Source organism: Bombina bombina, chromosome 7, assembly GCF_027579735.1.
Source record: "Bombina bombina isolate aBomBom1 chromosome 7, aBomBom1.pri, whole genome shotgun sequence".
Classification (NCBI taxonomy): Eukaryota; Metazoa; Chordata; class Amphibia; order Anura; family Bombinatoridae; genus Bombina; species Bombina bombina.
This window is the reverse complement of record NC_069505.1, coordinates 211,099,338-211,171,426: the sequence shown is the minus strand read 5'-3', so window position 1 is coordinate 211,171,426 and position 72,089 is coordinate 211,099,338.

Here is a 72,089-nt window from a genome sequence, read left to right as displayed (position 1 = left end):
GGAATCATTATCAGAATCAGAATGATGATGTTCATTTAAAAATTCATCTGAAAAATGAGAAATTTTAAAAGACCTTTTATGTTTACTAGAAGGAGGAATAACAGACATAGCCTTCTTAATGGATTTAGAAACAAAATCTCTTATGTTAACAGGAACACTCTGAGTATTAGATGTTGATGGAACAACAACAGGTAATGTAACATTACTAAAGGAAATATTATCTGCATTAACAAGTTTGTCATGACATTCATTACAAACAACAGCTGGAGGAACAGATACCACAAGTTTACAGCAAATACACTTAACTTTGGTAGATCCAGCACTAGGCAGCGGTTTTCTAGAAGTATCTTCTGACTCAGGGTCAATCTGGGACATCTTGCAATATGTAATAGAAAAAACAACATATAAAGCAAAATTGATCAAATTCCTTAAATGACAGTTTCAGGAATGGGAAAAAATGCCAGTGAACAAGCTTCTAGCAACCAGAAGCAATAAACAAAGAGACTTAAATAATGTGGAGACAATAGTGACGCCCAAATTTTTTAGCGCCAAAAAAGACGCCCACATTATTTGGTGCCTAAATGCTTTTGGCGCCAAAAATGACCCACATCCGGAACGCAGACAAAAATGACGCAACTTCCGGCGACACGTATGACGCCGGAAACCAAGAAAAAAAATTTGCGCCAAAAAAGTCTGCGCCAAGAATGACGCAATAAAATGAAGCATTTTCAGCCCCCGCGAGCCTAACAGCCCACAGGGAAAAAGTCAAATTTTAAGGTAAGAAAAAAATTGATTTATTCATATGCATTATCCCAAATATGAAACTGACTGTCTGAAATAAGGAACGTTGAACATCCTGAATCAAGGCAAATAAATGTTTGAACACATATATTTAGAACTTTATATAAAAGTGCCCAACCATAGCTTAGAGTGTCACAGAAAATAAGACTTACTTACCCCAGGACACTCATCTACATGTAGTAGAAAGCCAAACCAGTACTGAAACGAGAATCAGTAGAGGTAATGGTATATATAAGAGTATATCGTCGATCTGAAAAGGGAGGTAAGAGATGAATCTCTACGACCGATAACAGAGAACCTATGAAATAGACCCCGTAGAAGGAGATCATTGAATTCAAATAGGCAATACTCTCTTCACATCCCTCTGACATTCACTGCACGCTGAGAGGAAAACCGGGCTCCAACCTGCTGCAGAGCGCATATCAACGTAGAATCTAGCACAAACTTACTTCACCACCTCCATAGGAGGCAAAGTTTGTAAAAGATGATTTGTGGGTGTGGTGAGGGGTGTATTTGTAGGCATTTTGAGGTTTGGGAAACTTTGCCCCTCCTGGTAGGAATGTATATCCCATACGTCACTAGCTCATGGACTCTTGCTAATTACATGAAAGAAAGTATTTTGTATCCACCATTCTTTATTTCAAATGTAACAGAACAGAAACTTCACTTTTTTTTTATTTATTGATTTTTTTTATTGAGGTCTTTAGTCAAAGTAACAACACAAATTGTCATAAGAACAGAGATGACAGTATGTAGGTTCAACAATTAGCACATTAAATAGATAATAAACAGGTACTTACAATGTAAGACAAATATAGCTATGTAGCAATGGTAGTACAGAATAGTAGGGTCAGTTCACACTATGGGTAATTTCTTATGAATAATACAAATAATATATTCATTGTAACAATGCATATAAACATGCATCAAGATCCTCCAAACTAATGTGATGTGCAAGATTGAGACCTCATTAAGAACCTCTACCTGACATCAAAAGGTCACATCTAGGACCTCACCAAGCTCATTGGATAAGTATTAGGGAGTTTAGCAAATCAGATAAATGTAAGGTGAGATATAGAATTCTTGGACTTAGTAAATAAAATAGCATATAAATTGCAAGGATGACTCTTGGACCCTAAGATACTATATAACTGAAATCACGTTTTATGGTAGGGTGATATACTATTTATCTGTATATATTGAGGAGCAATCAATATGATATTTTAAGCATCTATGTTAACTGGAATAAAAACAACTGTTGCCCAGGAATGAGCACCTATAAATACTTTAATGTTACAGTCTGTCCTCTCTGTAAAATATAATTTAGTCTGTAGGCTTCATAACAATATAATATAAAGGAAAATAAAAAAGCTTTAACTTTCAGTAACTAGAAAAAGCCATCTTATCTGTATAGACCACTATAGTGAAGTATAATTCTGAGCTGTGAAACAATACAGTTATGGGCTGCTAGTCACATTTAATGAATCATATTATCTGGATTTGAGGCAGTGTACTGCAGATTGTATTCCTACAGTGTAAGAGAAATAGACTCAGAATGCAGTATGTATGTTGCTACAACTCCAAACGATCAATAGGTAGCAGACACAATACCAGGGTCAATCACTTATAGTCTAGCTAATGTAAATATTGGCATACATAGTAGGATATACCGAAGGATTTTAAACACTTGGGTTATATGCTATGAATAATTTAGGGTGAAACAATTGTAGAGTAAAGTAAGGTGGCATAATATATTACAACATATAATGAAGAAGTCATATGTGCTTCTAGTAAGGAACAATATTAACCCATACCTTTGACAAATAGTAGTTGGATACCTTTTTGGCATAATACATGAAATAAGGACCTAGATATAGGTTGCACTGTAGGGAGAATTATGTATTGAATGTAAAAAGTTGAATGCTAGTAACTGTTAAAAGTATCACATACAGACTAGCCTATGTAAATAATGCAATGCAGAGAAGGGCATACTGAAGTATTTGAAGGCAAAAAGTTGAACACTTTGAGGAATGCAGGACAGAGCTGAGTTGTATCTTTCCAACCTGCAAGGAGAAGTGCTGTTCAGCAAATGTCCCATCCGATCTCAAGACCAATACAGCAAGAGGAGGTCAGGGGGAAAGGGTCCTCACCTCAAAGCCAGAGATGACATTGAAAGTCATCTAATGGCGATTCTGGGATAGTAAAACTCCATGGGCTCTGCATGTGGAGTATTCCTCACTCCGAGATTGTCTATCTAAACCGACAGGGGGAAAAAGAGATATCTCGCCATCGAACCCACAAGCTGTAATGATGACAGGCTCTTGGGTGGAGATAGTGATCTCAGATACTGTAGGATCCGACCACAGAAGTTGGCCGCCCTTCCCCTGTCAGACACCGGAGGTAGGTAACTTACTCTTGCCACCTCACTAAGGCAAGGATCTGAATTACAAAGATGCTTGGGTGATAACTCATGTATAGTTAGAGGCGATTCTCCAGTACGTCTCAAAGCCAACTCCGCTGGGCTATAATCTCTTTCGGCTTTTCCATAGGGGGTGAGTTAATCACAGATGATGCCATAGCTCTCTCATGTTCACAAAAATTCTCTGGAAGGAACCTTGGGATCTGATCTGAAAATATAACCTCTGTTCTTGGGCAATCTGATATTCTGGTATTCTCCTCTCGAACTACCCTCCTTACTGTTATGACGAGGGCTTCGAAACTGTTGTCTAATTTATGTTTTAAATCTTGTAGTAGGGTTTGCAATAATATATGGGACTCCTCCATGATGAGTAAAGTGTTGAATATTGAAACAGCAGATCTAGAGCTGCTTGGCCTGGATGGGTGAAGGCCGCCACCTAAGTTCTCAACAGTCTAGGCCAGGTCCCAGAGGCCAGAAATGAGTCAATCTCAACATTTCCTGATACAGCAATCTATAAAGCATCTGGATGTCACATTTGTATGGTAGGATAAGATAAATATTGAGGGATAATAGGCAGATTACCATGAATGCTCTGGGAGCACCTGAATATGGTACCGTTCATGGACGCTGCCTAGACACGCCCCCAGAAACTTCACTTTTGATTTATGATGTTACATATTGCTTTAAACAGTAAAACAAATGATAATTGCACAGACAAAAATATTGGTTCTCTTAATCTAATATTTGGTAGCACAGCCTTTGGAGACAATAACTAAAAGCAAGTGCTTTTTGTAGCTCTGAATAAGAGTCATATATTTTTTAACTGGGATTTTGGCCCCCTCTTGAGCAATCTGCTCCAGTTCTCTCAGGTTTGATTGGTGCCTTTTTCCAACTGTGAGTATCAGCTCTTTGCACAGATGTTAGATTGGATTCAGATCTGGACTCATAGAAGGTCACTTCGGAACCGTCCAATGTTTTCTTCTCATCCATTCTTGGTGCTTTTTGAAATATGTGTGGGGTCATTATCCTGCTGGAGGGGCCATGACCTGCAAATGAGACACAGATTTCTGACACTGGGCAGTATATTTCACTCTAGAATGCTTTGATACTCTTCTGATTTCATTGTGCCCTGCACAGATTCTAGACATCCACTGGCAGAGGCAGCAAAACAACCCCAAAACATCACTGAGCCTCCTCCATGTTTTACGGACTAAAGGTGCTCTTTTCTTTGAAGCTTCTATTTTCCTTCTGTAAACATGGGGTTTTTATCATTTGCCAAAAAGCTCTACTTTTGTTTTGTCTAACCAAAGGAACTATTTAATTGCTTATGGGGACATAAAAAGAATTTATAATGCAAGAAAAATGTAATATTTTTTTTACTTGTTCTAAATGCCTGCCCATGGTCTGCCTTTCCATTTGATTTTAAACTTGTTCCCAGCCTGGTACTTTATGTTCGTTCTGACTAGTTCCTCAGACATTTTTATTAAAGGGACATTGTACACTAGATTTTTCTTTGCATAAAGGTCTTGTAGATACAGCCTATCTGGAGTGTTTTTGTAACAATGTATAGTTTTGTTTATTTTAAAATAACATTGGGATGATATTCAGACTCCTGACCAAGCTCTACAGTGTCAGATGTATACTGATGTCTACAGACTCCTGCTGGCTCCTGTTTATGTTATCTGTCTTTTCATATGTAGGGGGGGGGGGGGTGTCTGCTATTCTTGTTTTCCAAGCCCCTTTCAGTGGCTGTCCCAGCCTAACCTCATCAACAACGCTAAACTTTTTTTTTTAGATCAGTATCTCTGCATATTCTTCTTTATAGTAGTGTCTATTACATGCTGTTATATGACAATTGGTGTACACTGTCCTTTTAAGTATTCCTACTACTATATAGCGTACTGCATTTTTTTCTTTTAAATGATTTTTATTGATAGTTTTACATGCAACATAAACAAATAAACAGGTTGCTGAGACCAGAAATTATACATCTACAGGTAAATTTACTGCATTTCTTAACTAGTCGTTTCAGAAAAAATAACTTTATAAGAAAAAAAAGGGGGGGTTAAGGGGGAAGGAGGGGGAAGGGAGTCATAGAGAGGATCGAGGAGGCAAGGGATAGAGGGGCAAATTAGAAGAAAAAGGAGAGTGATATAGAAGAGCCTCCTTGCACTTAATTTGGTTGAAGATAGTAGAATATGTCCAGGGCAATTATAAAATCTAACATTATACACTTAGTGAAGGGATAGGACTATAGATTTAGGATGGTCTTTGCTCCCAAAAAAAAATAATATCTAGTATAAAGTCTTTCTTTCCCAAGAAACAGTAATGTCTTTTCTCCAGGGCTAGAATATGGGTTACTTCAGTTTCCCACTGGTTAAAAGTGTGGGGGGGGATGTTTGTTTCCAAAATCTAAGTATAATACGTTTGGCACAAGTGAGCATCAATTGTAGGAGTTTTTTGCGATAAATACACTGTATTTTAGGAACTATGTTTAGTAAGATCATTGATGCTGAGAGAGCAAGTTGTGTGCTTAAAGTAAGGTTAATGCAACGCTCAATTTGAGCCCAAAAGTCTGAAAGTTTGTTACAGGACCACCATATATGAGAGAGCGTGCCCGTTTCACCGCATTGCCTCCAACAGCTAGAGTTAGCTCCTGGGTATATTTCATTCAATTTTTGGGGTGTAAGGTACCAACGTGAGATGATTTTATAATTAAGTTCTGTCAGTATGAGTGAGGTTGAAGATAAGTGGGTCATGCAAAAGCCTCGCAACCAAGCGTCATTCGGGATCTGGACCTGAAGTTCAGCTTCCCATTTAGAAGTATAGGAGGGTAATCTAATTGTGTATGCATCCCTTAGTAACTTATGTGTAATGGAGAGGTGAGACTTATGGATATCTTTTGTAAGGCATAGTTTTTTGAAAGGATTAAGTGGGCGAATGCAATTGTTTCTGTGGGGGCCTTTAAAGATCGCTTGTCGGATTTGAAAGTAGGAGAACCAGCTGTGGAAAGGGGAGCCTATTGAATCCCTCAGCACTATTCTATCTTTCATTAGGGATGAGTCTATAAGTAGAAATATGGGCATGTTTTTATAAGGAGCTTCCTCGGTTTCATACTTGAACTGATGCTGGGTGAAGAAAAGAGTATTATTCAGTAATGGGGTCATTGGTGAGATTGGTGTAGAGAGGGTATTAGGGTGTTGGATAAGAGAGTCCCAAACAGTCAATGTGGCCTTAATACATTTGTTAGCTTTGATCAGAGGAGGTCGGTAGGATTTAGGAAGCCAGCATAAATCTCGCATACCGCTTTGATTTAGTAAGACTGCTTCTATTTGGATCCACACTTTGGAGGGGGGATTATGGTTCCATAAGACTATTCGTGTCAGGTGTGTTGCCTTATGGTATAACGCTAAGTTTGGTACGTTTAGGCCTCCCTCCTCTTTTCTCAAATACAGGGTGTTTGGTGATACTCTCTGCTTTTTATATGCCCAGATAAAGGATTCTAGCATCCTCTGTTGGGTGCGTAGATAATGTTTTGGTATTATTATAGGAAGTGCTTGAAATATATATATAGATATTTGGGAATTATCATCATTTTTATTGTATTTATGCGGCCCGTCCAGGAGAGATGACCATGTTTATGCCATGTTTGCAGTAAGGAAAAAACATTGGTTCGAAGTGTCATATAATTTTCATGAAACAAATCTTGGGGGCTTTTTGAAATATTCAATCCCAGATATCTAAGGGTATCTGTGATAGCGAACAGAGTTTTATGTAAGATATAATCTAATTCTACTGGATTTACATGAAGAGGAATAATGCTGGATTTCTCCATATTTATTGAATAATTAGAAAATTGTTTATATGTATCCAATACTTGTATCAAGGTCGGTAAAGAGGATAATGGTGCCTGCAGGATAAAAATAATGTCATCTGCAAAGAGAAGACATGTTTGCTGAATATTGCCAAAAGTGACGCCTGTAATATTTGAGTTGTTTCTAATCTGGGTGGCTAGGATTTATACCGTAATGGTGAATAAGAGAGGGGAAAGCGGGCACCCCTGTTGGGTGCCATTAGTTATTGGGAAAGTGTGTGAAATCGTATCATTAACTTTGATAGAAGCTCGGGGGTTATTATATAATGCTTGCACTCTGGATAAAAATTTGTCTGATAGACCAAATTTTGACAGGGTCGACCACATAAACTGCCAGTTGACCCTGTCAAAGGCCTTCTCGGCATCAGTGGAAAGAAGCACCAGGGGGCTTTTTAAATCATGGGAAGTGTATATCGTATGAAGTAGTCTGGTGGTATTGTCTTTTGCTTCAGGACCTTTGATAAAACCAACCTGGTCCGGATGGATAATTTTCAGCATAATATGGCTGAGGCGATTTGCTAATATCTTAGCATATATTTTAATATCGACATTTAATAAAGAAATGGGTCTATAGTTTCCCACAATATCTCTGGGCTTATCTGGTTTTGGAATCACTGTTATCATTGCATCTAAGAGGGACTGGGGGAATGTAAGTCCATGATCTATAGATTGGAATAATTCTTGTATGTGAGGGCCAATATTACTTACTAGTAATTGGTAAAATTTGGCAGAAAGACCATCTGGACCAGGAGACTTGCTATTTGGAAGGGATTGAATTGTTTTTGTAATTTCTTGTAAAGAAATGGGGGAGTCTAGCATAGTCAGGTGACGGTCTTCCTCAGGTATCATTGGAACATGTATTGGGTCTAAGTACAATTTCAACCTGTTTTGCTTTTCCTGGTCTTTTGCGTTATTGATATAGTACAGTGAAGTATAGTACGTGACAAAGCTATTAATTATATCTTAATTCTTGGTGTATGTTTCACCTGTGTTGTGTTTAATAGAGTGGATATATGAGGTGAGTCTCTGCTTTTTCAAGTACCTGGCCAGCATTCTTCCTGCCTTATTTGATTCAGCGGAAAATTTAGCTTTAGTTGTCATGGCTCGAATATGAGCATTTTCAATTAGGAATTTATTAAGGTTATCCATAGCTTCTTTTATTTAAGACATTTTTGTAGGGATTTTGGATATTTTTTATGTATATTTTCCTTACTTATGAGAACGCTGGTCAGAGTCGAACTGGGCAGATCTCTGTTTTTTAAGTTTAGCTGTTAATTGTATTATGATCCCCCTAATGTAACACTTGTAGGACTCCCAATTATTTGCAACACTTGTATCAGAGGGGATAGTGAATAAAAAATATTTGTCTGTATATTTAGTCAGTTGCTCAATGATTTCATTATCTGTAAGAATGTATTCGTTTAGTCTCCAATTCAGTCTGTGCCTGGGTTTGTTAGTCCATTTAAAAATAGATTTAACTAGACTATGATCTGACCATGAGGTGTGTGAGATCTTTGAGTCGATTAAGTTTGACAGGAAAGCCTGGTCACAAAATATATAGTAGAGTCTAGTGTACGATTGTTGTGGGTGAGAAAAAAGGTATAGTCCTTGGAGGACTGTTCTCCATGTGTCAAACAGGTTGAGTGAATGAATTAACGTATTATTGCTCTTAATCTGTGAGTGTCTTAGGTAAGAATGGCCTGTAGATGTATCTAGTGCGGGATCTGTTGGAAAATTGAAGTCTCCGCCTAGCAAGATGGGGCCCTAAGATATATAAAGTAGTTTGTACGACTTTACGGAAAAAACAGGGGGCAGGTCTAGGGGCATAGATATTTGCAAGCGTAGTGGGTCTGCCATAATAAAGACCTACTAGTATCAGGATCCTGCCTTCGGGGTCATTAAATTGCTGAAGTAGCTCAAATGGTGCGTTGCGTTTGATTAGAGTACAAACCCCATTATGTCTGGTTGGACCTGAGCTAAAATAGTGTTTATCATAATATTTAGATGAGAGTGTGGGCTCATGGTTTTTCTTAAAGTGGGTTTCCTGGATCATTATGATATCTAAATTCTTTTTATGGAAGTCGTGAAGGGCTATTGAGCACTTTTCAGCTGATAGAAATGCCTTCACGTTCTGGGTTGCAATGGTAAAAGACCCTTCATACAGGCGGGTTGACATTGTGGGTGTTACGATTATATATGTTGTCTAGGGGAGGGCAAATTCTAAGTGCAAGGGGGGAAGAAGAAAGAAAGAAAAGATAAAAAAAAAAGAAAAGGAAAAAAAAGGTATAATTTACAAATAAGGGGTTGGTAATCTTGGTATTACTATAATATCAGGGGTCCTTTAAAAGAAGTAACTGATTTAAAATTGTTGGAGGCTTTTTGGGCAAGCTGGGCATGTGCTTGTTTAAGAGGTAGTAGAAAGGATATAGAGAGTAGAGGAGATTGAAGAAGGGGGAAAATAGGGGAGAGATAAAGAAACCAGCAAAGATTATATATTAACATATGGACCATCATTAATCTAGGTGGTATTCTTCAAAATATCTTAAAACCTTAAATTGAAAGCATGGTAGTGTACGGCAATTTTATAACATAGATTAACTCTCCAGTATACAAAATCTTGCGGATAAATCTTTATAAGAGCTCTGTAGGTAGTCATTGCAAAGTCTTTGGTAGTTTATCAGAATTTATAGCAATATAGCAACTGGCAATCGGTAAGGGGATCATCTATGTCCTCAGTATCAGTTAAGCAAATTGTGTACTGTAGAGCCAAGGGGAAATTTACTAATACCTATTGATAAGTGCCATCTTGCTATAGTATATTCGGGTGTGGTATACAGAGTGTTAGTGATTCTGGAACTTGTTCTAACAGTATTTCAATTGGAGGGGCAATAGTTAAAATAAGATCTCTTTTTTTTTTTTTTTTTAATAATTTTATTTATTTCCAGCACATGTTAACAGCAACACATTAAATATAATACTTCAAGGTTACAAAATGCAAGTGACAGATAGTTTTACCTCAACAGTACTGGGTTTTTACAATATTTTTCTAGTAGATGAACCAATCCCTCTCCTTCCCCACTCCCCCTTCTGTTTTAGTTACTCTCATCTGACTTTCAATAATAAATTCACTTTACATTCAGGATAACTTCTTCCGACAGAAACAGTACCATTACATTAGATTTTGTGAACTCTTTTACTGCTTATTCCTCTATGAGGATATGATTATGTCTGTCCTTGGGTGTGTTGAAAGTTCATATCAGTCCATATACCCAATATTGTAGCAGTTGGCCACTCCATCCGGAGTGTGGGTCTCCTGATGAACAATCGTCGTGTGATAATAACATAGCAAAACCAAAAGAAAATCACAGGTGAATAACAACATTCCCTCCTATAATCTCAGCCCTCTATATTCAGTCTGGGGATTATTCCTACTTAATCTCACCTCGGGCGCTCCCCAGGTTCCTCTCATCATCTATTTTCCATCTCTGTTTCAGGCTCTAGCAATACATGCAATCTGTTAGTGGAAGATATTCCAGTTTCCATGCAGTTGGGCATTGAGTATATATTCAGAGTCTTTGAATGGGTATATGATCTGTTTCTGGTGTGATAAGCTTAGACTATTGATGAAGGGTTCCCATTTTGTCATGAAATGTTTCGTCCGTTTCATTATGTCTCCCTGTGTGTCTATTTGTTCGTAGGTCATCTGTTTTTGTAGTGACTCCTTAAGATGGGTCAGGCTCGGGACGGTTGGTGTGAGCCAATGTCTGAAGATAAGTTTCCTAGCCTGTAGTATTGTGTTGTGAATAAATCTTGTGTGTTCTCTTGTTTCTGTCTGTGCGTGTAAAAATAGTATCATCTCTTCTGTCAACACTAAATGGGTCCCTAAGATATTCTCCAGCCACTTTCCTGTCATTCCCCAGAATTTTGTTAACCTTGGGCATTCCCATAGCATATGTAAGATATTTGGATTGGGGTATGAACACTTTGGGCAGTTGCCACAGGCCTCGGGGTTCCATTTGTGGAGCATTTTTGGTGTGATGTAGGTGTTGTGCATCAACCTAGTGTGGGATTCACGTATGTCGTTTGAAAGGGATGCTTGTCTTACTTTTGTAAAGCTCTGTTCAATGCTGTTTTCTGCAGACGTCTGTCCAGTTAGGGTAGTCCATGTTGTCTGTAGATGTGTTTTAGTGTCTTCATTTAGTGCCGTTTGGAGGGTATTATAAACATGAGTGATCGAAGTCGCCCCCCCTTTTGTGAGTGATAGTAGTTTATATATGTCGCAGTTGCTCTCAGGCATGTCTCCTGATCTTAACAGTTCCTGTACGTAATGTCTCATCTGCAGGTAAGCAAAGTGATGTTGGTTTGGTATTTTAAATTCTGTCTGGAGGTCTTTAAAGGACTTTACCACCTGGTTATTTTCTGATAATACATGTTTCAAAGTCGTGGCCCCCCACTCTGCCCATTGGTTAAAGGGTTTTGTGGTGAATCCTGCAGGAAAGTCTGGGTTGCCCTGTATAGGAAGAAATACAGTGTGTCTATGTGATGTCTCTAAGGCCTTACAGATCTTCCACCATGCCCTTATTGGGTGGTGTATAAGCGTCAGCCCCTTCGCTATGGGGTCAAGTTGTGCCTTTGTCATATGCGGTAGCATTTTGAGGGACCACGGTCTGATAATTCCCGCTTCGAGTGTCTGATTAGTGAAATGTCCTCTATCTAAGAACCAGTCCATTACGTATTTAGTTAAAGCTGCCCAGTTGTAGTGTTCAATGTTTGGAAGTCCGAACCCTCCCATCGCGGGCTCACATGTCATTTTTCTGTAGCTAATTCTGTGTTTTTTCCCCTTCCACAGAAAGTGTAATATGTCTCTATTCAGGTTAGTGAGGTCTTGTTTGTTTAAGAGCTCTGGGAGCATCTGTAAAGGGTATAACAGCTTTGGGAACAGTATCATTTTAACTAAGCCCACTCTTCCCGACAACGTCAGTGGTAACGTGGACCAGTTCTGTAACAGTCTACGCAGTTCTCCAAATAATGGTCGGTAGTTGATCTCGTACCATTGGGCTGGGTCCTTTGATAGAGTAATGCCCAAATATTTAAATGTATTGGTTATTATTTTAAATTTTTCTCTAAGGGGTGTCGAGGGATCTTTGTCTCGGAGCCATAGTAATTCTGACTTATCTTTGTTAATGCAGTATCCCGAGATCGCACTAAATTCATCTATAATTTGCATTATTATTGGAAGGTTTCTTCTGGGGTTCTGTGTGTATAGGAGCATGTCGTCTGCAAAAAGCGACAAGTGGATAGTCTCCCCGCCTATTGTTAAACCTTCTGTGTCTTTCCTAATCCTTACTGCAAGTGGCTCTAGTGCAAGGTCAAAGAGGAGCGGAGACAGGGGGCACCCCTGTCTCGTGCCCCTCATGAGCGAGAAAGGTCTGGATGGGGTACCATTGACCAGAATCGCTGCTTGAGGTTTGTCGTAGATAGTTTCTATTGCCCTCACAAAGGCTCCTTGTATCCCAAACCTGTCTAGTGTGGTGAATAAATGGTCCCATAGAATCTTATCGAACGCTTTTTCTGCGTCTACTAGTACTAAACAAGCGTCAACAATATCCTGGGTCTGGTCAGTGTCCCTACCCCCCCCATATTGTGAGAGAATCAACTGCAGCTTTCTCATGTTTTTGACTGAAGATCTGCCTTTCACGAATCCAGTTTGGTCTTCATGGACCAATGATGGGAGCGCCTCTGCTAGTCTATTAGCTAATATTTTGGTAAACAGCTTGTAGTCCGAATTAAGTAGGGAGATTGGGCGGTACGATTGAGTTATGAGTGGGTCTCTCCCTGGCTTGGGAATGACAGTTATGTTAGCTTCTGTGAATCTGTTTGATAATTTTGCCCTCTCTTCTAGGATAGCGTTATAAAGTAGTGTAAGGGTATCTGATATTTCTTCCTTCACCATTTTGTAGAATTCCCCGGGTAAACCATCCGGTCCCGGGGTTTTCTCCAGGGGTAAAGCTTCAATACATCTAATTACCTCATGGGAGTGAATTGGGGCGTTTAACCTGTTTCGTTGCTCTACATCTAGCTGTGGAAGGGTGATGTTTTCCCAGAAGTTTTGCTTCCTTTCTACATCAATACTTTGTGCTCCATATAGATTGGAGTAATAGTCTGTGAATGCTTTATGTATTTCTGGTTCCTGCGTTAGCAATCTATCATTTTCTCTTATGGCAGTAATAATATTGGGTTTTCTGTCTAGCTTTGTAATTTTTGCCAATAGCTTCCCTGTACGGTTACCGTAGCGGTAAAACTTGGCTTGTAAGCGGTTCTGTGCAGAGACTGAGGTTTGTATTAAGTAGGAGTCCCTAAGTTCTTTAACCTCTTTGTACTTGACCCTGTTGTGTTCTGTTGGGTGTCGCAAGTAACGGTTTCTGGCATTTAATAGCTGTCGTAAAAGTAGGTCACCCCTCGCTTTTCGTAATTTAGTCAGTCGTGCAGCGTATTCTGTTACCACTCCTCTCAAGACAGCTTTTGCTGATTCCCAAAATAGGGATATGTCATTCAAGTGTTCTGTATTCAATTCTTTATATGTTAGCCATTCTCCTATCAGGTATTTCCTGAGATTAAGGTCATGATAGAGGTGTGTGGGGAACCTCCATCTGCGAGCCTGTCTATTTACTCGGTCAGTGTCTAACTCCAGTGTAACTGGCGCGTGGTCTGAAATGGCTATGGGGTCTATGCGTATCGTTTTGACTTTAGGGCAGAGGTGTCTAGATATCAAAAAATAATCAATACGTGAGAGGGTAGATTTGGAGGGATGTAGACATGTATAGTCCCTTGTGTCTGGATTTTTTTCTCTCCAGATGTCTGCAAGAGCCAATGTAGTTTGAAAATTTTTCAGAATGAGTGTTTCTCTTTTTGCGTCTGCCCATGGTTGTGTTTGGTGCGTGATTGTGCCTGGTTTGCGGAATCTGTCTGCTGGCGTATGCGGAGCTATGTTGTAATCGCCCCCTGCTACTATAGGGAGATCTGGGAATTGTAACAGTTGGTTTTGTAAGTGTCTAAAAAACTCTCTTTTTCTTGTGTGAGGTCCGTACACTCCGCAGAGTATCAAACTTTGTGTATCTAGTTGTATCTTAACGATTAAATATCGTCCCTCGGGGTCTTCAACTGTCTGTAAAATTTTATATTGTATGTTTTTACGCAACAGGATTGCTACTCCTCTTGCTCTCTTTGCCTCGAAGGGGGTAAAGAGTACTTCCCCCACCCAACTCTGTCTGAGTTTTTTGTGTTCTGCTTGTGAGAGGTGTGTCTCTTCCAGTATTGCTATGTCAGTTTTTTTTGAGTTAAGCTGTCGTAGTATGGTTTTTCTCTTGATTGGGGATGTTATCCCTCCCACATTCCAAGTAGTTATCCTCATTCTACCTGTTACCTTAGAGCACAGGTCAGACTACTAGCTGCGTGTCTGTGTGGCAGTGAATACTGTTGATGTGTGTGTGGCTCAGTGAGTCTATTGAACTTTCTTTCTATTACTTACTTGCAGGATAGTTAGAGTTTATCTTCTGAATAGTTTCCTTTCCTCCCCTAGGGGAGCGCCCGAGATCAATGGTGAATTCTGATTATAAACAAAACAGTTAGAAAACAGTAGTGGAACTTTTAGAAAACAGTAGTGCAACTTTTAACTTTCCCTTACTTTCCACCTCACCCCGCAAATCAACAATAAAGTACTTTTTTAAAGACAAGAAAAAGAAAACCCTCCCTCCCCCCCACTTGTAAAGGATATGGCTCTACATAGCCTATGGTGTAAAACGTTCAAAGTTCTGTGTTCAAAGCTCTTAGGTACACTCTCAGGTATCTGAGGTGGAGGGTGAACCCTCCTGATCCGTTCTTGGCTGACGACTCTCTTCTCTTTGTAGATGCAGTTTGAGTTGTTGAGGTGACTCAAAAAACAGTGGTCCCTTCGCTGTGTGTAGGCGCAATCTCGCTGGGTAGAGCAAAGCTGCAGTTCTGCCCTGTTCTATTAGTTGTCTGCAGTAGGGTGAGAATTCCTTCCTTCTGGCTGCTACCGCTGCAGAGTAATCTTGGAACAAGTAGATTTTTTTGCCCTCGTACTCTAAGGATGGGATTTTTCTGTATTCCTGTAGTATAGTGATCTTCGCCTTGAAGTTGAGGTACTTCACCATTACTTGCCTTGGCTGTTGATTCTTGTCTCCTTGTCTTCTTGGGTCTCCTATTCTGTGTGCCCTTTCTACCGTGCATGGTAGGCAAGATCTGGGGACATGTAGTAAGTTGGGCAGGGTGTTTTCCGCAAACTCTATGAGTTGTGTCCCTGGGAAAGATTCTGGGATACCCACTATCCGTATGTTGTTTCGTCTCGACCTGTTTTCCAGGTCGTCTATCTTTGCCCATAAACGGTCAGTCTGCTGTTGTAATGTATGAATGTTTGATGCAGCTTCCCTGTGGCGGGTCTCCCCTTCTGCTACTTTCATTTCAACTTGTGTTAGTCTGCCATTGAAAGATTTTACTTCAGCAGTGAGAGAATCCATTCCAGTTTGGAGCTGGTCTATCTTTGGCCAAAATAGGGCTGATATCTGTGACACTATAGGGTGGGTATCGATATGATTTGTGTTTCCCATATCTTCTGTACTTAATGCATTCTGTGTAGTTTCTAAGTGGGTCTTTTTCCTTTCTGCGTTTTTGAGTCTGCTCGTCATAGTGTCTGTTGTTTTAGTGTATGATTGATAATAGTTTTGCATACAGATCTAAGAGTCTCTTCAGCCCAGAGTCTCAGGCAGATTATTGTTTCAGTCGTTATTAGGAGTCTCGGGGCTTTTGAGTATTGAGCTTATCAGGACTAGTAGAGAGGTCAATATGCGGTGGGTGTGAGGGGAGGCATGGGATCTGAGGCCCAGCCCTGCATTGTATTAGTGCTCATACCGGTATTGCAAAAGCGATGTTTTCTGATGTAAAGTGCGCTGGCCGTCTTAAGCTCTCTATTCAGGGTTTTCCCCAGCTATATTCTCCTCTTCACTCTGTTTAAAACGCACTGTTGCAGCTGAATTTATCTGTGTGATTTGGGCGCCCTTCCCCTGGGTCACCTTTGAGGGTAAGTGAAGTCAAGTAGTGACCCCAGTGCTCCCGGTTTCAACCTGCTTTGCAGTCTCTCTCAATTGGGGTGGAAGGGTGTCGCTGCGCACCTGTATTCTCTTTGGGTAATGGCGGCTTTTCCCGCCAGTATCAAAAGTCAGTTTGTTAGCGAGGGAGATATGTGGGTGAGATGATCGTTTGTTTCCTATTCCCTTTTGTAATTGTGGGGAGTGATTTGTTTTATCTTGTGGGACAGTTACCTATCTCCGGTGACAGGGCTGCAGCTGCAGCTGGTCTCTGCTTCACCTTCTTACGACTTGCGGCGGGGGAATCAGATGGTAGATTCCTAGCTGTTCGATGTCCAGGCAGGTTATTACCCCTCCTGCCAAGGAAAATATAGCTGTTTGGGGATGTTCGCCACCGATATAGTAGAGTTTTGGGCCTTAAAGCTCCGGAGCTCTCTATTCTGCGACCGACACTTTCACCCGCCCACCGGAAGTCCTCCAAGATCTCTTTTTTATAAGTATTTTCATGATGAACTAAGTGGGCTTAGAGAGTTAACACAGCAGTATGTCTATCTATTAAAGGTTGGGGAGGACTGCAGCAGGCGTCATAGGTCCTCTTGGATAGATGCATTGAGGCTTATATAAGTATCAGGGAGGTTTATAACCGCCTCTATTCCAGCAATAGTGTTTATATGGATAACATGAATAACATAAACCTTTGAACAAGAAATCAAACAAAATTAACAAAACATGATGCAGTCAATATTTAGATATAGTCTCTTTGAAACCAAGAAGGAAAATCAGATTAGTAAACATAAGTAAATTATGCACAATGTGTACAACTCAGGGATTAGGAACAACATCATATAGTTACGTGTCCCTTTTCAAGGTGGTTCATCTTCAACATCATTATTGTTGTTGGTTTGCCTTCTTTTATTCTGTGGTGCTGTGGAACCTGTCCAAGGTCGCCTCTGTGATTTAGAGGCCTCCTGTCTGGTTGATGGTGATGATTGTGTGGTCGATTCTTGTGCTTCTGGTGGTGGTATTCCTATTTGTTGACAAAATTGCTCAGCATCATATGGAAAAAAGGCATTCAATTTTTTTTCCATTTTTAACAGCTATAACTGAGGTTGGAAACCCCCATCTGTATGGAATTTTCAGGGCACGGAGGTGAGATGTTAAAAAAGAGAGATCTCTCCTTTTTTGAAGCGTCCTTGATGATAAGTCCTGAAACACTTGGATTCGGTGACCTTGGTACATATTGGATGTTTGTTTTCTTGAATAATTGTAGATGGTTTCTCTGTGTTGGAAATTTTGGAAATGTACAATGATGTCACGAGGAGGTGAGCCTTCAGATGGTTTAGGGCGTAGGGATCTATCAAGTACAATATCAGATAAAGTTCCTGAATTATTCTTTATGAGATCTGTGAAAAAAGACTGTAGAAAGCTTTGAATCTCATTTCCTTGCACAGTTTCAGGAATTCCTCTGAATCGCAGATTACTCCTCCTGGAGCGATTCTCTAAATCGTCTAACTTGTCTTCTAAGTCTTACATGCGGTGGTGATGCTAGAAAGCTTTAGAGGAAAGACCTGCAATTTTTTTGTGAAGCAATATATTCATGTTCCTCCAATTTATCAACCCTATAGCACAAGTCAGATATGTCTTTTTTCAGCCCTGCACATTCATTCTTAATACAAGTCTTAACTTGCTCTATAAGGGCTTCCATTGCGCCATATGTGATGATCTCATCTTTTCCCATTTCAATAGTTTTAGGCAGCACCTCTACTGCGGCATCTGCGACCTCACATGAACTTTCATCCTGAGAAGTTGACGTTATATCAGGGTCTTTATTAGGCTTGTGTTTATCAGCTTGTTTGAAAAAAGAGCTCATAGCTCCCTGGGCTGTTGGTGGTAATTTTTGAGATTTATCACTCATGGTTAGTTTCCTTTGTGACATACTGATGGGATTTGGAGGTAATAGTAAATATGGCTGTAGTAAGAGAGAGTTCAAAGCTGCTATAGTAGTACACCTCTCCCCAGGGCTAATGCTCTCACAGAGCGATCACGGGAAAAGGTATTGGATATGACTCACTACTACCAGGAGTAGCAGGAAAAGGAGTAGGGGGGTGCACACTATTTTAATATCGAGATATAAGGCAGTCTCCCAAGCTGTAAATTTCGACAGATTCCTCTAGCCTCCAATGCACTGCAGCACAGATGTCCTGCTGTGTACAGCCAGCTAAAATCCAGTAAGGTAGGTAAAAAGAAATGGTAAACTTTCAGTATAAACTCTGCCAATTACTTCAGTGCCATTTTCCAGTTCAGATATAAATGTGTATATCTTGCTATAGATTCTATCACATTTTATTTACTACTGCGTAGTTGTCCCACTGTATATTATTGAGTAAAGTCCAGCAAGATGCGTTGATAAAAAGAGTTTACTTTCGCCATGTATTTTGCCAATTACTACATTATTGCATCTTAAGGCGGATCATTTTATATAGGTAAAGCCACAGGTCACTGCTCATTTTGAGGTTATTGTGAGCAGTTGTTTAAGTACCCAGGGTAATATGTTGCACCATAGAATATTACACCTTCCCCAATTCACAGAGTCACCTGTATATCCTTCAAGAGTTGGTCCGGTCTGACTTGTAGATCCCTTTGGGTAAGTTTCCGAGCGATCATTTAGCAGCGTTAGTCCATGGCGCAGTGCAAAAAAGACCTTGTGGGTTTACGAAGTACGGCTCCAGCGTCTCCGGTAAAATCAGGCAGAACTGAGCCAAAGTCGTACCGGGTGTTCCCCAAGTGTTTCTGAGCTAGAGGATAGGTCTTATACCTCAGTGGCTCCAAGCTTTCAGCAAATATGAGCTTTGATGCCCAGCTCGCGAAGAGAGCTTCAGTGATGTGTGGCCATCTTGGTCAGCCACTCGCCCTGCCTCCAGCATACTGCATTTTTGTATATTATCCAGGCTACAAGAAAAGTACTCTTATTTTAAAAAAACACATTTCTTCCTTATCTCATATAAAACTAAAAGGAAAAACAGTCCATTAATGGGTATTTTTTTTAATGCAGTAAAACGTAAAAATACATAATTGTTTAAAGGGACAGTCAAGTCAAAATTAAACTTTCACCATTTAGATAGGGTATATAATTTTAAACAACTTTCCAGTTTACTTTTATTATCAAATTTGCTTTGTTTTCTTCTTATTCTTTGTTAAAAGCTAAACCTAGGTAGGCTCATGAACTGATTTCTAAGCCATTGAAGGCCACTTTTTAACTCAGTGCATTTTGACAGTTTTTCACAGTTAGACAGCATTAGTTTATATGTGCCATATAGATAACATTGTGCTCGATCCTGTGGAGTTATTTATAAGTCAGCACTGATTGGCTACAATGCAAGTCTGTCAAAAGAACTGAGATAAGGGGTAGTTTGCAGAGGCTTAGATACAAGGTTGTTAAAGAGGTAAAAAGTGTATTAATATAACAGTGTTGGTTGTACAATAAACATTTTCCAGTAGACTGTCCCTTTAAAGGCATATTTGGGACAAGTAGTAGAAGACATGAATTACGCTCACAGCTCGGAGTATCTGTTGACATGAAGTGGTGACACCTAATGAGACTATCATATTGCAGTATACAGCCCGAAAAGAGGATTCTTTCATTGGTTTTCACATTCAAAGTAATTACAATCCATCGGAAACCGCACAAATGATTTGACACAAGTTTTGTTTTAATTTTTCACGGCACAATAACACTATCTACATCTATCAAGGTGACAGTTCAACAGTGACATTTAAATCTATCAGTAAACATTTCTTGTGCTTTTGTAATTCAATAGCATTGGCTTCAACATCTTAGACACATTTAGAAAAAAAACGTTATTTCAAAGATATACCTATTGGTGATATATCCTCTATATTTTATAAAGCAACAGAGCATTGGGTAGGCGACCTAGAGGAAGATCTTATAATAGACTAATAATTATAAGGCATGTTGGATGTAGCTATAGATATTCTGTTTGTTTTTTTCATAGCTGTTGCCATGGCAAGTTTAATGATGAAGATTATTGCTGAAAATATGTTACAGCTAATGATGGTTAAATGTTATATGGCAGACAATAACTTCATAACAAATACTTGCAATATATAATTTAAAGGGACAGAAAATGCTTTAAGAATTTGATATAAAACGTTTATGTGTGAAATGTAGTTTTATTATTTATTTTGCCACCTTTGTAATTTAAGTCTGAAAAGTAAGTGTTTTCCATTTCTGACACTTGGAAGAGCACATTCTAGGCTTCAGAAACCTAACTCTACTACATATCTATCCGCAATAGGCTTAAGCAGTGATTATAAGAAAACAAACAATGTATAGGTTGCTAACATAATGACTGTGACTATCTTTGTTTACTCCAGCAGTAAATCCTGATTGGCTCATCCAAATAAGGCAATGGGTGGGATGGAGTTTAACTATTAAAAAAACAGCTACAGCAAACAAGATCTAAATTTGTTTTCCAATGTTTTATACTTCACTGATATGACATTCTATAACAAGACAACAGGGTGTTTACTGTTCTTTTAAGGCTAACATAATATTTGGTCATAGTCTTGTGTTTTTGATTTACAAGTATTCTGGATGAAAATGTAAGTTTCATAAGAATAGATACAACAATTATACAGTGAGGGAAAAATGATTTGATCCCCCCTGTTTGCCCACTGACAAAGAAATGATCAGTCTATAATTTTAATTTGAACAGTGAGAGACAGAATAACAACAAAAAAAACCACATTTCAAAACAGTTATAAATTGAATTGCATTTTAACGGCACGAAACGCGTAAGGACACGTCCCCTTCTTCCGTCTCCTATTGGTAGTTTGTGTGCAGCGACTGAAAATATGGAATAAAGCTCTGTTCTTGTTTTCATATACCATGTGTGCCGCCTCCTTCTTTCTTAATAAGTATTTGATCCCTTTGCAAAACATAACTTAGTACTTGGTGGCAAAAACCCTTGTTTACAATCACAGGTCAGACGTTTTTTGTAGTTGGCCACTATACAGTTTCTTGGGAACTTTGGAAGTCCTTTTTGGAGGAGCAGCGAGACCACACACATATCTGTTTACTTCTCTCTGTGACTTGGGAGACATTTCTCGGACTCATACACCAGTTATTTTGACTCTGGACTTTGTGAGTACCTGTGTACTGGCTATATGTTTAATCCAGTTACCAGTGTACCCTTATGTTGATGTATATCATACAGGGTTTTTAATAATATCATATTGTTTGGAATAAGTATATAGCGCTTTACCGTATATATTCATATATACACCCGTTTCTTTGTAGCTTGTAGTTCCTGGTAGAGCAGCTCATAACTACCATTGTTGATTCTATTTATAATATTTATAATATTCAACACTTTTCATTATATTTTATTATTTTTTTACTTTTTATTATATCATATTATGGATAACACTGAATCCGGAAATAGTATTGAAACCAATCCTGTTCAGAGTTATCCTGAGGCTCACACCCAATTTGGGGATAATAATTGGCGTAACAACAGACAAAGGTCATCCAACTTATTGGATAATAACAGTATAGTCAAAGACTCCCTAATAGACCCTATGGTATTATTCAGAGATCTAGAAAAACTTTTAATGAAAGATGCAAAGGAGTGGCAGGATTTAATACTCCTGGATAATTATATCCTCCACTATATCATTCCTAGGGGATTTAGGATTTTCAAATTTCCAGCTTTCAATTTAGATGAGGTGGAATTCCAACTTGAGTGGGAACAGATTTTGCATACATGCTCTAAGGCACTCATCAAATTACTCATCAAATATAGAGAATATAAATTAAATTCTTTAAAAACAGAGATTGATACCCTAGTGACAAAGATACAACCCTTTGAACATATTCAGAAATGGAAGGAGCTTAATAAAAACATCCAACAAAGGGTAGATTCTTTTTCTAGTGAATTACAAGTTAATAAAACCAAAAAATTGCAAAGAGATTTGGAGGATTTTAAAACAGACCAGGTGTACTCCTATAGAAAAAATGCATCACACAGAAATAGGGGCCAGGATGAGTCAAATACGGCCACACAACTTGAGTCCCAGTCTAGTTCAAATAGGGAACAATTTCCTGAAAAATCCAACAGTAATAGTAACAACTATAGAACCGCTGCAGGTCCACATATAACCAATACTCGTGTTTATCAAACACCGAGAAGAGATTGGAATAAACCGAATTTTCACATGAAAAATAAACAAAATGGTAATTACAATAGAAGTCACGATTACCCTAATCCAAGAGTAGGGACTCATTATCAATATAGGGATGAAAATGTATGGCATGATGTCCCCACACAAAATAGATTTTTTAGCCTTGATACACAACCACAATCACCCAGATAGCAATATGAAGGAGCTAAACCCAAAACTATGAATCACAATAAAAAGGACTCTAATAATAGGTCTACACATACACCTAGAGCAAATTATCGAGCTGATAATCAAGTCCAAGAAAATCGTCATTTTTTAGAGATACCCCCCTGGAGACTACAGGGGGGGGGGGGGCACAAACAGGGACAACAGCAATACAAACAACAGACACAGTCCAATCACCACTTAGAAGGGCACTACCCAGGGAGGGAGAATATTTTAAACAAAACTCTAAACCAGAGAAACCCCAAAAGAACCATAGACGAACTAGATCAAGAGGGAATCGGGGAGGATTCAAATCTAGGCAAAAGAAACAAAGAGAGAGGATATTAGAAGCTAATAGCAAGATGATTTTTAACCTTTCTAACAAAGAATTCTCCACTAGTGAATTAAAACTATTAACTAAGGGTTTAAATTTCTCTCCAAATAATACACCTAACTACTTTGATCTATATATAGATGTCCAAAAGTTTGTGAGAAAAGTCACATTAAAAAGACATTTTTCCAAATACATCAGTACACATGAACATATAAATGATGTCAATAATGAAGACATCCTTATTTTAGAAAATTTAGGGGCCAATTTAGATGACAGTCCAATTGGAATAGATCCCAATTTATCAGACTTATCAGTATATGAGGACATTGACGACTTCACTGTGAAACATTGTCCTTTGAAACGTCAATCTGTATTTTATCCTATTCATAGCCAAACAGAATATATTAAAATATTTAATAGACTAGTATGTCAGGACATTGAGGAACTTTCTCACAAAACTGTAAATAGAAAGAAATTAGAAAATGATAATCTTTCCAAAGAAGAAAGGATAGCCCTAAAAACACTGAGTGCAAATTATGATATCATATTTAGAGCTGCCGATAAGGGCGGTGGCATAGTAGTGCAGAATCGGATAGACTACATAGCAGAAGCACATCGCCTATTATCCGATAGGGACACGTATTCTCTTCTAACCTTTAACCCTACGGAGAAATTCAAAAAGGAATTATTTATACTTTTAAATGAAGCTAAGGCCTTGAATGTTTTAAATACAGAAGAATATCAATTTTTATATGAAGTGGTCCCAAAAATTTCATGTTTTTATCATTTACCCAAGATCCACAAGGATCCTCTAAACCCTCCTGGTAGACCCATTGTCTCTGGGATAGGCTCTTTATGTGATAATTTATCCAAATATGTGGACTCCTTTTTACAACCTATTGTTACGTCCTCAAGAGCCTATCTCAGAGACACCATTGATGTTATTAACAAAATGGAGGGTTTAGACTGGCAGGAAGACTATATTTGGATTGCCTGCGATGCTGCCGCTCTTTATACTAGCATCCCCCATTCACAAGGCACCATGGCAATCAGAGATATATTATGTAACAGTCATCTCCCTGAGGTACAACGTAAATTCATTGTGGATGCTGTACAATTTGTTTTAACACACAGCTACTTTTTATTTGAGGGTTATTTCTACCATCAAATACAGGGTACGGCGATGGGGACCACTTTTGCCCCATCGTACGCTAATATTTACATGTCCCAGTTCGAAGACAGATATATATGGAACAATAACCCATTTTTTAATAACATTTTTAAATACTTCAGGTATATAGATGATATTTTAATTATATGGCAGGGCCCTAGGGATCAAATAGATGATTTTATTTCTCATATTAATGGTAATCTTTTAAATTTAAAATTTACATATGAAAGTTCACTTGAATCCATATCTTTTTTAGACCTGGTGATATATTGCGACAACCATACCAATAAAGTATGTGTAAAAAATTATCATAAACCTACGGACAGAAATGGTTTATTAAATGCCAAAAGTGGCCACTACAAACAGTGGAAAAACAACATTCCACTAGGGCAATATCAGAGAATCAGACGCAACTGTACACACATAGAGGATTATAACAAAGAAGCTGACTTTCTAACAGATAAATTCTTAGAGAAAGGTTATAATAGAGAACTTCTCAATACCGCCAGAATCAGAGCCCAGAATATAGATAGAGAAGCTCTTCTCACTAACCAGCATGAGAATAAAAAGAAGAACAATAGAAATAACCAACAAGAGGGATCTGTTAAATTTATTACAAGATACAACAACCAACACCACCACATTAAAAAGATTATCAACAAACACTGGAATGTGTTAAAACTTGATCCAGTATTACAGAAGGCACTTAGTGATAAGCCTGAGGTTATATTTAGGAAAAATAAGGATCTTAAAAACTACATAGCACCCACCAAACTTCGACAAAAAACAATAAATGGTACTCTTACTAGTTGGTGTGGTAGTAATGTAGGTCTGTATCCATGCAAGGTCTCTGAATGCATTATGTGCCCTTTAATTGATAGTAATCACACTACATTTACCAACTATAATGGCAAACGGACATACAAGTGCAAATTCAGATGCACTTGCCATACCACCTATGTTGTATATCAGTTGAGCTGTAAATGTGGAAAAATCTATATAGGTAGGACGAAAAGAAAAATTAAATACAGACTCAGAGAGCATGTTAAAAATATTGAGTCAGGTTTCGACAATCATAGTGTTTCGCATCATTTTAAAGTTTGCCACAATCAAAACCCAAAAGATCTTAGTATAAAAATCATTGAATGGGTAGCACCCGACAAATGGGACACCAATAGGTTGTTGAAATTAAGACAAAGAGAAACCTATTGGATTAAAACTTTAGACTGCTTAGAACCTAAAGGATTAAACATTGAACTAGATATACAAGCGTTTTTATGAATTAATTTATTTTTCAAGAAGTAATTTTTATCTTGCATCCCCATCACAGTTTCTTCTTTTATGTGTATCCAGTTTTAATTGGTTCAATATATATTTGTCTTAGTGATATGATACACAGTTTTTATTTAAGTGTTATAGTTTTTATTTAATGATTTTATCTTTCAGTGAATATATAGAAATCCCTATGAATCATGTTTTTATGAGAAATTATGATCTAATATTTGAACCATAGGTATGTATTTGTATATTATATAATGATTTTATACTAATAATTTATGCAGTATATATAGCAAATTTAATACCTTTTATGTATACATTCGCTGCTGTTTTGTGACATTTATGTATTTAGTTTCATATTCATTCAGATTGCCTTTTAAGTCTATACTTATTTATATGCACTGTTGTATGTATGTATTTTTTAGTATTATTAATATTATTAGATCACAAATTTGTAAGGTATATAGTTCTCTAACAATAATTGCAAATTAGCTAGTGAATATCTATGACCTGTCTGAGTCACATCAATCCAGAACCTGAACCGCATTGGTTAAAAGCTGGTATATTAAGGTGCCAGCAGAGCCGTTCTAGTATTCTTGACAAAGTCCTGTCGATCAGGACGAAACGCGTAGAAGAAAGATCCAGGCTCGCTACTTCGTTTGTCCCTACAAGGGATCCGTAGTGCATTGATCCACTTTCAACCACTGAGACTGCACGCTGAATTCTACGTCACCACCCGCGACTGCAGAGCGGTGTGGTAAGGACCGATTACAAAGCGTGAGACTGTAACAGCCAGAATATACACCTCCTAACATCGGAGTGACTACTAACTGACCGCAGGGGAATATTCACGGCAGACGGCCCAGATATGAATTTTACCCCTTTTATCTTGTGAGTGTTTTTGAACCGTTTTTCTTGTTATAATAAATTGTTTTATCCCTACATTTGAGTCGGCGCTCCTCTCCTTTTCTCTTTTTTATACAGTTTCTTGGGAACTTTGGAAGTCCTTTTTGGAGGAGCAGCGAGACCACACACATATCTGTTTACTTCTCTCTGTGACTTGGGAGACATTTCTCGGACTCATACACCAGTTATTTTGACTCTGGACTTTGTGAGTACCTGTGTACTGGCTATATGTTTAATCCAGTTACCAGTGTACCCTTATGTTGATGTATATCATACAGGGTTTTTAATAATATCATATTGTTTGGAATAAGTATATAGCGCTTTACCGTATATATTCATATATACACCCGTTTCTTTGTAGTTGGCCACTAGGTTTGCACACATCTCAGGAGGGATTTTGTCCCACTCCTCTTTGCAGATCCTTTGCAAGTCATTAAGGTTTCGATCAGCCTGATGAAACAGTAGCAATACTGAGAAACACGTTGCTGTGCATTTTGGTGTTTAATAAAACACTTGTTTTTACTCTACTTGCTACTTTTAACTTCTTTTGAGTGACCTTTCCACCACAGGTTGATTCGTAGCAGTAAGTAGGCTATCCAATCTTCCCTGTTACTGCGAGTGAAGTGGCACATTTACACTCTGTGTTTCCTGCACCGAGAGGAGAGAGTTTTGCCAGACAACTCTAAGGATCCGGCCAGCCCAGTTTGCACTACATTACAGTGCTATACCAAATGTGAGTGTATACTATTTAGCTTACGATTATATGGTATATACTGCAGAATTACACTATGTGGTGCCTTCTCCATTTTATCTAGGATTTCTCTGAAGTGGATGGCCTAACACCCTGAGGAGAGCAGCCTATTTCTATATCCAATCTCAACACAAGAACTCATTGGACTTTATATGTTTGGCACTCAATATATATGTGGTCTTGATGCAAAGAATATTAGTGCAAACTTGTAACGTTAGCTATAATATATACTTGGTCTTTATACATCCTATATTTTAGTGAAAGTGCCCCTATTTTACACTTGTGAGTGTTTTTTTCTGTACCTACTGCACCCTCCCCAGCTTTTCTATGGGATTAAGGTCTGAAGACTGGCTAGGCCACTCCAGGACCTTAATGTGCTTCTTCTTAAACCACTCCTTTGTTGCCTTGGCCATGTGTTTTGGGTCATTGTCATGCTGGAATACCCATCCACGACCCAGGAGGAGGTTCTCACACAAGATTTGACAGTACATGGCCCCGTCCATCGTCCCTTTGATGCAGAAAAGTTGTCCTGTCACCTTAGCAGAAAAACACCCCCAAAGCATAATGTTTGCACCCCCATGTTTGACGGTGGGGATGGTGTTCTTGGGGTCATAGGCAGCATTCCTCCTCCTCCAAACACGGTGAATTGAGTTGATGCCAAAGAACTCGATTTTGGTCTCATCTGACCACAACACTTTCACCCAGTTCTCCTCTGAATCATTCAGGTGTTCATTGGAAGACTTCCGATGGGCCTGTACATGTGCTTTCTTGAGCAGGGGGACCTTGCGGGCGCTGCAGGATTTTAGTCCTTCACAGAGTAGGGTGTTACCAATTGTTTTTTTGGTGACTATGGTCCCAGCTGCCTTAGTCCTGGGCTGATTCCTCACCATTCTCATGATCATTGAAACTCCACGAGGTGAGATCTTGCATGGAGACTCAGACCAAGGGAGATTGACAGTTATTTTGTGCTTCCTCCATTTGCAAATAATCGCACCAACTGTTGTCACATTCTTACCAAGCAGCTTGGCGATGGTCTTGTAGCCCATTCCAGCCTTGTGTAGATCTACAATCTTGTCCCTGACATCCTTGGACAGCTCTTTGGTCTTGACCATGGTGGAGAGTTTGAGAATCTGATTGATTGATAGCTTCTGTGGACAGGTGTCTTTTATACAGGTAGAAAGCTGAGATTAGGAGCACTCCCTTTAAGACAGTACTCCTAATCTCAACTCGTTACCTGTATAAACGACACCTGGGAGCCAGAAATCTTGCTGATTGATAGGGATCAAAAACTTCATTCAATAAAATGCAAATCAATTTATATCTTTCTTTCATGTAATTAGCAAGAGTCCATGAGCTAGTGACGTATGGGATATACATTCCTACCAGGAGGGGCAAAGTTTCCCAAACCTCAAAATGCCTACAAATACACCCCTCACCACACCCACAAATCAGTTTTACAAACTTTGCCTCCTATGGAGGTGGTGAAGTAAGTTTGTGCTAGATTCTACGTTGATATGCGCTCCGCAGCAGGTTGGAGCCCGGTTTTCCTCTCAGCGTGCAGTGAATGTCAGAGGGATGTGAGGAGAGTATTGCCTGTTTGAATTCAATGATCTCCTTCTACGGGGTCTATTTCATAGGTTCTCTGTTATCGGTCATAGAGATTCATCTCTTACCTCCCTTTTCAGATCGACGATATACTCTTATATATATATACCATTTCCTCTGCTGATTTTCGTTTCAGTACTGGTTTGGCTTTCTACAAACATGTAGATGAGTGTCCTGGGGTAAGTAAGTCTTATTTTCTGTGACACTCTAAGCTATGGTTGGGCACTTTTTTAATAAAGTTCTAAATATATGTATTCAAACATTTATTTGCCTTGACTCAGGATGTTCAACATTCCTTATTTTCAGACAATCAGTTTCATATTTGGGATAATGCATTTGAATCAATCATTTTTTCTTACCTTAAAATTTGACTTTTTTTTCCCTTTGGGCTGTTAGGCTCGCGGGGGCTGAAAATGCTTCATTTTATTGCGTCATTTTTGGCGCAGACTTTTTTGGCGCAAAAAAATGTTTTCTGTTTCCGGCGTCATACGTGTCGCCGGAAGTTGCGTCATTTTTTGACGTTCTTTTGCGCCAAAAATGTTGGCGTTCCGGACGTGGAGTCATTTTTGCCGCCAAAAGCATTTAGGCGCCAAATAATGTTGGCGTCTTATTTGGCGCTAAAAAAATATGGGCGTCGCTTTTGTCTCCACATTATTTAAGTCTCATTTTTCTTTGCTTCTGGTTACTAGAAGCTTGTTCCTTGGCATTTTTTCCCATTCCTGAAACTGTCATTTAAGGAATTTGATCAATTTTGCTTTATATGTTGTTTTTTCTCTTACATATTGCAAGATGTCTCACGTTGCATCTGAGTCAGAAGATACTTCAGGAAAATCGCTGTCTGGTGCTGGAACTACCAAAGCTAAGTGTATCTGCTGTAAACTTTTGGTAGCTGTTCCTCCAGCTGTTGTTTGTATTAATTGTCCTGACAAACTTGTTAATGCAGATAATATTTCCTTTAGTAATGTACCATTACCTGTTGCAGTTCCATCAACATCTAATGTTCAGAGTGTTCCTGATAACATAAGAGATTTTGTTTCTGAATCCATCAAGAAGGCTATGTCTGTTATTCCTCCTTCTAGTAAACATAAAAAATCTTTTAAAACTTCTCTTTATACAGATGAATTTTTAAATGAACATCATCATTCTGATTCTAATGACTCTTCTGGTTCAGAGGATTCTGTCTCAGAGGTTGATGCTGATAAATCTTCATATTTATTTAAAATGGAATTTATTCGTTCTTTACTTAAAGAAGTACTAATTGCTTTAGAAATTGAGGATTCTGGTCCTCTTGATACAAAATCTAAACGTTTAGATAAGGTCTTTAAATCTCCTGTGGTTATTCCAGAAGTTTTTCCTGTTCCTGGTGCTATTTCTGAAGTAATTTCCAGAGAATGGAATAATTTGGGTAATTAATTTACTCCTTCTAAACGTTTTAAGCAATTATATCCTGTGCCGTCTGACAGATTAGAATTTTGGGACAAAATCCCTAAAGTTGATGGGGCTATTTCTACCCTTGCTAAACGTACTACTATTCCTACGTCAGATGGTACTTCGTTTAAGGATCCTTTAGATAGGAAAATTGAATCCTTTCTAAGAAAAGCTTATCTGTGTTCAGGTAATCTTCTTAGACCTGCTATATCATTGGCTGATGTTGCTGCAGCTTCAACTTTTTGGTTGGAAACTTTAGCGCAACAAGTAACAGATCATGATTCTCATAATATTATTCTTCTTCTTCAACATGCTAATAATTTTATCTGTGATGCCATTTTTGATATTATCAGAGTTGATGTCAGGTTTATGTCTCTAGCTATTTTAGCTAGAAGAGCTTTATGGCTTAAAACTTGGAATGCTGATATGTCTTCTAAATCAACTCTACTTTCCATTTCTTTCCAGGGTAACAAATTATTTGGTTCTCAGTTGGATTCTATTATCTCAACTGTTACTGGTGGGAAAGGAACTTTTTTACCACAGGATAAAAAATCTAAGGGTAAAAACAGGGCTAATAATCGTTTTCGTTCCTTTCGTTTCAACAAAGAACAAAAGCCTGATCCTTCATCCTCAGGAGCAGTTTCAGTTTGGAAACCATCTCCAGTCTGGAATAAATCCAAGCCTTCTAGAAAAGCAAAGCCAGCTTCTAAGTCCACATGAAGGTGCGGCCCTCATTCCAGCTCAGCTGGTAGGGGGCAGGTTACGTTTTTTCAAAGAAATTTGGATCAATTCTGTTCACAATCTTTGGATTCAGAACATTGTTTCAGAAGGGTACAGAATTGGTTTCAAGATAAGACCTCCTGCAAAGAGATTTTTTCTTTCCCGTGTCCCAGTAAATCCAGTGAAAGCTCAAGCATTTCTGAAATGTGTTTCAGATCTAGAGTTGGCTGGAGTAATTATGCCAGTTCCAGTTCTGGAACAGGGGCTGGGGTTTTATTCGAATCTCTTCATTGTACCAAAGAAGGAGAATTCCTTCAGAACAGTTCTGGATCTAAAAATATTGAATCATTATGTAAGGATACCAACGTTCAAAATGGTAACTGTAAGGACTATCTTGCCTTTTGTTCAGCAAGGGCATTATATGTCCACAATAGATTTACAGGATGCATATCTGCATATTCCGATTCATCCAGATCATTATCAGTTCCTGAGATTCTCTTTCCTGGACAAGCATTACCAGTTTGTGGCTCTGCCGTTTGGCCTAGCTACAGCTCCAAGAATTTTTTCAAAGGTTCTCGGTGCCCTTCTGTCTGTAATCAGAGAACAGGGTATTGTGGTATTTCCTTATTTGGACGATATCTTGGTACTTGCTCAGTCTTCACATTTAGCAGAATCTCATACGAATCGACTTGTGTTGTTTCTTCAAGATCATGGTTGGAGGATCAATTCACTAAAAAGTTCATTGATTCCTCAGACAAGGGTAACCTTTCTGGGTTTCCAGATAGATTCAGTGTCCATGACTCTGTCTTTGACAGACAAGAGACGTCTAAAATTGATTTCAGCTTGTCGAAACCTTCAGTCACAATCATTCCCTTCGGTAGCCTTATGCATGGAAATTCTAGGTCTTATGACTGCTGCATCGGACGCGATCCCCTTTGCTCGTTTTCACATGCGACCTCTTCAGCTCTGTATGCTGAATCAATGGTGCAGGGATTACACAAAGATATCTCAATTAATATCTTTAAAACCGATTGTACGACACTCTCTAACGTGGTGGACAGATCACCATCGTTTAATTTAGGGGGCTTCTTTTGTTCTTCCGACCTGGACTGTAATTTCAACAGATGCAAGTCTTACAGGTTGGGGAGCTGTGTGGGGATCTCTGACGGCTCAAGGAGTTTGGGAATCTCAGGAGGTGAGATTACCGATCAATATTTTGGAACTCCGTGCAATTTTCAGAGCTCTTCAGTCTTGGCCTCTTCTGAAGAGAGAATCGTTCATTTGTTTTCAGACAGACAATGTCACAACTGTGGCATACATCAATCATCAAGGAGGGACTCACAGTCCTCTGGCTATGAAAGAAGTATCTCGAATTCTGGTTTGGGCGGAATCCAGCTCCTGTCTAATCTCTGCGGTTCATATCCCAGGTATAGACAATTGGGAAGCGGATTATCTCAGTCGCCAAACGTTGCATCCGGGCGAATGGTCTCTTCACCCAGAGGTATTTCTTCAGATTGTTCAAATGTGGGAACTTCCAGAAATAGATCTGATGGCGTCTCATCTAAACAAGAAACTTCCCAGGTATCTGTCCAGATCCCTGGATCCTCAGGCGGAGGCAGTGGATGCATTATCACTTCCTTGGAAGTATCATCCTGCGTATATCTTTCTGCCTCTAGTTCTTCTTCCAAGAGTAATCTCCAAGATTCTGAAGGAATGCTCGTTTGTTCTGCTGGTAGCTCCGGCATGGCCTCACAGGTTTTGGTATGCGGATCTTGTCCGGATGGCCTCTTGCCATCCGTGGACTCTTCCGTTAAGACCAGACCTTCTGTCGCAAGGTCCTTTTTTCCATCAGGATCTCAAATCCTTAAATTTAAAGGTATGGAGATTGAACGCTTGATTCTTGGTCAAAGAGGTTTCTCTGACTCTGTGATTAATACTATATTACAGGCTCGTAAATCTGTATCTAGAGAGATATATTATAGAGTCTGTAAGACTTATATTTCTTGGTGTCTTTCTCATCATTTTTCTTGGCATTCTTTTAGAATTCCGAGAATTTTACAGTTTCTTCAGGATGGTTTAGATAAAGGTTTGTCCGCAAGTTCTTTGAAAGGACAAATCTCTGCTCTTTCTGTTCTTTTTCACAGAAAGATTGCTAATCTTCCTGATATTCATTGTTTTGTACAAGCTTTGGTTCATATAAAACCTGTCATTAAGTCAATTTCTCCTCCTTGGAGTTTGAATTTGGTTCTGGGGGCTCTTCAAGCTCCTCCTTTTGAACCCATGCATTCATTGGACATTAAATTACTTTCTTGGAAAGTTTTGTTCCTTTTGGCGATCTCTTCTGCCAGAAGAGTCTCTGAATTATCTGCTCTTTCTTGTGAGTCTCCTTTTCTGATTTTTCATCAGGATAAGGCGGTGTTGCGAACTTCTTTTGAATTTTTACCTAAGGTTGTGAATTCCAACAACATTAGTAGAGAAATTGTGGTTCCCTCATTATGTCCTAATCCTAAAAATTCTAAGGAGAAATCGTTGCATTCTTTGGATGTTGTTAGAGCTTTGAAATATTATGTTGAAGCTACTAAGTCTTTCCGAAAGACTTCTAGTCTATTTGTTATCTTTTCCAGTTCTAGAAAAGGCCAGAAAGCTTCTGCCATTTCTTTGGCATCTTGGTTGAAATCTTTAATTCATCATGCCTATGTCGAGTCGGGTAAAACTCCGCCTCAAAGGATTACAGCTCATTCTACTAGGTCAGTTTCTACTTCCTGGGCGTTTAGGAATGAAGCTTCGGTTGATCAGATTTGCAAAGCAGCAACTTGGTCCTCTTTGCATACTTTTACTAAATTCTACCATTTTGATGTATTTTCTTCTTCTGAAGCAGTTTTTGGTAGAAAAGTACTTCAGGCAGCGGTTTCAGTTTGAATCTTCTGTTTATGTTTTTCATTAAACTTTATTTTGGGTGTGGATTATTTTCAGCAGGAATTGGCTGTCTTTATTTTATCCCTCCCTCTCTAGTGACTCTTGCGTGGAAAGATCCACATCTTGGGTAGTCATTATCCCATACGTCACTAGCTCATGGACTCTTGCTAATTACATGAAAGAAAACATAATTTATGTAAGAACTTACCTGATAAATTCATTTCTTTCATATTAGCAAGAGTCCATGAGGCCCACCCTTTTTGTGGTGGTTATGATTTTTTTGTATAAAGCACAATTATTCCAATTCCTTATTTTATATGCTTTCGCACTTTTTTCTTATCACCCCACTTCTTGGCTATTCGTTAAACTGATTTGTGGGTGTGGTGAGGGGTGTATTTGTAGGCATTTTGAGGTTTGGGAAACTTTGCCCCAGCTGGTAGGAATGTATATCCCATACGTCACTAGCTCATGGACTCTTGCTAATATGAAAGAAATGAATTTATCAGGTAAGTTCTTACATAAATTATGTTTTTTTTTTTAAATGTGTTTTTTTTCTGGATATTTTTGTTGTTATTCTGTTTTCACTGTTTAAATAAACCTACCATTAAAATTATAGACTGATCATTTCAGTGGGCAAATGTACAAAATCAGCAGGGGATCAAATATTTTTTTCCCTCACTGTATTTCTGAGAAGGCAATTTCAGTCTCACTTTTTGAGATGTTCTGTACCAGAGCTTCATTTCCCTCTGAGAGCTACAGATCACAAAGTCTCCAGCATTCTTACACTAGCGCTTACATAAATAGTCGCTTGCTCAGACCTCTCCAGTAGGAGCATGCCTGGCGGTGGGCAGCCTCTATTTCAAATCTTTGCTTTGGATATAAAAGAATCCTTACTGAATTCAAAAAGGCTCCAAAAATTAATTTGGTCAAGTCTTGAATTTCTTAAAATCTAGTGCAAAAAATTATATTTTGCTACATTTTTTTTCTAAAGCAAACACCATAAAATTACAAAAGTTACAACTTAACAATCGAAAATCAGGTTCAATATACTTCTGTATCTACTTCCCAAGAAAGGGGCTTTGAAAAACTATGTAAACAATCATATGCTCAAAATAGAATGTTTTTTGTCACAATTCAAATGAATCCCCTCCATAAGCATTTATGATGACAGTATTTAACAGAGGCCCCTGGTGTTTGCCCCCCCCCCCCCCCATATCTTACTAGTAAGCAATAATAATAATATACATGCTGCTCTGTAAAATTATTTTGAGCACTAATAAAATGCCCCTGCATTAGAATTGTACACAATCTGCACTTGCCTATGACTGGCTACTATGGGCCCCCCACCAGAACTTAGGCCCTGGTACCACTGCACCTGCTGCACCAATAGTAGTTCCGCCCCTGGACAGTACATCTCTAAGATACATATCTGAAAAATCTAGTTGCTGCTTTTATCATCATTTCATTATGGGGAACAACTACTATATATAATCTTAAAATTTAGTAATAGCCAATATTTTGGCTACATTCAGTTTAGACTGTATATCTGTTAAGATAATATGCATAATATGCAGTCCATTTTCGTGCTTATATATATATATATATATATATATATATATATATATATATATATATATATATATATATATATATATATATATATATATATATATATTGCATTGATTCCAGTGATTCAATATAATAATGCTATGAGAGATGTACATCAAACATTGAGAATAATTGTTAATATAGTTATTATAGTGGTTACAGTGCATTCTCCCATTAGTTGAATATTAGAATGTTTTTTTTTTCAGCACGTTCATGTGCCAGGTGCTGGTAATAATGGCAATTGCTGATGTTGCTACATGCTGGTGCCTGGAGTTGAAATAAGTAATATTAGAAATGTGAATAAAGAGGAATATCTACCGATTAAAATTAAGGACATAATGTTAAAAATGAATACAAGGGAGGTGCAACTGAGGTTTTTAAACAAACAAATATATACAGAGGAAACACAAGGCATTAAATGAAACTTCAGACTAATCCTTTGATAGGCTCAGTTGGGTTTGGGGAAACTATGATTTATAAGATATTTGGACTTTATAAATACCCCATTGTGAAAATTACACTACATGATTCCCTTTCTAATTTTTACCAATATGTAATGATACTTTCTAAGGTTGTCTACCTTCCCCCTTATTATTTGCACTTGAAATGGAAGTTCTAGCTAACAAATATCAGACATAATCCAGCTATCAAAGGATTAAGTGTTGAGCAAATGCATTATAAGGTAATGTTATACCTTATAATGTCCTATTGACACTCTCATCTCCCTTAGAAACCCTTCCAGGACTAATAATCAAAATAAATAAATACAAAACATTATCTAATTTTAACAATAATTAATCTAAATCTGAATTTTTGAGTTTATTGATACCCATAGCTATCCTAAAACAGATTGAAGTAATCACTGCCTTTAAAGGGCCATAATACCCAAATGTTTAAACACTTGAAAGTGCTGCAGCATAGCTGTAAACAGTTGACTAGAAAATATCACCTGAACATCTCTATGTAAAAAAGAAAGATATTTTACCTCAAAAGTTCCTCAGTAGCCACATCCCATTGTAAAGGATTTCTAAGCAGCATATTAGTATGTCTGTCCCGGGACAGCTGAAAGGATGAGCGTCATGCACTCTCATGTTATTTCCCTATTCAGTTTATCAATGAAATCTCATGAGAGTTAAGTGAAATCTCATGAGATCACAGTAAAAGAGTTTACTACCTCGGCACTGCTGATGCTGATTGGCTGCTGTTCATTTCTTCATTTTTTTATTGTTTTTTTTACCTGCAGCTGGGAGCAGTTCTGTATAACTTTTTACACAGAACTCACTCTGCTGAGCTGAGGAGATTGTGAGGTAAAATATCTTCCTTTTTTACATAGAGATGCTCAAGTGATATTTTCCTGTCAGCTTTTTACAGTTATACTGCATCAGTTTCAAGTGATTTAGCATATGAGTATTATGTCCCTTTAAAGACAAAAATTATATCTGTGGCAATTATGAATATAGGTTGTTGCGATTGTGAACTAATAGGTGGAGTGTGTTCGTTTGTAAATACGTTAGAAGTATCACATCACCATTAGTTCATTGGTAATCACCAAGTTATTTTTACATTGTTTGTAGTGTTCATACTTTAATGACCATTATATGTTACCGATATTATTGCCTGCATTTTATATAGATGAGGTTTTGTTTTAGAAGTATTTGAGACATAGGTCATTTGAGTCAGTAGAATGTATACGGATTTGCTTCATCACTATGGATCTGTTGGGCTGCGGCTAGCTTCGCTATCACACATTCATCATTTGGATAGTGTTTGTATACTCACCTCTTTGCAACATTGTGTTTAGATGACTAATAACACTTTCAGGAGTTGGGCGTGTTAATCTTTATGACACATTTGTCTCAAGATCCAATAACTTGTAAGCCGGTCATTGCCTAACAGCCCATTGGTCACAGGCAAATTCGTACGCATGTGCCCTAAACGGCAGTAGACGCTGAGTAGGGTTTTTACGTTGTGACATTTTTAATGTTTGTACACACCTGATGAAGCGGTCAGTACGATCGGGAAATGCGTTGTGTGCTAGTTGTACATTTTAATTAAAGTCAATATTGTTGTAGACTCTTGTATCACAACTTTTATTCTATATTGGAAATTGCAACAGCTTATTATTGTTTAGCCTTCAACCTCTCACAGCATTTCCAGGAGGTATATTCAAAATATCAGCTGAGCCTGGAGTATTGGCATCAAGGGGGCAGTCTACAGATCCTATGAGAGCATAGTTTTGTTTGGGAATCTGCACCGGGAGGTTAGCTTTCTGGACAGCTATTAAAGGTCCAGCAGGCATTTGTGGCACTTATCAAGTGCTTTATACTTTGTAAGTATAAGCTGTATTGTGTGTTTGGAGACCAAGTATCACTGATTGTGCACTATTGTGGCACCCTCTTCTGTTTTATACAGATTTGTTACACTTGCATTGCCAGCAAGTTTGTGGAAGAAGTTTTGCAGTCTCCAGTTTATCACTGCCTTTTGTGGTCACCTACAACACTTACGAAAGAATCCTTTTTGGCACTCATCTTCTTGGGACTGTCCAGGGACTATATCACTCACAAGTATAGTGTATTTATACATAGTGAACCATACAGGTCTTTTTTTTATATATATATTTTATGTCAGTGTATATATTTTGGTTGTCATAGTGGTTAATCACGTTATCTCGCATTTCACTATTATATATAAAAAAAATTGTGTTCACCCACTAATCTATCTATTTGAGTACATTCGTATTAATTTAATACCATCTATTTTTGCACTATACACTTAATGTAGGTGTTGTTACATTACACTTTGCACATCATTATAGGTACGACGTCCTATATAGCAGGCGCATATGTAGCAGGTGCATCTAACTTTTTATAGTATTATATTGTATTCCTGTAATCTACCTACTCATGTAAAGATTTGTGAGGGAGAGCTCCAAATACAATTATCAAATAAAGAGCGGTACACACAAGTTTTAGACATATGGGTAAATCTACATCCTCTTGAGAAATTGTAATGCTCGTGGGATCTTTCCCTATCAGGCCAAATTTGGCTAGTAGTCTTCTTATCCCAGCGTCAATGGGGAAGAATAAGGAAATATTCCAGAACAAAGTGAGTGTAGAAAATGAGGTAAGCAGTACTCAGCGTAGACAGGGTGGTCCTTCACGGCAAAAGTAAGGCAATCTAGCAGTATAGCAGTTCAGGGATAAACAAATAGAGTGGAACAGGCAGAGGTCAGCAACAAAAGATAATCCAGCAGTTTAGCAATTCAGGGGTAAACCAGGCAGAGTAGTCAGACAGGCAGAGTTCAGCAATATTAAGGCAATCCAGCAATTCAAGGGTTAAATAAGCAGAGTAGTCAGACAGGCAGAGTTCAGCAATATTAAGGCAATCCAACAAGTAATAAAGCACATAGGAGCACACACAGTAACACCTATACTTGAGCAGTGAATGTAAGTTATGCAGGTACTTACATAGGTGCCATTTCGCGCCAAGGAGCTCAAAGGACCCAGCTTCAGAGGGGAAGAGACGTGCAGTGATGACGTCATCGCGGCACACTCACAGCAACCGCCGCGTCCCTGGCAACAGCCAGGGCGGCACAAGGAAGCAGCGTGACATAGCCCCCCACTCAAGGGTTCCCTCCGGGAACCAGAGTCGGCTTCAAAGGGTGAGCAGCATGGAACTTGGAGACCAAAGATGGAGCATGCACATTACGGGCAGGAACCCAGGAACGCTCCTCCACAGAGTATCCCTTTCAGTGTATAAGGTACTGGAACTGCCTGTGCCTGATTCTGGAATCCAAAATCTTGGCAACCTCATACCCTGGTTCACCATGAATAAGGAGTAGAGGAGGAAGATGTCAAGTATACCTATTTGTGATGTAGGGTTTGAGCAAGGAGATGTGAAAGACTGGGTGAATGTGCAAGGTCTTAGGCAAGGCCAGTCTGAAGGCAACAGGAGAAAGTCTCTTGAGGACTTTATAAGGACCAATATACAGAGATCCCAATTTGTGACTTGGTTGACATAAGCCGATGTGTCAGGTAAAGACCCAGACACGACCACCTGGAACAAACGCACAAATACTGGCTCAATGATTATCGGTAAACCTCTTATATCTAGAGGTAGTTGAGTGTAACTGAGAGTGTATTCATTGCCAATGGGTAGTGAAGTCAGTGAGGCAATGTTCTGCAACAGGGACTCCTGTGGATTGAGCAGAAAGAGGAAAAACACGAGGTTGATAACCTGCTGCGGCCTTGAAAGGGGAGTATTGTGGAGAAGAATGCCAATGAGTGTTCTTTGCAAGTTCAGCTAGGGGTAACAACCCAGACCAATTAGTGTGCTGTGAATTGACATATGCTCTGAGATAAGCTTCCAAATCCTGATTGGTTCTCTTGGTCTGCCTGTTAGTCTGGGGGTGATAACCAGAGGACAAAGAAACAGTGGTTCCAAGCAATTTGCAAAAGCTTCTCCAAAAGGTAGAAATAAATTGAGGTCCTCTGTCAGAGACGATATTTATGGGTATACCATGTAATCGTACCATGTGTAACAGAAAAAGAGTGGACAATTCTTGGGCTGTAGGTAACTTCATTAGAGGTACAAAATGAGCAAGTTTGGAGAAATGATCCACCACCACCCATATGACTGTATGATGGTCAGAAGGAGGAAGGTCTACAACAAAATCCATAGCTATGTGTGTCCATGGTTATTTAGGTATGGACAACGGTTGAAGTAGGTCATGTGGTAGGGAACAGGGAGTCTTATTAACAGCACAAGTCTGACAAGCTTTGACATAATCCTAAGAGTCCGACTTCATGGTAGGCCACCATACATGTTGGGAAAGGAGTTTAAAGGTTCTTGTCAAACCAGGATGACCTTACAGCTTGCTGTCATGAGCCCAGGATAATACAGGAGAGTGAAGGTTTGGAGGAACATAAAGGATCTCAGGAGTCACAGGGGCATCAGAAGGTTTTCTTAACTGGGCTCGTTGCAGTCTTTGAAGAAGAGAGTTGTTGAGCTGAGCAACCACACAGGAGGGGGGTATGATGTGTTTGATAGGAGCTTCAGAGGAGTCACTAGACTGAGGTAACTGATGGGAAAGAGCATCAGCCTTTTTATTCTTGGTCCCAGGAAGGTAAGAGACTATGAAGTTAAAATGAGAAAAGAATAGGGCCCATCTGGCCTGTCGAGGATTGAGTTGATGAGCAGTCTCTCGGTACATCAGATTCTTGTGGTCAGTAAGAATCTGAATAGGGTTGGGGGTACCCTCTAGCCAATGACGCCATTCAGTCAGGGCCATCTTTATGGCTAAGAGTTCACGATTGCCCACATCATAATTCCTTTCTGCAGGAGTGAAGTGTTTGGAGAAAAAGGCTACCGGGTGCAACTTGGAGGTTAAAGGGTCCCTTTGGGTTAAGACTGCACCAGCTCCTATTATGGAGGCATCAACCTCTAAAGTGAACTGCAGGTCAGGATCAGGATGGCGGAGCACAGGAGCAGAACAAAATACTTTTTTCAAATGAGAGAAAACATCCACATCTACAGGAGGCCAATTCTTGCAGTCTCTGATTTGTTTAGTCAGTTCAGTGAGTGGAGCAATGATTTGTGAGAAGTTCTTTATGAACTTGCGATAATAGTTGGAGAACCCCAAGAATCTCTGTAGTTCTTTAAAGAGGTGGGTTGTGGCCATTCCAGAACTGCGGTTAGCTTTGTAGGATCCATGGCAAAACCTTCCTTCGAGATGACATAGCCAAGGAACTGGATCTTAACTTGATCAAACTCACATTTCTCCAGTTTGGCTACCAGAGAATTGTTTCTGAGGTGAAGAAGTATCTGTTTTACATGCTCATGATACTCCTCAAGGGTGGAGGAGAATATGAGGATGTCATCCAAATAGACGATGACAGTGCGATTAAGGAGGTCACTGAAGACATCATTCACAAATGCTTGGAAGACAGCAGGGGCATTACACAGCCCAAAAGGCATCACAAGATATTCGTTATGCCCTGATCTCGTGTTGAAGGCAGTCTTCCATTCATGTCCCGGGAAGATACAAATGAGATTGTACACTCCACATAGGCCCAACTTTGTAAAGTAATAAGCATTTTGGAGCGAATCATATAGTTCAGTGATCAAAGGGATAGGATAACGATTCTTGATAGTAATGATGTTTAGGGCTCTGTAATCGATACAGGGTCTGAGACCACCATCCTTTTTACTGACAAAAAAGAAGCCAGTCCCGGCTGGAGAGGACAAAGGGTGAATAAAGCCTTTAGCTAGGTTTTCTTGGATGTATACCTCCATGGCCTTGGTTTCAGCTTTGAACAGCGGATAAGTCCTCCCTTTAGAAAGTGGGGCTCCATGAAACAGGTACATTTTGCAGTCATAAGGAAGGTGGGGTAGCAACACATCAGCTGCTTTCTTTCAAAAACATCTGCAAATTCTGCATATACTGAGGGAAGATTAGAAGGGGTCTGAAGGCTGGCCATAGGGACTTGATGCAGCGGAGAAACTTTAGCCAGGCAGCAGTGAAAACAGTATTTACCCCAGGAGGCCAACTGTCCCTCAGTCCAGTCAAGCTGAGGATTGTGAATATGTAGCCAAGGAAGACCAAGGATAACTGGTTGTGCAGGAGAATGAATGAAATTGAACTGCAATTGTTCGGTATGTAGGACTCCCACAGTAAAGGTTAGGGGTGCTGATTCTTAATGGATTAAACCTGATCCAAGGGGTGTGCCATCCAGAGTAGTTATTTTAAGACATTGTTTTTTCTAAAGTAGAGGCAACCCTGCATGAATCATGAAACGGTGATCCAGAAAATTTCCAGCTGCCCCTGAATCAATAAAGGTTTGAGCATTGACAGAATTCTGAAGAAAGGTATGGTTAACAGGTGCCAGAATCCGAGAGGAGTGAGGGGATTTAGTAGTGGCTACGCTTAGAGGTACCCCACATTTATCCTCTAAGCGTTGGCTTTTCCCGGGAGTATATCACAGTTCTTGAGTTGGTGTGAATTAGAACCACAATAGAAACACAGTCCCAAACTCCTTCTTCTCTGTCTTTCAGATTCAGAGGGCTTAAGGGAAGAGAGACCCATGGGTTCCTCTTCAGAGGTAACTGGAGGTGCTGAAGGGGTAGAGGATGGTCTAGAGACTGGACGAGTAGGAGGACGAGAGGGAAGGATTCTGCTAGTTATTTCTCTCTCAGCTTGTCTTTCCTGAAAGCGAGAATCCAGACTGATGCAAAGTGTTATGAATTCCCCCAGGGAAGAGGGAACATCACGATAAGTGAGCTCATCCTTGATACTACTCTCATGCAGGCCTCTCCTGAAGGCCGCTTTGAGAGCACTGCTATCCCAACTGGTCTCATGTGCCAAGGTGTGAAACTTGATGGCGTATTGTGCCACAGATCTATTGCTCTGACAAAGATCCAAGAGAGAGTACTCTGCAGCAGCAGTGCAGCCGGAGATGCCAAATAATGCAGAAATGAAGGCATCAACAATGTTCAGAGTTGAGCACTCTGTTCCAAAAGGGGAGAGACCCAGGCTAGGGCCTTGTCTTTCAATAAAGAAATTATAAAAGTGACCTTTGACTGTTGAGAAAACCCCTACAGTTGGTAGTACCATCCTACTTGTCAGGCAACGGTATCCGGGGTATATTTCCAATAACAGAGGGGGGGGGTTGCAGCACTAGCAGCAGGGGCCGGCTGTGTAACAACAGGAACAGCGTTCTTTTCTGCAACCAGTGAGGAGAGCATAGCTGATATAGCCTCTAGTTTAGAATCCACATTCTGCAAGTGTATGGCATGGGTCTGTACCTGAAGAGAGACTGCTCTTACTACCTCATTTGGGTCCATGGCCCAAGTATAATCTAATGCTTGTGGGATATTTCCCTATCAGACCAAACTTGGCCAGTAGTCTTCTTATCCCGGCGTCAAGGCGGAAGGATAAGGAAATCTCCCAGAACAAAGTGAGTGTAGAAAATGAGGAAAGCAGTACACAGGGTAGACAGGGTAGTCCTTCATGGCAACAGAAAGGCAATCCAGCAGTATAGCAGTTCAGGGATAAACCAATAGAGTGGTCAGGAACAGGCAGAGGTCAGCCAACAAAAGATAATCCAGCAGTTTAGCAGTTCAGAACAGGGGTAAACCAGGCAGAGTAGTCAGACAGGCAGAGTGCGGCAATGATAAGGCAATCCAGCAATTCAAGGGTTAAACAGACAGAGTAGTCAGACAGGGAGAGTTCAGCAATATTAAGGCAATCCAGAAATTCAAGGGTTAAACAGGCAGAGTAGTCAGACAGGCAGAGTTCAGCAATATTATGGCAATCCAGCAATTCAAATAATAAAGCACCTAGGAGCACACACAGTAACACCTATACTTGGGCAGTGAATGTAAGTTATGCAGGTACTTACATAGGCGCCGATTCACACCAAGGAGCTCAAAGGATCCGGCTTCAGAAGGGAAGAGACATGCGGCGATGATGTCATTTCCGCACACTCACAGCAACCGCCGTGTCCCTGGCAACAGCAAGAGCAGCAACTGCCGTGTCCCTGGCAACAGCCAGGGCACCGCAAGGAAGTGGCATGACAGAATTATGAGAAGGTGGTACCTGATCCCACACAGACTATCCAAAATACTTCCACAGACTAATGCTACTTGTTGGAGTGGATCTGGGCCTAGGGTCACCCTATTGCATATTTAGTGGCAATGTTCCAAGGTTTACTGACTGGAAATACAAAAAGCGATATAAGTAATGTTACCTTGTAAATTGCCATTAGACCCCTTGGTATTTTTATTTAATAAACCCCCCCAAAATAAAATTACATTATGGCTGAAACTATTGTAAATTATGCTAAGTATTACAAGGCAATTCTAAAAACGTTATCATTTAACCAATTTTATTAACAACTATCATTCTATCAGATTTATCTGGGACAAGTATTTAGCTTCCCTGTGACAATGACACCATTGTTTATTCTGGTTCTCTCTCTTCTTATTGAATGAACGTACTTGGAGAATAATATATAAGTAGACCATTTTTGATGAGATACCAATTTTATATTTGTTATGTAATTATATACAGTTCATGATGTACTTATGTGCAAAAATGTATTTAGAGATCATGTTTTTATTAATATTGTCATGTACCTATACATTTTTCTGTGTTTCCCCCTTTCTCTATGTTTTGAACAATTTAATAAAATATGAAAAGAAAAAAAAACTTAACAAGATTTGGAGATGAATTAATACATAAAATTCAGAATAAGATTGAAAGTAGTGGGGCTGAAACATCAAATGAGTAGAATATTTGTATAATGAATTACCAAGGACATTGTATAAAATTCACAAGAACCTTACACATGAATAAAGAATTATGGCGCTACCTGGTGGCACTACATAGATTACATCTTTGGCATATTGTGAAGTTACAGTGGATTTCTGAAGCCACTTGAATATTGCAGTGACAGAAGTTCTTTCTTATAGTGAGGAAAGGGTGGCGTTCTTAGAAGCTACAATATATAAAAAAGAAGGTAAACTTACATTGGATGCCTTTAGAAAAGACACCAACAGTAATACCTTGGAATCATATTAAAGTTTTTATCACAATAGTTTTAAGAATTATCTAAAACAAAGTCAGTTACTAAGAGTGAAACATATTGTAACAGTTAGAGATCATAAGATATAGCTAAAAGAATTTTAGGAAAAGGATAACCAAATCCAATAATGCAGAGTAAAAATGCAAATGTACAGACAGAGTCCAGTTTATCCAAGACTAAATGGGCTCAGGATGCACAAGGATTAGTTGTTATTATATATATATATATATATATATATATATATATATATATATATATATATATATGTATATATATTGAGGGTTATTGTGATAACATAACAAGCATGATATACCAAAGTAATAAGAAATTCGTCCATTACAAAACACTATCACCTAGATTTAGAGTTTTGTCGGTAAAAAGCTGCGTAGTTAACGCTGCTTTTTTTCCCAACTCACCCTTCCAACAACGCTGGTATTTAGAGTTGTCTGAGGGGCTGCGTTAGGCTCAAAAAAGGGTGCGTTGAACCTAACGTAGCGCCACTTCAACCCTCAATACCAGCGTTGCTTACGGTAGCGGTAAGCTGGGAAAACGTGCTCGTGCACGATATCCCCATAGGAAACAATGGGGCAGTTTGGGCTGAAAAAAACCCTAACACCTGCAAAAAAGCAGCGTTCAGCTCCTAACGCAGCCCGAGTCTAAACACTATCACCTAGATTTAGAGTTTTGTCGGTAAAAAGCCGCGTAGTTAACGCTGCTTTTTTTCCCAACTCACCCTTCCAACAACGCTGGTATTTAGAGTTGTCTGAGGGGCTGCGTTAGGCTCAAAAAAGGGTGCGTTGAACCTAACGTAGCGCCACTTCAACCCTAGGAAACAATGGGGCAGTTTGGGCTGAAAAAAACCCTAACACCTGCAAAAAAGCAGCGTTCAGCTCCTAACGCAGCCCGAGTCTAAACACCCCTAATCTTACACTTATTAACCTCTAATCTTCCGCCCCCGCTATCGCTGACACCTGCATTATAGTATTAACCCCTAATCTGCCGCTCCGGACACTGCTGCAACCTACATTATCCCTATGTACCCCTAATCTACTGCCCCTAACAATGCCAACCCCATATTATATTTATTAACCCCTAATCTGCCCCCCCAACGTCGCCGCTACCTTACCTACACTTATTAACCCCTAATCTGCCGACCGGACCTCGCCGCCACTATAATAAATGTATTAACCCCTTAACCGCCACACTCCCGCCTCGCAAACACTAGAATAAATTTTATTAACCCCTAATCTGCCCTCCCTAACATCGCCGCCACCTACCTACAATTATTAACCCCTAATCTCCCGCCCGCACCGTCACCGCTACTATAATAAAGTTATTAACCCCTAAACCTAAGTCTAACCCTAACACCCCCCTAACATAAATATAATTTATATTAAACAAAATAATATTGCTAAAATTAACTAAATTATTCCTATTTAAAACTAAATACTTACCTATAAAATAAACCCTAATATAGCTACAATATAATTAATAATTACATTGTAGCTATTTTAGGATTTATATTTATTTTACAGGCAACTTTGTATTTATTTTAACTAGGTACAATAGCTATTAAATAGTTATTAACTATTTAATAGCTACCTAGTTAAAATAAATACAAAATTACCTGTAAAATAAATCCTAACCTAAGTTACAATTAAACCTAACACTACACTATCATTAAATTAATTAAATAAATTACCTACAATTACCTAAAATAAAATACAATAAAATAAACTATTCTATTATACAAAAAACAAACAAACACTAAATTACAAAAAATAAAAAAGAATTACAAGAAGTTTAAACTAATTACACCTAATCTAAGCCCCCTAATAAAATAAAAAAGCCCCCCAAAATAAAAAATCCCATACCTTATTCTAAAATACAAAAGTAATCAGCTCTTTTACCAGCCCTTAAAAGGGCTTTTTGCAGGGCCTTGCCCCAAAGTAATCAGCTCTTTTGCCTGAAAATAAAATACAATACCCCCCCAACATTACAACCCACCACCCACAAACCCCTACTCTAACCCACCCAAATCCCCCTTAAAAAAATTATCGCTAACCCCCTGAATATCATCCTACCTTGAGTCGTCTTCACTCAGCCGAGCCGAATTCTTCATCCAAGGTGTGCAGAGGAGGTCCATCATCAGTTAGAAGTCTTCATCCAAGCGGGGCAAGAAGAGGTCCTTCATCCGGTAGAAGTGTTCATCCAGGCGGCGTCTTCAATCTTCATCCATCCGGAGCGGTGCCATCTTCAAAGGAGCCGACGCAGAGCCATCCTCTTCTACCGACGGACTAACGACGAATGAAGGTTCCTTTAAGGGACGTCATCCAAGATGGCGTCCCTTCAATTCCGATTGGCTGATAGAATTCTATCAGCCAGTCGGAATTAAGGTAGAAAAAATCTGATTGGCTGATGCAATCAGCCAATCAGATTGAAGTTCAATCCGATTGGCTGATCCAATCACCCAATCGTATTGAACTCGCATTCTATTGGCTGATCGGAACAGCCAATAGAATGCAAGTTCAATACGATTGGCTGATTGGATCAGCCAATCGGATTGAACTTCAATCTGATTGGCTGATTGCATCAGCCAATCAGATTTTTTCTACCTTAATTCCGATTGGCTGATAGAATTCTATCAGCCAATCGGAATTGAAGGGACACCATCTTGGATGACGTCCCTTAAAGGAACCTTCATTCGTCGTTAGTTCGTTGGTAGAAGAGGATGGCTCTGCGTCGGCTCCTTTGAAGATGGCTCCGCTCCGCTCCGGATGGATGAAGATTGAAGACGCTGTCTGGATGAACACTTCTACCAGATGATGGACCTCCTCTGCGCACCTTGGATGAAGAATTCAGCTCGGCTGAGTGAAGACGACTCAAGGTAGGATGATCTTCAGGGGGTTAGCGATAATTTTTTTAAGGGGGGTTTGGGTGGGTTAGAGTAGGGGTATGTGGGTGGTGGGTTGTAATGTTGGGGGGGGGGTATTGTATTTTATTTTCAGGCAAAAGAGCTGATTACTTTGGGGCAAGGCCCCGCAAAAAGCCCTTTAAAGGGCTGGTAAAAGAGCTGATTACTTTTGTATTTTAGAATAGGGTAGGGGATTTTTTATTTTGGGGGCTTTTTTATTTTATTAGGGGGCTTAGATTAGGTGTAATTAGTTTAAACTGCTTGTAATTCTTTTTTATTTTTTGTAATTTAGTGTTTGTTTGTTTTTGTATAATAGAATAGTTTATTTTATTGTATTTTATTTTAGGTAATTGCAGGTAATTTATTTAATTAATTTTATGATAGTGTAGTGTTAGGTTTAATTGTAACTTAGGTTAGGATTCATTTTACAGGTAATTTTGTATTTATTTTAACTAGGTAGCTATTAAACTATTGTACCTAGTTAAAATAAATACAAAGTTGCCTGTAAAATAAATATAAATCCTAAAATAGCTACAATGTAATTATTAATTATATTGTAGCTATATTAGGGTTTATTTTATTGGTAAGTATTTAGTTTTAAATAGGAATAATTTAGTTAATTTTAGCAATATTATTTAGTTTAATATAAATTATATTTATGTTAGGGGGTGTTAGGGTTAGAGTTAGGTTTAGGAGTTAATAACTTTATTATAGTAGCGGCGACGGTGGGGGCGGGAGATTAGGGGTTATTAATTGTAGGTAGGTGGCGGCGATGTTAGGGAGGGTAGATTAGGGGTTAATACTATTTATTCTAGTGTTTGCGAGGCGGGAGTGCAGCGTTTTAGGGGTTAATACATTTATTATCCTGGCGGCGTGGTCCGGTCAGCAGATTAGGGGTTAATAAGTGTAGGTAAGTAGCGGCGACGTTGGGGGGGGGGGCAGATTAGGGGTTAATAAATATTATATAGGGGTCGGCGATGTTAGGGGCAGCAGATTAGGGGTTCATAGCTATAATGTAGGTGGTGGCGGTGTCCGGTCGGCAGATTAGGGGTTACATTTTTTTTTTATAGTGGCAGCGATGTGGGGGGGGCTCGGTTTAGGGGTACATAGGTAGTTTATGGGTGTTAGTGTACGTTACAGCACAGTAGTTAAGAGCTTTATATTCACGCGTTAGCCCATAAAGCTCTTAACTACTACTGACTTTTTTTTGCAGTTGGAGTCTTGTCGGTAGAGGGTCTACCGCTCACTTCTCCCAAGACTCCAAATACCAGCGTTAGGCAGATCCCATTGAAAAGATAGGATACGCAATTGGCGTAAGGGGATCTGTGGTAGCCTGGAATCGCGGTAGGGAAGTGAGCGTTAGACCCTTTCCTGTCTGACTCTAAATACCAGCGGGCGGTAAAAAGCAGCGTTAGGATCCCTTAACGCTGCTTATGACGGCTAACGCAGAACTCTACATCTAGGTGTAAGGAATTAAACATTACAAAACCATCTAAATTTCAAGAGTAATAGAAAAATAGTGCCAGACTGGGTTGTCTATACAATATATAAAAGTAAGAACACCATAATTTTGCCTCCTAGAACAGGATAAGGCCACTCATGGAGCGCTTACATGTCTGTAACATAGGCTATGGGAGGTATAGAAGGTAATGAAGGCTTCTTATGGACCTTCTTTCTGAGATAGACATCTCATTTAATCTATGTAGAAGATAAAACACACATTTGCCATTAAGCAAATGAAAATAGAATAATATATAAAGGTCAAACCTTAAACAAATGCTTATACATTGGAAGATATTTGTAAATAAAAGCACCCTATAGCCTTGAATTCTTGTTAACAATATTAAATATAAATATATTCAAGGAGAGTTAAATAGACACTGTAATAAAGTAAAATATGACCCTTTAGACTTAGCATAGAAGCCTGGAGACTATATTCAATTTATTTGGTAAATGTGGAGGAATAGACTGGGTACAGTATAAGGACATACTAAGGGTTTAAATTGACCTATGATGTGATATAATTTTAATGGTTGAATAATATTATATATTATGTGATCCTTGACCCTCACAACTATCAGTGACCAAGTGCCCTAGAGGCATGAAACGTGTCTGTTGTGGAGGGTGCAAGGTCCGCTTTGCCATGTCCTCTACTTTGTGTTTTAATGGTGTTTTTTGTGCCTTATCTGCTTTTAACTTTGGATCAATAAAGCTTTGGACTTCTCTACCTCTCTTAAGGTATCTGAGTGCTAGGCTTTGGGACTTTCTGATTGGTCCTCCTTGTGCAGGGGAATTTACCTAAGCAAATATCCTACACTAGTGGGAGCTAGCTGTGTATTGGTGCCTGCACACATTTGTCTCTTGTGATGGGCTAACTAGATGTTTTCAGCTAGTTGCAGTGGTGCAATGTTGTTCCTTCAGCAAAGGATAACAAGATAATGAAGCACATTTGATAATAGAAGTAAATTGAAAAGTTGTATAAAAATTGTATGTTCTATGCAAATCATGAAAGAAAATGTTGAGGTTTCCTGTCCCTTTAACTATCTTACCTTATGCAAAACGGTAAAGTAATAAAACACGGGGGGGGGGGGGGGGATATGATCTATCAAGACCTCAAATCATCTACACATAGAAGAAAAATAACAAACTATAAGCTACTACAAATTGACCATAAATGTCCTAGGCACAGGCCATATAACAATAACTGATGCAAGCGTAAGTTCCAATAACGGGTGTCCTCCAGGACCAACAGTAGATGAGATAGGCATTATTGTAGTAATTTTCCTATGTATTGTATTCCTCCCATGCAAAGCAAATTGACAGATAATCATCTGTCTTTTTATTTTGAACATAGTGATACTTTTCTAATTGAAGAGCTGTGGACACAATCTTTCCAATAGCGTGTATTAGGTCATTTACTTGTCTTCCAATGGGCAGGAATTATGCGTTTAGCAGTGTATAACACTCATATTTTCTCAAACATTAGTTGACACAAATCTATTTATAAATTCCTTGAGATCTAGAGGTAACAGATAACAACAGATAATTCCAGTTCACTGTATTTATACACATCTTAAACCAATCAGCTTAGTCCATACCATAAGTGAAAGGCTAATTCTATATATTTTAACATCCTTATAAGTCTTCATTAATATAACTGACATATTGATAATTCTGTTTTAACTTTGCTCATGTGCAGTTTCATAGTAATTTAATAATAACTTATTCTCTAGCTAGCAGTCAGTAGTGTTTTGATTGACAATAGCAACTGAATGTAAATGTCACAGTTCTAAATGTAATGCCCTTGTAAAGGATTAACCCATTGCTAACTGAATCCTGACTAATCCTATCTATATTAATTACATTTATATCTCCACACTCCACATTCTATATTTTATAACTCCACATAAACCACTAAAATACAAACATAACTGAAAAGGAGTGACAATACAGATCACAAACCAATGTTTTAAACAACTTTCTAATTTACTTTATCAAATTTGCTTTGTACTCTTGGTATCCTTTGTAGAAGAATAAATCTAGGTAGGCTGATAGAGCTCAAAAGCTTGCATGTGTCTTTATTAGTCTATGTCAGCAGTGTTTACAACTATGTACATTCTATAAACAATGCTGCGAACTGCTGCCAGTCTGCTAAAAAAATGTGCAATCTCTTGAACCTTTGCTATAACAATAGTATAAACTTACACCTAGATTTAGAGTTTTGCGTTAGAAGGGGTGCGTTAGCTACGTGTGTTTTTTTCCCCCCGCACCTTTTAAACAACGCTGGTATTTAGAGTTCTCTGAAGGGCTGCGTTAGGCTCCAAAAAGGGAGCGTAGAGCATAATTTACCGCCACTGCAACTCTAAATACCAGCGTTGTTTACGGACGCGGCCAGCTTCAAAAACGTGCTCGTGCACGATATCCCCATAGGAAACAATGGGTCAGTTTGAGCTGAAATAAAACCTAACACCTGCAAAAAAGCAGAGTTCAGCTCCTAACGCAGCCCCATTGTTTCCTATGGGGAAACACTTCCTAAGTCTGCACCTAACACCCTAACATGAACCCCGAGTCTAAACACCCCTAACCTTACACTTATTAACCCCTAATCTGCCGCCCCCGCTATCGCTGACACCAGCATATTATTATTAACCCCTAATCTTCTGCTCCGTACACCTCCGCAACCTACATTATAGCTATGTACCCCTAATCTGCTGCCCCTAACATCGCCGACCCCTATATTATATTTTTTAACCCCTAATCTGCCCCCCCCACGTCGCCGCTACCTAACTACACTTATTAACCCCCCATCTGCCGACCGGACCTCGCCGTTACTCTAATAAATGTATTAACCCCTAAAGTCTAACCCTAACACTAACACCCCCTAAGTTAAATTTAATTTAAATCTAACGAAATATAATAAATCTTATTAAATAAATTAATCCTATTTAAAGATAAATACTTACCTGTAAAATAAACCCTAATATAGCTACAATATAACAAATAATTATATTGTAGCTATTTTAGCATTTATATTTATTTTACAGGTAACTTTGTATTTATTTTAACTAGGTAGAATAGCTATTAAATAGTTAATAACTATTTAATAGCTACCTAGTTAAAATAATTACAAAATAAATCCTAACCTAAGTTACAATTAAACCTAACATTACACTATCAATAAATTAATTAACTAAACTATCTACAATTATCTACAATTAAATCAACTAAACTAAATTACAAAAACAAACAAACACTAAATTACAAAAAATAAAAAAAGACTACAAGAATTTTAAACTAATTACCACCAATTATCACTGATCCGTCCAGAAGATGGTCTGAAGTCTTCATCCTATCCGGCAAGAAGAGGTCCAGAAGAGGCTCCGAAGTCTTCATCCTATCCGGCAAGAAGAGGACATCCGGACCGGTAGACATGTTCATCCAGGCGGCGTCTTCTATCTTCATCCATCCGGCGCGGAACGGGACCATCTTGAAGGCTGATAGAGCTCAAAAGCTTGCATGTGTCTTTATTAGTCTATGTCAGCAGTGTTTACAACTATGTACATTCTATAAACAATGCTGCGAACTGCTGCCAGTCTGCTAAAAAAATGTGCAATCTCTTGAACCTTTGCTATAACAATAGTATAAACTTACACCTAGATTTAGAGTTTTGCGTTAGAAGGGGTGCGTTAGCTACGTGTGTTTTTTTCCCCCCGCACCTTTTAAACAACGCTGGTATTTAGAGTTCTCTGAAGGGCTGCGTTAGGCTCCAAAAAGGGAGCGTAGAGCATAATTTACCGCCACTGCAACTCTAAATACCAGCGTTGTTTACGGACGCGGCCAGCTTCAAAAACGTGCTCGTGCACGATATCCCCATAGGAAACAATGGGTCAGTTTGAGCTGAAATAAAACCTAACACCTGCAAAAAAGCAGAGTTCAGCTCCTAACGCAGCCCCATTGTTTCCTATGGGGAAACACTTCCTAAGTCTGCACCTAACACCCTAACATGAACCCCGAGTCTAAACACCCCTAACCTTACACTTATTAACCCCTAATCTGCCGCCCCCGCTATCGCTGACACCAGCATATTATTATTAACCCCTAATCTTCTGCTCCGTACACCTCCGCAACCTACATTATAGCTATGTACCCCTAATCTGCTGCCCCTAACATCGCCGACCCCTATATTATATTTTTTAACCCCTAATCTGCCCCCCCCACGTCGCCGCTACCTAACTACACTTATTAACCCCCCATCTGCTGACCGGACCTCGCCGTTACTCTAATAAATGTATTAACCCCTAAAGTCTAACCCTAACACTAACACCCCCTAAGTTAAATTTAATTTAAATCTAACGAAATATAATAAATCTTATTAAATAAATTAATCCTATTTAAAGATAAATACTTACCTGTAAAATAAACCCTAATATAGCTACAATATAACAAATAATTATATTGTAGCTATTTTAGCATTTATATTTATTTTACAGGTAACTTTGTATTTATTTTAACTAGGTAGAATAGCTATTAAATAGTTAATAACTATTTAATAGCTACCTAGTTAAAATAATTACAAAATAAATCCTAACCTAAGTTACAATTAAACCTAACATTACACTATCAATAAATTAATTAACTAAACTATCTACAATTATCTACAATTAAATCAACTAAACTAAATTACAAAAACAAACAAACACTAAATTACAAAAAATAAAAAAAGACTACAAGAATTTTAAACTAATTACCACCAATTATCACTGATCCGTCCAGAAGATGGTCTGAAGTCTTCATCCTATCCGGCAAGAAGAGGTCCAGAAGAGGCTCCGAAGTCTTCATCCTATCCGGCAAGAAGAGGACATCCGGACCGGTAGACATGTTCATCCAGGCGGCGTCTTCTATCTTCATCCATCCGGCGCGGAACGGGACCATCTTGAAGCAGCCGACGCGGATCCATCCTCTTCTTACGGCGACTCCCGACGAATGAAGGTTCCTTTAAGTGACGTTATCCAAGATGGCGTCCCTCGAATTCCGATTGGCTGATAGGATTCTATCAGCCAATCGGAATTAAGGTAGGAAAAATCTGATTGGCTGATTGAATCAGCCAATCAGATTCAAGTTCAATCCGATTGGCTGATCCAATCAGCCAATCAGATTGAGCTTGCGTTCTATTGGCGGTTCCGATCAGCCAATAGAATGCAAGCTCAATCTGATTGGCTGATCCAATCAGCCAATCGGATTGAACTTGAATCTGATTGGCTGATTCAATCAGCCAATCAGATTTTTCCTACCTTAATTCCAATTGGCTGATTTAGATTTGTGAGATATAATAATGTTATAACTCAGTCAATGGAAGAAAGTCTGATTCCTGACCATCCAGTAATACCAATAAATCACTAAGATCTAAAATAATCCTCCAGGCCGCCCAATAATCACAGGGATAGATTCCTAGAATGAACCATTATCAGACCTAATATATCACTTTTTACAGCCATTTGTGAAAACATTACCTAGCTTTATTCAGGATACTACATCCCTATTGTCAAAACTAAACAACATTAATAAATGGAAACCAACTTTTAGGTTCTTAGTGATTGATGTCACAGCACTATATGCATCAATCTTGCATGAGAAAGGTATGCTAGCTGTAGAGTTCTTTTTGGAGAGATGTAGCCATTTTGATAATACTACAAAGCAATTAATATTAAAAACTATTGATTACCTTCTTACACACAATTTTTTCGTGTTTGATGGGGTTTCTTTCTCCAGAGGCGTGGGACTGCTATGGGGGCAAAATTTGCCCCCTGTTATGCCAATCTCTTTATGGGATGGTGGGAGCAGTCCCACGTTTATGGAGATGGAAACCCCTATCGGGACAATATAGTTCTATATGCACGATATATAGACAATTTGATTTTTGTTATGGATAGTGATGAAAAGATTACTGGGGAGTTCTGTAATTATTTAAATAGGAACGACTGTGGTATAACCTTTACAGGAGAAAGTAATTCAAACCAAATTAATTTCCTGGATATTATAATGTCTAGCAATGCAGAGAAAGGATTTATTGAGACCAATCTATATAGAAAACCTACAGCTGGAAATACAATATTGGATTATAACTCATGTCATCCCTGACACACATTACAAGGTATCCTAAAAGGTCAGGTCACAAGGGCCGAAAGAAATTGCACGAATCAGGAGAGCTATTTGGTACCAGCTAATATCATGACAGAACGTCTAAAAAAAAGAGGCTATAATGATGAAACTATAGAGAAAGCGCGAATAGAAGTAGACCAGATTCCCAGAGAAGATTTGTTGAAATATAAACCCAGGATGGCTAGAAGAAATAAGAAACAAAAACCTAGATTTATAACTACTTACAGTGAACAATACAGGAGTATTTGCAAAATAATTAGGGAATGTGTTCCAATTTTGCATGCTGACCCTATAATGAAGAAAATAGTGCAGGAAGGATATGATTTCATCTTAAGAAAAGGAAAAACAATAGGGAATTATGTAGCTCCTTCAGATCTTCATAGAATAACCAATAGATCTTGGTTAAAACCACGTAAGGGTTTCTTATGTAGAAGGAACATATGTAAAACCAGTGACCATGTAGTAGAGGGAATTAATTGCACACACAAAATGAATTTTCACATCAATTGTGCAACAACAAATGTAATATATCTACTTACATGTAGGGGTTGTTCGAAACAATATGTAGGGAGGACTAAAAGACAATTAAAGGACAGAGTATTGGAACATGTAAGGTCAATTGAGGACCCTGAATCAACCACCCCTATAGCGAAACATTTCAGAGAATTTCACAACTCTGATTCGTCTATGTTAAATGTACAAGACATTGATCATGTCCCCTACTGGAGAAGAGGGGGTAATAGAGAGAATAAATTAAGTCTAAGAGAGATATTTTCACGTTAAATACGTCTATCCCTCATGGTGTAAACTTCAGAAAAGACATAGACTTATATGTATAAATTACTCTTATAATAGATACTTTGTACAAATTTATACAACTATGTTACATAATGAACTCATATAGGTGTAGATTCAGAAATAAGTTTATGACATTTGTGTGTACTATTAAAGGATTAAATCTTAATGAGACTTATATTCAATCAATTATAATATCTAACTATTAGTCCCACTGCAATATTCTAATATGTCCAAGATAAATGTAAAACTCAATATAATTGATAAAGAAATGTATAATAACACAATTAATGAGTTGTTTAATTTAAAATTTAAATTATTCATTATAAATAAACATAGGGAAATGTAATATATGAAGCAATTGAGAAAGGAATTTAGAATAATACACAGTATAAGGGTAGTATGTTGAAAGCTTACACATATATAATTGTTATAAAAGTCTAAGAGTGCTATGACACATAGTATGAGGATATATATACGTATAAGGTTTTTCCATGGTAAATTGTAACCAATTAGAAATGATAATTAAGTGTAAGGATATGACAGTTAATTTCCCTATATGTGAATTGCATATTTCATAAATTATGAATCTGTACCTGTAGGTGGATGTTCTCTCTTAATGTATATTATTAGCATAAGATAAAAGGGTATGTACCTTTAACAAGAAGGTGAAAAAAAGCCGGAAGAGGCTGTGTCTCCTTTATGCAGTGAACAAGTGCATTGTGCACGAAACATGTCTGCTAGGACCACAGCTTCACTTCCTATGCTATGATTCTTTTACGCTAAACAGCACATGTTTTTATTATTTTTGGAATAAAGACTCTTTTTTTTTTTATTAATCTGGCATTTAAGGTTGTTGCTTTGGATTTCTGTTCTCAAAAAAATAAGGATGGAGAAGATGTCATAAGGATTACAATTGCCATACGTAATAGGAGAGGCGCGGTCTACATCATAAAAAGCCTTCAGATACGCAGTGCCTCGCATTTTGAGAAAGCCGGGAGTCCGGCGAAACATGTAAAGGGAAAGGGGAGAGGGCTGCTGGGAGCCTAAATGTTTTAAAGAGATAGGAAAGAGGAAATTAAGCTTGCATGAATCAGATAGAGCATGTAATTGTAAGACACTTTTAAAATTACTTCTATTTTCAAATGTGCTTTATTCTCTTGGTATCCATTATTGAAAATGAATATGCACATATCCTACATTAGTGGGAGCTAGTTGCTGATTGGTGCCTGCACACATTTGTCTCTTGTGATTGGCTAACTAGATGTGTTCAGCTATCTGCCAATAGTGCAATGCTGTTCCTTCAGCAAAGGATAACAAGATAATGAAGTATATTTGATAATAAAAGTAAATTCGAAAATAGTTTAAAATTTTATGTTCTAGCCGAATCATGAATTACATTTTTGTGTCCCTTTAAATAATGCTAAAATAGTAATTTAGGAACGGGTATAAACTGGTAATATCAGAGCCATTAAACTAATGTGAATATGAACAGTAAAGTGATGATAGCAGGATTGTTTTACACATAAACAGACAAAGATGCACTAATCTATCGCTTTGTTCTCAGGGGAAATAAATCACATTTGAAAGTACTTCCTCGAAACTTGAGAGCCAATCTTTAAAAACACTAAAAGGTTGCCACACCAAGCAGAAGAAAATTATCTGCATATGCACAAAGTATATTTGTAATTTAAATTGGAAATCAATACGTTTGTTAATGGCTACAATAGTAACAAGACTGTACTAGTCTGAACAGCAAACTGTGAACCATCATATATGTTAACTAAAATAACCTATTCAATTCTGGGAATAGCCCCAAGTACTTTTAAGAAAGATTTTGCAATCATTTATTCATTTTGAGAATACAATAACTTTATTAAGTAACATAAAGCATATAAGGAAAATCATTTATACTTAGACTGGTACCAGGGATAGGTAAGGTGTCCATACATGGACAAGGGTGTCCGGGACTAGCCCTTGCAGTGTCCGCCACAACCTTAGTACAGTGGGGCAAAAAAGTATTTAGTCAGCCACCAATTGTGCAAGTTCTCCCACTTAAGAAGATGAGAGAGGGTTGTAATTTTCATCATAGGTATACCTCAACTATGAGAGACAAAATGTGGAAACAAATCCAGACAATCACATTGTCTGATTTGGAAAGAATTTATTTGCAAATTATGGTGGAAAATAAGTATTTGGTCAATATCAAAAGTTCATCTCAATACTTTGTTATATATCCTTTGTTGGCAATGACAGAGGTCAAACGTTTTCTGTAAGTCTTCACAAGGTTGTCACACACTGTTGCTGGTATGTTGGCCCATTCCTGCATGCAGATCTCCTCTAGAGCAGTGATGTTTTGGGGCTGTCGCTGGGCAACACAGACTTTCAACTCCCTCCAAAGGTTTTGTATGGGGTTGAGATCTGGAGACTGGCTAGGCCACTCCAGGACCTTGAAATGCTTCTTACGAAGCCACTCCTTCGTTGCCCGGGTGGTGTGTTTGGGATCATTGTCATGCTGAAAGACCCAGCCACGTTTCATCTTCAATGCCCTTGCTGATGAAAGGAGGTTTGCACTCAAAATCTCACGATACATGGCCCCATTCATTCTTTCATGTACACGGATCAGTCGTCCTGTTCCCTTTGCAGAGAAACAGCTCTAAAGCATGATGTTGCCACCCTCATGCTTCACAGTAGGTATGGTGTTCTTTGGTTGCAACTCAGCATTCTCTCTCCTCCAAACACGACGAGTTGTGTTTCTACCAAACAGTTCTACTTTGGTTTCATCTGACCATATGACATTCTCCCAATCCGCTTCTGGATCATCCAAATGCTCTCTAGCATACTTCAGATGGGCCCAGACATGTATTGGCTTAAGCAGGGGGACACATCTGGCACTGCAGGATCTGAGTCCCTGAAGGAGTAGTGTGTTACTGATGGTAGCCTTTGTTACATTGGTTCCAGCTCTCTGCAGTTCATTCACTAGGTCCCCCTGTGTGGTTCTGGGATGTTTGCTCACTGTTCTTGTGATCATTTTGACCCCATGGGGTGAGATCTTGTGTGGAGCCCCAGATCGAGGGAGATTATCAGTGGTCTTGTATGTCTTCCATTTTCTAATTATTGCTCCCACAGTTGATTTCTTCACACCAAGCTGCTTGCCTATTGCAGATTTAGTCTTCCCAGCCAGGTGCAGGTCTACAATTTTGTTTCTGGTGTCCTTTGACCGCTCTTTGGTCTTCACCATAGTGGAGTTTGGAGTGTGACTGTTTGAGGTTGTGGACAGGTGTCTTTTATACTGATAACAAGTTCAAACAGGTGCCATTAATACAGGTAATGAGTGGAGGACAGAGGAGCCTCTTAAAGAAGAAGATACAGGTCTGTGAGAGCCAGAAATCTTGCTTGTTTGTAGGTGACCAAATACTTATTTTCCACCATAATATGCAAATAAATTATTTTCAAATCAGATTATGTGATTGTCTGGATTTATTTCCACATTTTGTCTCTCATAGTTGAGGTATACCTATGATGAAAATTACATGCCTCTCTCATCTTCTTAAGTGGGAAAACTTGCACAATTGGTGGCTGACTAAATACTTTTTTGCCCCACTGTATAACTTTTCTTTCTGATTAAATAATAGGAAGAAAAAAAAAATATGTAGTGTGAATAAAGTTAGTGGCTTGTCAAGAGACTGCTAGTGATATTGGGTGATAAGTTATGGAATAAATAAAGTAATATAATAACATGTGGTAGCAGTAGAATAGGTACTCACAAACGGAGATGCACATCCAGTGCAATACAACATGGACCGAGGCTTCAGAGCCGCTCAGCTGACTGTAACAATCCGACAGAGCAGCTGGGCCACAAAGGGGCTCATCTCCAGTGATGTCACAGCTTCTGGTACCAGCAAAAGGAACACAGCCAGTGGTATAGTAGCACTTACGATAAGTCTTCGTAATGCGGGCTCCCAAGTGTATATCCAATAATAGAAGAAGAGCAAGGTTCAAATGGGAAATTAATTTATTAAAATGTATTAAAAATGTTGCACAGCAATGCGTTTCTCGGCACAAACTGCCGTTTCATCAGGCTGTATGCTACATAAAAACCTTGCTCTATTTAAAATCCCCAACTGGCCAATCAAAATGTCTGTAGATTGCACACCCACGACATCATCGATGTCTATTGGACAGTAGGATCAGCAATAGGATCTCATTAACCCGATATGTTGGTGAATAATATACAGGGGCCATGCAAAATAACAACCAACAATAGTATCAAAAATGACTTTCTATATAAAACCACTACAGAATAAATAACATATTATAAGTGATCAAAAAGTGCATTATAACCTATGTAATCAAGCATTCCTTTTAGTATGACAATACCTCTGCTTTGATCATGTTCATTTCATGAGATGTCCTGATATAGGATTATTGTGAATTGAAGGTCGGTCTCATATGTGTCATCGTATTTGTGGTATAGTTTTTGTTTGTTGTATATTCACTTATTCGCTTAATGAATTCTATATGAACATGTATTTTTAATTTGCTTATATATGAACCCTTTATGAACTTAAGAATTAAGTCACATTTTTATGTATTTATATATTTATATGAAATTTGCCTAATTGTTGGTTATTTATGTATAGCTTGATGAACCGTGACATATGTTGCAAGTGAAATAATATGCATCATTATTTGAACAAAACATGATAAACCGTGATACATTTATAAATAAATAAATAAATAGGATGATACTGATGATTATTAATCCAATTAATGTTTCAAGAATGAAACATACAATTAATATCATGAGAATAAAGTGATGTATAATAACAAATGTTGTTTGTTGCCATTTGCATCCGCAAATATCACAGATACAAAACAACAAACACTCTATACTAAACCGCTATCTATACAAAAAACATAAACATATATATAAATACATATTAGAAGTGATCATAAAGTGCATAAATAGTGTGTGATGAATAAGCTATACATAAATAACCAACAATTAGGCAAATTTCATATAAATATATAAATACATAAAAATGTGACTTAATTCTTAAGTTCATAAAGGGTTCATATATAAGCAAATTAAAAATACATGTTCATATAGAATTCATTAAGCGAATAAGTGAATATACAACAAACAAAAACTATACCACAAATACGATGACACATATGAGACCGACCTTCAATTCACAATAATCCTATATCAGGACATCTCATGAAATGAACATGATCAAAGCAGAGGTATTGTCATACTAAAAGGAATGCTTGATTACATAGGTTATAATGCACTTTTTGATCACTTATAATATGTTATTTATTCTGTAGTGGTTTTATATAGAAAGTCATTTTTGATACTATTGTTGGTTGTTATTTTGCATGGCCCCTGTATATTATTCACCAACATATCGGGTTAATGAGATCCTATTGCTGATCCTACTGTCCAATAGACATCGATGATGTCGTGGGTGTGCAATCTACAGACATTTTGATTGGCCAATTGAGGATTTTAAATAGAGCAAGGTTTTTATGTAGCATACAGCCTGATGAAACGGCAGTTTGTGCCGAGAAACGCGTTGCTGTGCAAAATTTTTAATACATTTTAATAAATTAACTTCCCATTTGAACCTTGCTCTTCTTCAATTTTTGGATATACACTTGGGAGCCCGCATTACGTAGACTTATCGTAATGCTACTATACCACTGGCCGTGTTCCTTTTGCTGGTACCGGAAGCTGTGGCATCACTGGAGACGAGCCCCTTCACAGCCCAGCTGCTCTGTCGGATTGTTAAAGTCAGCTGAGCAGCTCTGAAGCCTCGGTCCATGTTGTATTGCACTGGATGTGCATCTCCTTTTATGAGTACCTATCCTACTGCTACAACACGTTATTATATCACTTTATTTTTGAGTTATTGCACCAAGGGCGTCTCTTTTATTCTTGTCTTATAGGACTCAATATATTTTTTGATTCACCATTGTCAAGAGAGCTGCCTGCCTGTCACATATTGTTCCGCTGTCGAAGGACGACTTGTGGACTTCCTCACATACATATATTTTCTGCTCATATGAACATTGGTTAATATATGTGCAGTACTTATATGGAATAAATAAAGCCTGAGTGAAATACTGGATGTGTATCTGCATCTGTATAATAACACCCAGCTCTATACAAAGACACAGTAGTGACACTGGCACATGGGTATAGCCAGACAAGGGCTGGTTATCGGGGTAAGTGGTATCTGCATCAGTATAATAACACCCAGCGCTATATAATGAAACAATAGTGACACTGGTAGATGGGTATAGCCAGAGAAGGGCTGGTTATAGAATCAGTGGTATCTGCATCAGGATACTAACACCAAGCACTATTTAATGACACAGTAGTGACACTGGCACATGGGTATAGCCAGAGGAGGGCTGGTTATAGGATAAGTGGTATCTGCATCAGTATAATAACACCCAACACTATATAATGACACAGTAGTGAAACTGGCTCATGGGTATAGCCAGAAGAGGGCTGGTTATAGAATCAGTGGTATCTGCATCAGGATACTAACACCAAGCACTATACAAAGACACAACAGTGACACTGACTCATGGGTATAGCCAGAGCAGGGCTGGTTATAGGATCAGTGATATCTGCAGCCATCAGTATAATAACACCAAGCAATATACAAAGACACAGTAGTGACACTGGCACATGGGTATAGCCAGAGGAGGGCTGGTTATAAGATCAGTGGTATCTGCATCAGTATAATAACACCCAGCACTATATAATGACACAGTAGTGACACTGGCTCATGGGTATAGCGAGAGAAGGGCTGGTTATATGATCAGTGGTATCTGCATTAGTATAATAACACCAAGCATTATAAAATAATTTTATTTTAATTTTAAATGTACCTTGGTGTCCTTCACTAAGGTCTGTACTTTGGAAAATGTCCGCCACAGCCTTTGAGTATGCCTATCCCTGACTGGTACAGATGAAAATATTGTAGGAAACTGACAATTTAAGAAATTATATCACTATGCTCAAAGTATAATAAACTTGGAGGCAAATATTTAAAAGAACATTACCACCTTATATACACGCAAGAAAGTCTTACTATATGCAGGAGGTATCCCTAATATTTAGGGGTTAATATATAAGATAAATCCTATATCTAATAAAGAGAAAACCCAGACGTAACCAAAATGTAAAGGAACAGTATCGGTGTATATGCATATGCTAAATGATCTGCAGATTAGCCTCACTGAATATGCCAGTTACTATCTCAAATATTTAATTTCATATAATACATAAATTATTGGTAATACCAAGAATACCCTAAAATGTACCAACAAAACAAAGTATCTAAATGGCAAAACAAATATAATAGAACCAGTTTATTACCAAATAACTGTTGAATCATTTGTCGGATTCAAATGAATACACACAAATTATTACACACAAATTAATACACACAAATTAACAAACACAAATTAATAAACACAAATTAACAAACACAAATTAACAAACACAAATTAATACACACAAATGAATACACACAAATTAACAAACACAAATTAATAAACACAAATTAACAAACACAAATTAATACACACAAATTAACAAACACAAATTAATACACACAAATCAATAAACACAAATTAACAAACACAAATTAACAAACACAAATTAATACACACAAATTATTACACACAAATTATTGCACACAAATGAACAAACAAAAATGAATACACACACATTAATATACACACATTAACAAACACAAATGAACACACACAAATTATTACACACAAATTAATACACACAAATTATTATACACAAATTAAAAAACACAAATTATTACACACAAATGAACAAACACAAATGAATACACACAAATTATTACACACAAATGAACAAACACAAATTAATAAATACACATTATTACACACAAATGAACAAACACAAATGAATACACACAAATTATTACACACAAATGAACACACACAAATGAATACATACAAATTAACACACACTAAGGAATACACACAAATTATTACACACAAATGAACAACCACAAATGAATACATACAAATTATTACACACAAATGAACAAACACAAATGAATACACACAAATGAACAAACACAAATGAATACACACAAACTAACACACACTAATGAATACATACAAATTAATACACACAAATTATTACATACAAATGAACAAACACAAATGAATACACACAAATTAATACACACAAATGAACAAACACACATGAATACACACAAATTAATACACACAAATGAACACACACAAATGAACAAACACAAATTAACACACACAAATTATTACACACAAGTGAACACACACAAATGAACAAACACACATGAATACACACAAATTAATACACACAGATGAACACACACAAATGAATACACACAAATTAACACATACTAATGAATACACTAATGAATACACACAAATTAATACACACAATTTAATATACACAAATTAATACACACAAAATAATATACACAAATTAACACACGCAAATTAATTTACACAAATTAATACACAAAATAATATACTCAAATTATCACACAGAAATTAATTTACACAAATTAACACACACTATTTAATATACACAAATTAATATATACAAATTAATACACACACATTATCACAAACAAATTGAATATACTCAAATTAACACACACAAATGAATACACACAAATTAATATGCACATTAAATAAATGCTGTACCATTGGATGCATGAATGTTTCGAAACACACCCACGTTTTAACTATTGCACAATAATGCTTGGCTTTTACAAAGTACAACCACACACAACACATTTATGGGATCATCTGAGTGTTTAAACAGTATCCTATTCTTTACTGAATTTGAAATGATTTAGTACCTGATACAAAGCACCTAATAGCCAGACAACAAACAATGAGTAAAGACACAGCTTATAAAGTGTCAGTATCCCAATTAATAATATAGTAGTAGTAGTAACATTAGGTAAAGTCACCTTACTCTGCAGTACTGACACAATTTCCAGCTGATAGTTCCAACCCCTTTTTCACCCTCTGTTGTCTCAGCTTCTATCTTTTTCTTCCTATCTTGAAAATAAAAGTATCTCTGAAAATCTCACCAGGGGTTAAACAGAACGTAAACCCATAACTGACCACTAATACCCTATAGATCAGATGACAATCTCCTGCTATTACATTTGTTGTTGGTAGTAAGTGCTTTTCCAACCTGATCCACAAGATGGCGCAGTAGACTTGCTTACCACGCTGTTTGCATTACACATTTTCAAAGGTCTTAGAATCAGCTTCTCCATCAAATATACACATAGATTACGAGTTTTGCATTTGAGTTTTAACGCTGAAAAAATGGCCCTTTCAGCATTAAAACAGCAACGCAGCCATTATGAGTCTTGTCAGTATAACTGTACCGCAAGCCTTTTAGCCTGTAACGCAACCTCAGTCCCGCACTCCAAAAAATGATGTTTTTGCATGACGCTGCCATTACAAGTTTTGTGGTGAGGCTATACCGACACGATCCGTTTCGCAATCTAAGAGCAGTAGTTATGAGTTTTACGCAACACAACTGTTACACAAAACTCATAACTAAAGTGTTACAAAGTACACTAACACCCATTAACTACCTATTAACCCCTATTCTGCTGCTCTCCAGGATCGCAAACACAAAATTAAATTTATTAACCCCTAATCTGCCGCTCCCGACAACGCCGCCACTAATAAAATTTATTCACCCCCTATTCAGCCGCTCCCCGACATCGTCGCCACTATACTAAAATTATTAACCCTATTCCCCCGCACCCCAACATTGCCCACACTATAATAAAGATATAAACCCCTATTCCACTAAATAAAGGTATTAGCCCCTAAACCTCTGGCCTCCCGCATCACTACCACTTAATAAACCTATTAACCCCTAAACCACCAGCCCCCCACATCGCCAAAAACTAAATTAAACTATTAACCTCTAAACCTAACAACCCAATAACTTTAAATTAAAATTACAAGATCCCTATCTTAAAATAAATAAAAACTTACTTGGGAAAATAAAAAAAACTAAATTTAAACTATAAATTAAACTAACATTACTATTATACTAAAATTAAAATAACTACAAATTAAATTAATTAAATTACACATTAAAAAACCTAACCCTACTAAATAAATTAAATCTAGAATTACAAAAAATACTAAATACTAAGTTACAAAAGATAAAAAAATACTAAAGTACAAAAAATAACAAATACTAAATAATGAAAAATAACAAACAAAATTATCCAAAATAAAAACAATTACTCCTAATCTAATAGCCCTATAAAATAAAAAGCCTACAATAAACTACAAATAGCCCTTAAAAGAACTTTTTGTAGGGCATTGCCCTAAAGAAATCAGCTCTTTTCCCTGTAAAAAAAACTGTAAAACCCACCACCCACCCAACCAACCCCCAAAATAAAAAAACCTAACTCTAAAAAAAACCTAAGCTAACCATTGCCCTGAAAAGGGCATTTGCATGGGCATTCAGCTCTTTTCATTGTCCTTAAAAGGGTCCAAAACCCTAATCTAAAAAAAGAACCCACCCAAAAAAAGTTAAAAAAACCTAACACTAACCCAGACGATCCACTTACAGTTTCTGTAGTCCAGACATCCAGGCTGCGAGAAGTCTTCATCCAGGCAGCGAGGTCTTCATCCATCCAGGCGGCGTCTTCTATCTTCATCCCGGCGGCGCGGAGCGGCTCCATCCTGAAGTCATTCAGCACTGAGCATCCTCTTCATACAGTTGCCGCCGTATACTGATTCTTCAATGCAAGGGAGCCTTTTCAAAATGGCGTCCCTTGCATTCCTATTGGCTGATTTGGTTTTGGAAATTCAAATCAGCCAATAGGATGAGAGCTACTGAAATCCTATTGGCTGTTCAAAACAGCCTGTTTCGATCAGCCAATAGAATGCAAGCTCAATCTGATTGGCTGATCGGATCAGCCAATCGAATTGAACTTGAATCTGATTGGCTGATTCCATCAGCCAATCAGAATTTTCCTACCTTAATTCCGATTGGCTGATAGAATCCTATCAGCCAATCGGAATTCGAGGGACGCCATCTTGGATTACGTCCCTTAAAGGAACCGTCATTCGTCGGGAAGTCGTCGGTGAAGATGGATGTTCCGCGTCGGCGGGATGAACTACATGGATCCGGAAGAAAGAAGATTGAAGATGCCGCTTGATAGAAGACTTCAGTCGGATCATGGACCTCTTCAGCTCCCGCTTGGATGAAGACTTCGGCCGAATCATGGACATCTTCAGCCCCCCGCTTGGGCTTGGATCAAGACATCGGAGCCTGGACGGATCGCTGATACCCAGTGTGGTGAAGATAAGGTAGGGAGATCTTCAGGGGCTTAGTGTTAGGTTTATTTAAGGGGGGTTTGGGTTAGATTAGGGGTATGTGGGTGGTGGGTTGTAATGTTGGGGGGGGTATTGTATGTTTTTTTTACAGGGCCCTTTTCAGGGCTGGTAAGGTAAAAGAGCTTTTCTATTTTAATTTTAGAATAGGGTAGGGCATTTTTTTTATTTTGGGGGTCTTTGTTATTTTATTAGGGGGCTTAGAGTAGGTGTAATTAGTTTAAAATTGTTGTAATATTTTTCTAATGTTTGTAAATATTTTTTTATTTTTTGTAACTTTGTTCTTTTTTATTTTTTGTACTTTAGTTAGTTTATTTCATTGTATTTATTTGTAGGTATTGTATTTATTTAATTTATTGATAGTGTAGTGTTAGGTTTAATTGTAGGTATTTTATTTAATTAATTTATTGATAGTGTAGTGTTAGGTTTAATTGTAACTTAGGTTAGGATTTATTTTACAGGTAATTTTGTAATTATTTTAACTAGGTAACTATTAAATAGTTATTAACTATTTAATAGCTATTGTACCTGGTTAAAATAAATACAAAGTTGCCTGTAAAATAAATATTAATCCTAAAATAGCTACAATATACCGGTAATTATAATTTATATTGTAGCTATATTAGGATTTATTTTACAGGTAAGTATTTAGCTTTAAATAGGAATAATTTATTTAAGAAGAGTTAATTTATTTTGTTAGATTTCAATTATATTTAACTTAGGGGGGTGTTAGTGTTAGGGTTAGACTTAGCTTTAGGGGTTAATACATTTATTAGAGTAGCGGTGCGGTCCGGTCGGCAGATTAGGGGTTAATTATTGTAGTTAGGTGGAGGCGACATTGGGGGCGGCAGATTAGGGGTTAATAAATATTATATAGGGGTCGGCGGTGTTAGGGGCAGCAGATTAGGGGTACATAGGTATAATGTAGGTTGCGGCGGTGTACGGAGCGGAAGATTAGGGGTTAATAATAATATGCAGGGGTCAACGATAACGGGGGCGGCAGATTAGGGGTTAATAAGTGTAAGGTTAGGGGTGTTTAGACTCGGGGTACATGTTAGGGTGTTAGGTGCAGACTTAGGAAGTGTTTCCCCATAGGAAACAATGGGGCTGCGTTAGGAGCTGAACGCTGCTTTTTTGCAGGTGTTTCGCAGGTTTTTTTTCAGCTCAAACTGCCCCATTGTTTCCTATGGGGGAATCGTGCACGAGCACGTTTTTGAAGCTGGCCGCGTCCGTAAGCACCGCTGGTATCGAGAGTTGCAGTGGCGATAAATTATGCTCTACGCTCCCTTTTTGGAGCCTAACGCACTGAAAACGCAGTCATTCTGTGAACTCTAAATACCAGCGGTATTTAAAAGGTGCGGGGAAAAAAAAGCATGCGTTAGCTACGCAGGTCGTTACCGACAAAACTCTAAATCTAGCCGCTACTTATCACAATCTCTTCATTTGTGGCACAATAACACCTTCATTCCTTGCATAGAGATTGGGTTGCAGCTCTCGTTTAGAAAACTATTGGCCAACAAATTACTGGGGAAGATTAGAAGGTGGGACCCGACAATAGCCCCTCAAAACAACTCTAGCTAAGACTCTTCCCTAGACCCCACTATGGTCTAGATTATAAGTGCAGCTCTAATTTATTGCCCGTAAATGGTCAAATTCGCCCATCTACAGGCACACGATAAATAACCAACCAACCATTACAAGTGGCTGGTTAATGCGACCGCAGCTTGCGGTAGCAATTAGTGCTCCAAAAATTAACCAGAGGTCAAACTATGACCATCTTTATTTTTTTTATAATATAACTGCACAAAGCAGTTTTAAGGCCTTAAAATGAGGGGATGGGGAGTGTTAGACAGAAAACGGCACTGAAAATTGCCTCTGCCTGGCGGTCTACGGGGACTGTGTAATTACTATAAATATATACGCATATGCTTCTATACATATATATTTCAACTTTGCTGCCCATCGCTGCGCGACTTACCCCCTTCGCTGCTCTAGGTTCTCAGTCATGTCTAACGGCATGAGAATGGGGCTACCATTGGAGCCTATGGATGCGCTCTCTCGTGAGCGCAAAGCTTCCATTCAATTGCATGTGCTGGTATTACGAGTGGAACGCAAATACTGTGCTTGCGCTCCCCTCATAATCTGGCCCTATATATTTCTTCCAAGTGGGCACTGATCTTATTCTCTAAGATGCCAAGGATACAATTATATTACCCTCTGGCTGCCACACAAAAAGCAGCGATTTTACTCGCCACTGACTTACAGTAACATGCAGAGAGTGATAACTCATTGGCTTCCAGTTTACTCATGCACAGCTGTATTTTGACATCCACCTTGATATTCTGCAAAAACACTGAGCAGTGATTTTACCCCATATTGGCTGCCAGTGACAATTATAGATAATCATTATTATTATTATTATCAGGTATTTGTAGAGCGCCAACAGATTCTGCAGTGCTATAAGCATAGGCGGTATACAAGATAACATTAAAGGGATCAAATGGGTAGAGGGCCCTGCCGAGAGTTGCACTGTTGTAGTCGATTTTTATAAAGGTGATCTACAAACTGCTGCTGGGCTCAAAGGCTTACAGGACTTCAAAACTAGGGGAGAGTCTTGTGGAGTGAGGCAGAGAGTTCCAAAAGATGGGAGACAATCTGGAGAAGTCCTGTAAGCGGGAGTGTGAGGAGGTAACAAGAGTGGAGGAGAGTAGGAGGTCATGAGCAGAGCGAAGGGGACAGGAGGGAGAGTATCTGGAGACAAGGGGGCCGATTTATCAAGTGTAGAGCGAACATGATTCGCTGTATCGTATCATGTCCGCCCGGCATTGATAAATGCAGACAGCATTGAGAGTGGATTAAAATCTTAGTTGTGTCTTGTGTAAGGAAATGTCTAATTTTAGAGATGTATTTAAGTGTATTTCTGATTTAAGTGGGACCCCAAGACATCGGCATGCAGGGTAGGGGTAATGATGGAGTTATCAACAGTTATAGAGAAAAGGGAGGGGGGGGGGAGATTTTGGAAGAAGGGAAAATAAGGATCTCAGTTTTGGAGAGATTTAGCCTAAGGTAGTGAGAAGACTTCCAAGATGAGATATGAGAATGATCAGCAATTTTAGCCCAGTGATTGCCAATTAATGTATCTTTAATGTCTCTTTATGGTGTAAAGGTAATTGACATTTCCAGTGAGTTGGTGAGTGTGTGAAACCAGTTCTCTTTTTAAAGAAATATTCACAAAATTAACCCCTCATTGGTATCTATAGTGTTGTAATAGGGGTTGTCATACAAGATAACAAACCCTTGTCTGTTTTCAGGTCTCTCACACTCTGTTTCCTAAATAGACTGAACTGTCTGTAAGCAGCAGTATTTGTACAAAAATGTAACAGCAAGCAGATTACTGACCACAGACTTATAGTCTGTATCTTGCTGAATTTTCCCCATATGCATTAGCCGGCACTGTGACGGACTTCCTGTAATTCAAGGACAGAATAAGAATCACATTATTTCTTGACTAGCACAGGAAATATTTGCTAATAAGGCTCCCACCTTATAATAGGAGATAATTCTATTTTGGCTTTTTCAGAGCTGTGCTGAATTAATATAGCGATCAGGAGTACTAGGCTCATTTTTTTTTTTATATTTATTGTTTCTTTATTGAAAATTTTTCTCAATGTACAGCATATAATAGCTCATTTTTATTATGTTCAAAAGTAACCCCTTGTTACTTAGTAACATACAGAACACAGTAATGAACAGATACTATATTAGTATTATTAGTAGCAATAAGAAAAGAAGCGCAAGCCTCCTCCAGTTTAAAAGTTCATCTTTATTATACAAACTTTAAAATTCCAGCAGCAGGAAACAAGAACAGCAGTGAAAGGTCTGACTAGTTTCGGCTATCCACCGTAATCGTAAACCTGTTACACCTTTGAAATGAGGTAATTTAAAAAGGGTGTACTATTCTCCAATTGGTTGACTGAGAAGGGGTGTGGGGCTATAAAGTTTAACTCTTAGAGTACTGGAATAGTACTAAAGCCAGATAGCTATTTACATTGAAAGTATATTTATTTACAAAGCACTATGCTGTTGAGAAGTGTCAGATAAGTGAACAAGAGGTCCTGCACGGTGTGCAGAGTTAACAATGTCAAGATAAACTGTATTATTAGAATATATATAGTTTATAATCAGTACAGGGGTAAATCCAGAACAGGTACTTGAGAAAAATTACCATCATCACACTTAGTATCTCGTTAGCACATTCATATTTTCTATATGATACACTTCCAACATATCACACAAAATTACTAGTGCTGGTGGATATTGACATATGATGGTCAATCTGATTCTAGTAGGCTTCATAATTTCCTAATATGTT